At 37.6% G+C, this 72,089-nt stretch overlaps 1 long non-coding RNA gene and 1 pseudogene across 2 annotated transcripts; one reads left to right on the plus strand and one right to left on the minus strand.

Moving 5' to 3' along the window:
• Positions 1–27,699: 27,699 nt before the first annotated feature.
• On the plus strand, positions 27,700–44,866 carry LOC110889974 (annotated as a pseudogene).
• Positions 27,985–30,606, minus strand: LOC110889975. 2 transcript variants are annotated; one of them, XR_002564096.2, is made up of 5 exons: positions 30,419–30,606; positions 29,958–30,014; positions 29,708–29,867; positions 29,542–29,634; positions 27,985–29,380 (listed from the first exon to the last, which is right to left on the minus strand). It is a non-coding gene; the product is annotated as an uncharacterized LOC110889975 (long non-coding RNA). The 2 variants fall into 2 exon arrangements; XR_004872340.1 differs by having other exon boundaries at positions 29,958–30,606.
• Positions 44,867–72,089: the final 27,223 nt, after the last annotated feature.

Below are 72,089 nucleotides of genomic sequence, written 5' to 3' on the forward strand. Positions count from 1 at the left end.
TTTTAAATTCCACTTCAAAATCCTTGGAACTCAAGTCATCCTCATCCCTACACAGTGTAAGTTCAAGGAGATCCTGCAAAACTTCAACACCAAGGCGTAGTGCTTCTTTCCTTGATATGCACTTCACTTCACCATTGGATCTGACCAGGGTTAATACGTGGGTCTTTTGATCAGACATCCACTTTAGTACTTTTAATCCTAATGGGTTTCTTGGGAGAGATTTATTTCCTGGTGAGTTTGGAGATGTTGACCTTGTGAAAAGTTGTAAGCTATCAGACATTTGTTTGAAGGCTATTTCAATGACATCATTTGCTACAGCTATGTCTTCTGCAGTCTCTTTTTCTATCTGCTCCTGTCTCTTTTGTTGATCTGGCTCAATGTCTGATATTTCTGCTGAGTCATTTGGTGATGTAGGTTTGGTTAATACCTTTTTGGCAAGGTCTTGAAGCTTTGTTGATCTATCTTCTTTTAGATCCATTTTCTTGATGGCATCCGTGAAGTACTCAGCTTCTTTCTCTTTTTCTTCTTCACTGGTCAGCAGTTTTCCTTTTTCTTGGTTTGCCACGAGGATAGGGTTATCTGCTGATGTGAGCTGTGTTTTAAAAGCATCAATCTGCTGTTCTAGCTTTTTGTAGTCAGGCTTCTTTGGAGTGTCTGGGACAGTTATCCTCCATTTCTTAAGCCTTTCATAAGCTTCATCAGTGTACTGCTTTGTCCATTTTGCTATGGCAGTGGCAGTGTCCACCTTTGCATCCACCAGCTCCCGTTTCTTTCTTTTGTACTCAGATGTTAGGTCAGCAATGAGCTTTTTGTATTTGTTCCAACTTGGAGCAGTCTTCTTCTTTCTTGGATCATTTTTAATCCTTTCAATTCTGTCTGCCTCATGCTTTAAAGCAACTATTGGCCATTCTTCAAATTGGTTTTCTTCAGCAGGATAAAATTTTTCTGTCATAATATACTCAAGATATTCTTTTCTCATTTTATTTCATTTTTCTTTCTTTTCTTTGTCTAGATCTTGTGCATAATCTTCCATCTGCTTGACTTTTGTGAGCAAGAATTCCAATTTTTCAGCAATGGCTTCGTCATTTTGACCTTCACATTCAATTTTGGCTCTTATCTTAGCCTGCCTTGTGTCACACCCTGGCTTTGCGGAAGCGTGGTTAATTTGGTGTGACTTCTTAATACCATAGCTTAATCATAACAAAGCTATATGAATTAAAAATATGCAAGATCATCCATTAAAATAAAATATCAAAACATTGTCTTAACGGGTTAACACCCCACAACCATAAACTTGTCTAAACATTACAAACCCAAACAGAACATAAACATGATTCAAGGACTGTGACTTGTCCAGGAAAGAGTCACATTCCCCGAACCCTAGATGACCCCGGTGACTTATGCAGCGGAAAACATGCCATACCGTGCCAGATTCTTTAATTCCCTGAAATACATGTAAGTTGAAAAATCAACAATAATGTTGAGCGAGTTCATGCGAAAGTGAGTAAATAAACCTTTGTATTTATCAAAAACCCTGGTATGTAGCAAATAAGGAAAAAGAGATCACCAATGGTTTGCAAGGCCATTGATATGTGTGAAATGCAAGTAGGAAGGCTCAAACCTAGCAAATTTATGCGTCGGGAACAAAGTCATCCCAAGGTCCGTTATGCTGGACCTGGGACTGGGCTCGCTACACCCAAATAGATCTACCGCTCCTGCCCCTCGGTCCTACCCTGAGGATTAATGACCTCAAGTTTCCGCCTACCCATTCACATGATCTAAAAGTAACCCTCCTTACGCTAACCATACCATGTAATAAGTAATCATAATCATTGTAACATGTATTTCACCCCCGCAGTTAGAAAACTGAAAACAGCTAAGAGAAAAGGGGGACATGAACTCACAGTCAGTGCGTCGCTAAATCAAGCACTCCAAATGTCCGAAAGCTGTGCAACGACCTACATGTGCTAATTCTATTAGACGGATGGCCGTGCTTTAGCTTTATAGTTTAATTTTTGGGAAACAGTTAGACAACTGTTCCTTGTATATATTTGGTAGTTAATCTCCTTCCCAAGGATGGGGGAATTAATACATGCGCGTTTATAATATTAAGTCTCACTTAATATATTTTACTTCTCATTCCAAAATATAATTATTTTTCTCAAAAATATTATATTTTCTCTTCGCATAATTCTTTCCAAAAATAATTCGTTGACAAAATACGCATCTATGAATATTCCCGTATAAAGCGTAAGTTACGTTTTGGCGATTTAGTGGTAATAGTAATTACCGTTGTAACTTATATGTTTGTGGTGTAGGCGTTGGTATTATTTTGGGTTCGTCTACGTTTGTAAATATTATTTTTACTCTAAAAATAATATTTATATATTTTCACAAAATAATCATAAACAGTGTGGTGAAAAATATATTTATCGAATAAATATTTACCACGTTTAGTTTTGTGAAAAATCCCGCCTCCGATTATTTAATAAATAAAGTCATGGCGAAATATATTTGAAAATATATCAAAAATAGTCTAACACTTGTAAATAATTCTAAGTGTTAGATTTTTAGAAAAATTTCGCCAGAGTTTCCCCTGTAACTGGAGGTGGCCACGCTTTCAAGCGTATCATTTTCTTTTACAAAATCATTCCAACACTTCTTTAAATCAACCAATCAATTTCCGATACTTCAAACTAGTTTCAACACATCAAACTTGTAGACTAGTATGTAAAATCGCATCATTACATGAACTTGTAGTTTTTCCGAAAGTCATAGTGTAGATCACCTTATATTTAGTGGATCTATGTATAAAATAGTTTAGTCTTGTAAAAACCCCGTTTTTACAACAAACCATCCTTTACAACTTCCCGACAACTTTTATAAAAATTGTTACTTTGTCGGATCTTTCGTTTCACAAGTGTTTATACACTTGTAGTTTGTAAAAATCATATTTGTTAACATGTCACCCAACTTTTATAAAACATGATTTTCTCGACACTTGGTTCTACGAATATACCACTTGTACATACGTAGATCGGCTCGTTTTAAATACTATTTTACAAGTCAAAATACTTTTACACAAGTTCATGTTTCTCGTGTGGTGGAGTTTCACCTTTTAACCCTCGTACCGACAAAAACAAGCTTATGTCAAGATCTATGATCTTAACAAAGTCGGGTTAAACGATGATAAGAGCCACCACATCGTAGATCGGGCCTCAAAAATCAACATGTTCGAATACTACAAAATTTACACATGTTATGAGCTTTTAACCAACAATATTCGAGTTTTAGTAGACTTTATAGATTCAAAACGCATGATTCCGACTTTTAACCGTTAAAAATCATATTAACCACTTTAGATACGATCGAGAGTGAGTTTTAAACATTATACCTCTAGCTCGGGGCTAGGGAAGAATCTAGTCGAAAATGGCGTGGATAAAAGCAAAGAAACGAGGTCCTTCAACTTCCGCTTGCTTCAAGGTTCCTTATACGCGATCCTCGACACTTGTATATACTTGGAACTTGCAAGATGGAAACCGAAATGGATGGATGGATGTGAGGTGCTCTCGGCCGAGAGTGGGAGGAGAGGAGAGAGTAGAGTGTTGGTGATTTGTGGGGTGTGATCTCTAATGTGTGAAGTGAAGGGTTTTTATAGAGAAAATCAAGGCTATCGTCCATCGGTCACCATGTCCTCTAGATATGGAACAAGATTATATAAAATATTCAAAAAGTGTACTCCCTTGTCCCTTGGTTTGGCCGATTTCTTTAAGGGGGGGGGGGGTATCCGGTTGGATTTCGATTGTTCAGTTAGAGTTCAGTTACATCTAATAAGTTATCTTTAGAGGTTAACTCCGTTAGTTAGATGATGCGTTATAAAGCGGGTGTTAGGGTAATCAGGGACCCTAACTGGCTCAGAAAAAGACTAATAATATTTCTGGCAATATTTTTATGTTCCGGGTATAGTCCGGTTGTTCGGTTGGATAGTAATCCGTTAAAGTGCTTAAGTAATCTTTTAAGCGTCGCAACTAATATTTTTAGCGACACAATTTATTCTACAAAGTGTCAGGAATATTTCCTTATGTTTTAGCACTTTATTAGTTAGCTAGAAGCTAGTATGTTGATAAAAGTGCTGTGTTTCGTGCTTAGAGTACGTTTTAGGCACATCCAATCTCTATATCTTATTCCTAAAGACGCAGTTTAACAACCCTTGTATCCCTACACACACTATGGGTGTAGTAAAATATTTCTGGCTCATTCAGGCCTTTAGAGGCAGTGTTTGCCTGATGCTGGCTATATCAGCATGTTCAATAGGTTATCCGTTCAAATGCTACTGTGCTTTTGTGCATCATGTTTGTCACTAGAGTTCAGTAAGTAAATATTGTAGTGACAGAAATCAAAGTATGATGCAGATATGTACAAGTATCAACAATCAAGTAGCAGTTTATCAGAAATCTCAGTTAAGTACAGTAATTAAGCAGTAATTAATTATTAATTAGGTCGTACGGATACCTGGTTTAGTGAGGGTTGTCACACCTTGCTTTGAGCTCAAGGTATTCATCCACACTTTCTGGAACTATGAAGCCTATGAGAGAAGGGAATCTTCTTATTGATGGATCATCTTCAGTGTAAAATTGTCTTATCTCATTTTTCACAGCTTCCAGTTCCATTGGATATTTTGCAGCATTTGGATCATATTTGTCCTTATTTGCCTGTGTAATTTTTCTCTTTCTGGTGTAAAGCTTTATGGATGAAAGGGATTTTGGTTGTGATGTAGGAATAGTGAGAGAAGTGGTTGATGGTTGACTAACAGCTGTTGAAACAACTGGTGTTTCAACCACTGTTGTCATTACAACTGCTGATGTGTCAGCAGGTGTCTTCTGCTTTTGAGCAGGAGTTGAAATGGCAGTGGTTTGAGTGGTGGAAAGTGTCTGACTAACAGTAGTTGAAACAATTGGTGTTTCAACCACTGTTGTCATTACAACAGATGTTGTAACATCTGTTGTCTTTTGCTTTTTGGCAGGAGGAGATGGTGGGGTGGCTGTTATCGGTGGTGAATTTGGTTTTGGTGATGGTGATGTAACCACAGATGATGATGATGATGATGGTAGAGCAGTGGTTGTGGTGGTGTGTGGTGATGTGGTGTGTGTTGATACAGCAGCTTTGGTTTGGCTATCTTTTTCAGGTTCAATGTATATACCATCTTCAATTCCATTTTTCTTCCACTTGATCTTCTCCCCATTTTTGCATTATCTGGAAAGGGTTCATTCATGAAGAGAATAGTGGAAGGAACTTTTCCAGTGGTACTTTGGATATGAGCCTTGATAGCTTTGATGTCTGACTGAGTATCTTTAAACCTTGATTCCACCATGTTTGTCAGCATTTTACATGTATAGCATTCTGCTGTTCAGCCATCTGTTTTTGTTTTTTCCAGCAGTGGTTGGAACATGTACCATAGCTCATTTGCAGCAGGTGCAGGTTGTGCAGGTGCTGAGCTGGAGCGGCAGTGGATTGTGCTTTTTGAGCTTTTAACAGTGTTGCACCATATCCTTTATTTCAGCAACTGAGTTTTCAAGGTTTTCAACTCTGCCGTCAATTCCTGATATTTTGAGTCATCACCAGTTAATGGATCAACTAAATCCCCACCAGCAGTGGTTGTACCAATGTGTGAATTAGGAACATGGACATCCCAGAAGTCATTCATTGATCCCCGACCAAAGCCCCCCCCAAAGGTGTATGGAATTTTATATTTGCCTGAGTAATTTTCTCTTTCTGGTGTAAAGCTTTATGGATGAAAGGGATTTTGGTTGTGATGTAGGAATAGTGAGAGAAGTGGTTGATGGTTGACTAACAGCTGTTGAAACAACTGGTGTTTCAACCCCTGTTGTCATTACAACTGCTGATGTGTCAGCAGGTGTCTTCTGCTTTTGAGCAGGAGTTGAAATGGCAGTGGTTTGAGTGGTGGAAAGTGTCTGACTAACAGTAGTTGAAACAATTGGTGTTTCAACCACTGTTGTCATTACAACAGATGTTGTAACATCTGTTGTCTTTTGCTTTTTGGCAGGAGGAGATGGTGGGGTGGCTGTTATCGGTGGTGAATTTGGTTTTGGTGATGGTGATGTAACCACAGATGATGATGATGATGATGGTAGAGCAGTGGTTGTGGTGGTGTGTGGTGATGTGGTGTGTGTTGATACAGCAGCTTTGGTTTGGCTATCTTTTTCAGGTTCAATGTATATACCATCTTCAATTCCATTTTTCTTCCACTTGATCTTCTCCCCATTTTTGCATTATCTGGAAAGGGTTCATTCATGAAGAGAATAGTGGAAGGAACTTTTCCAGTGGTACTTTGGATATGAGCCTTGATAGCTTTGATGTCTGACTGAGTATCTTTAAACCTTGATTCCACCATGTTTGTCAGCATTTTTACATGTATAGCATCCTGCTGTTCAGCCATCTGTTTTTGTTTTTTCCAGCAGTGGTTGGAACATGTACCATAGCTCATTTGCAGCAGGTGCAGGTTGTGCAGGTGCTTGAGCTGGAGCGGCAGTGGATTGTGCTTTTTGAGCTTTTAACAGCTGTTGCACCATATCCTTTATTTCAGCAACTGAGTTTTCAAGGTTTTCAACTCTGCCCGTCAATTCCTGATATTTTGAGTCATCACCCAAGTTAATGGGATCAACTGAATCCCCACCAGCAGTGGTTGTACCAATGTGTGAATTAGGAAATGAATCCTAGAAGTCATTCATTGATGCCCCTTGTTCTTGGTACTGGGGACTTCTTTCTTCAGCACTTGATAGCCTTTTGAGGGTACTAGTGGGCATAACAATCTCACTAGTGGTTCTCAGAGGTGCTATTGAAGAAATTGCCTTCAAGGGAGTCTTATGAATGTAACCACTGTCCAAATGTAAACCAGTGGGTTCAACATTTGTAGTGGCTGCTCCACTTGAACTACTGACAGGTGTTACTTGTAACTCCTGCAGTGTAGCCTCCTCAGTTGTTGCTGGCATAGCAAAGGTATAGACATCAGACCCAGTCACTTGTGGGAGTATACTCTCAGTGATAGGTGATTGAGAGGAACTGGTTTGTGTCTGAGCTATATTAACTGCATGCAACAAAGGTAGCATGGATTGTGGTAATGTGAAGGGTGAAGATAAGGGAGTTGAAAGAGACATGTCCTTGGGATCAGGACTGAGGAAGATGGATCCGAGTGGGTCCAGAGCTTCATAATGTGGGGTCCCTGTGTTTACAACCTGATCCTTTTGTGAGGATGCAGGAGGAGTTTGAGGCAAAGGTGGAGATCTTTCTTCCATCTGCTGTGAGGAAGTAGCAGCAGTGGTTATTGGTGACATTTGTGTTGTCACTGGCAGTGGCTCTGGGATCTCATCTTCCAGAGGTGCTATTGTTTTGGGTTTGGGGGGCTTTCTGGATGTTTTCTTTTTGGTCCTTTTGGTGGTGGCAGGTGTGGGTTTTAAAACAGTGGGTGTGCTGCTTTGATCACCTAGAGCAGTGGGCTCAGCAGCCGATACCTGAGGAGCAGTGTCATTTGCTAAATTCTGCTCAGGTACCTCTGCTTTTGTTTTTATAGGTGCCAACATTCTAGAGAATGTTTCAGGCGTTAAACCATTTATTTTAAAGTGAGCACCTTGTTTGAGCAAATCTGCATTTTCTTTTTCAAATTTTTGTTCAAAATAGTAGCTTAAAAATCTTGGAAAAAGCAAAAATGCTTTGCTGTCAACATTTTTCACCAAATCATAAAAAATCTCCTGGGAGTAATTAAAATTTTCATTATTTAAAATAGCATATCTTAGGCATTGAATCTTTGATGGTATTTCGTTAAAAGCAGTTGTTTTATTAGAAACACACATCAAAAGAGTATGAAATAAAAACCTTGGTGCAGAAGGGAAGAAACCTTTTTGTAAGGTATCCCTTTTTGGTTGCTCTGCATATCCCCTATTCATGAAATCCTTTTTCAACTCGGTTTTAGAAAAAGAAGTTTTACCTTTCAGATCATCGAGTTTAAAGACTTCTGAAATTGATTGTGGAGATATTTGAATCTCTTTACCCTGTATCGAGGAGTTGATAGCTGTGATAATGTCACCTTGTTTCTCAAGGGTAGCCTTTTTCCAGAACTCTCTCTGGGTTTGTAGGTAAATAGGAGCATCTGCTGTTAACAAAGTTTTGTACTTTGATGCAGATAAGGTGTTGATGATGGAGTCGAAAGTGTTGTTGGAAGTGGGTTTTGTGAGTATACCCAAGTAGTTGTGAGGAGATTTGTATGGTATTTCGTTCGGTTCAGCGGCCATTTGAGTGGCGTCTTTAGGAGCGGATGAAGAAGATGATTTTGATTTTGATTTCGATTTTGATTTCGTCATTTTGATGAGGAAGATCGAAGAATGTTTTGTGAGGAAGAGTGGGAAACTGCTTTGAGAAGAGAATTTTGGAATTCAATTCGATAGTGTGAGCCCCTGTTTGGGTTTAATCAGGGTTTTATTTAGGGAAAAAGTGAGTGCTGATGTGGCAGCGGTTACAACGATCTGATGGCTAAAAACTGACCACGTGTCAACCCCTGATGAAAGATTAAATAATGGAGGACAGTTGTTTTGAGAGCCACTGATAAGTCAAACATCAGTAGTTACAACGGTAATAAATGAAGCAGTGGGTGATTTTTACCATCAGTGGATGCTTTTTACTACATCAGTGGATAGCATATTAGTGGATAAAACACTGATTTTGAACAACAGTGCATATCATGAAAATGAGAGAACAGAGGTTGACTTTCCACAGTGGACAGTGTTTAAGAACCAGAGGTTTGATCACAACAGTGGTAGGAAAAATGGTGAGTTTTTGAAAGGCTATTACATCAGCTACTGTTAGTGCAGCAGTGGTTGAACTTTTGACAAATAATTTTAGCATCTGCTTGTTCAGATAAGGAAATTGATTTTGTCTTTGTGTAAGCACAATATTATGTCCAACATCTGTTGAGCTGCAGAAATGCTATACTTAACAAGATACATTTTAGATGCAGATTATCAAGTTTAAATTGTCAGCAGTTATCCCAGAAATTTTTGTTCAAGGTTTTGCCACATGTTCATTATTCCTGACAGTGGTTCAGCATCCCAGATGATGAAAACTTCTTTACTAGGGCTACTCATTTTATGTCTAATTATTGGATCATGAGTATCTCAGTAGTTTAAAAAATCCATTTGCAATTAATTTTTGATCTGTTATAAACAGACTTGAGTTTGATATGACCTTGACATATGTACCATTTCCTTTTGATCTATTTTTAGGGATAATAAATTCACACAAAAATAAGAAAATTACATCCTGACCGGTGAGGAAACTTTCACTATAAAAAATGAGTAAAAGTACAAAATATATTATTCAGAAAAAAATGAATAATATATCCGGTTTTATTTGAGAAGAACACCTTTCTAAAATTAAAGGTTATTTTTGAAGAACATCAAAAGGATCTGGTAACTTCCAAAAAGGCTCATGATCACATCATTCTTAAGTTATTATGACCACTGTTTAGGATCATTTTCTTGTCAATTGATTGCAAATTCTTCTTTTAAGGTCAATCACTGGAGATACTATTTTTACCTGAACTTTTCCTGAATTAATGAATGCACACAGTTGCATGATGACCATTGTTTACCCAACTTTGGACTCATAAGCGTTTAATGTTTATACTCTTTTCTTTTGACTTCAAAAGTTTTGAGATAAACACACTTTTGAGTTTTGTTCATTTTCTTCTTCCCTTTTTACCCTTCCCATTCATAAGTACAGAAAATACTTACTGGGAGATTTTATTGAGGAAATACTTAATCTAGAATCATTTTTCAGTAATGTTTTGAGAGATCTGGCCACATTTGTACATGTGTTATTACCAAATCTCACATTACGTATGATTTGGACTGTTTTGACCCTTGTTTTTCTTAATGTGTTTTGACAGGATTGATTTGATCCTTTTGAGGATTCTCAACCTGCCTTTTAACACATAAGATTTCATGACTAAAGTTTCATTTCCATCTCTCTATGTTAGCAAAACACTAATGTTTAGATGAACATAGGTTTTGTTAATCTGAGGTTCATACTTTAGCACAAAATATGATGAAGTCATCACAAATTTCATAACAGCAGTTGAGATCCATTTTGAATGAAGATAATCATACCATAGTTACCGGACATATTTTCAATTCTGAAAGCTATGGATGATTTGTGCATGACATCACTTGTTGTTTGGAATTTGTGTATATTATGAAATGTTGGTTGTTTTACAGAGTGACTGAAAATCATTTTGAACATGATTTCTCGTTACTCTGTTTTTCAACAAAATACAATCAACCTTAGTATCAATGAGTTTTGAGCTGAACTGTTATGTCAAATTGATTGTTAGATCGAATTTGACTGTCCGAAGCTCTGATACCAATTGTTAGGATCGGAGGCTCTCATGATTGTGTTTGTTTGTATAATTTGTACATTAAGAGAGTATGAAATAATGTAAGGTGCAGCGGAAATGAATACAAACTCTGTAAACACAATCAAAGAAGAGAATAGTTTGATAAACAAATGCTTCACATTAAGTTGAATGATTGAATTACAAAGCAAATGATTACATGAGAAGAAGAACTTGCTCAGTCAATCAAATGTAACAGTACAGGGTACTGCTCCATTTATAGGTAAACCAAACCACTGAAGCTTCTAAGCTGACGTCACCATGAAAGTGATATCTAACATCCTAACAACCTGTAAACATTGTTCTATACAAACTACTGATGTCTAACAACTGATTATCAGTAAAATACAAAACATAGTAAAACTACTGCTTCACTTTCCACTGATGAAGCCTGAGCAGTGATGTTGAGCATCAGTGCTTTTTTCAAAGGTGATCAGACCATGAATGGGCAGTGCTTGTGTCTTCAGCAGTACTTAGGAGGCATAAGTAGATAGAGCGTCAGTGTTTGTCTTCAGCAGTCTTTAGAGTTTCATCAGTGTTTGGTTCATCAGTTGTTCTATTGAGCAGTACTTGAGATCTATCAGCTTGTTAGATAACCACTCTCAAGGGGAAAGCTTAATGTAAACAGCTGCTTATTATGAATCCACTGTCGTGATCCGGTTTTGGCTTTCATTAACGAACCGATTGCGTATTTAGTCTAATTAAAAGTAGTTTGAGTTACGACGTTTGATAAGATTATGGTAATTTGTAGGTTTATACGATTTTTGAGTTATGCAGTTGTTTTGGTCAAAAATCACACAAGGATAATGTAACCAAACTTTATGTAAACGGGGTATGATGCTTGGTTAATTATAAAAGTAAAGGATCACTTCTGTGAGAAATATGCAAAGACACAACTATTTATACGAGGAAAAAGCCCTTGATCAATGTATGATCTCCGGCATAAAAAACCTCGGGTGATGGCAACTACCGATCACCAACTTCAATATAAGAAAAATATAATTACAACTTCGGATGATAATGAGCTGAGTACAAGGATCACTTCGAGTGTCTAAACGTGTGAGAATTGTGTTGTGTGTTGTCATGTGTTCTTCCAAATGAGGAAGAGTGGTATTTATACAAGTGTAGGTGACCTATTTTAGGTAAAAAGACTAATAATCAGCTCATTACCCCTTTAGAAATAATAGACAATCTAGCCTAAATTGCCGTCCTTAAATCAAGCTAAGTTTCCATATCCTTTGCAACGTCTATCTCCGATTAAGCTAATGCCATAATTGTGAAGACGCGTCCCTTGGTTATGATGCTAAGAGCGGATCCTGCTAGTCATTCCTGCAAAACAACATTAAATTCAACGAAAGCAACTGTTAGCATGAGGATCCTATGATGGTCCGTGATCCTGATCCTGGAAGTCTGCTGAGGATCACTATCTGCCAAAGAAACAAGGATCACTGGTTAGGATCACGTGTAAGGATCATGTATAATAAAAATCCAGCCCTAACAATTGCCCCCAAAATATAAGGAGTTTATTGTAAATTAATGAGTTATATTTTGCTCTGATCTTATCTTCAACGGACTACTCGGATAACTAGCCGTTATCAGCGAACTAGCCGTTGTGATTATTACGTCATAGATGTGACAATCCCTGCAAATCATGATTATAAATAGGAGATAGGGTTGGGATCACTCTGCATTTAAATTCAGGATATACTCCCTTTATAATCTCCACCGAAGATTGACCAGGTATTCTCTTCTTCTCTCTTTCCTTTCTTCCTTCTCTTGCTCTGTTTTTTCTGCTTTTACTCTGTTTCTGTTCCACCACGAGTATGTTGCTTCGAAATCCTCCACATAAGGATTCCAAGAAGAGTAGTCCCCTAAAAAGCCAAGGGATCATCAAGGACTCTCCTACGGAGAGATGTTGCTTTACTGATGCTCATGTAGACAGGATTCGTCATTTCTTTCCGGCGAATGCTGTTTTCAAATCCTTCACTCCTACTGCTTTGAGCGACTTTGTTTCAGACGTCTGGGTGGCCTTTCCTGCTACTCCGTTCACCATAGGGTATTCGTATCCTTTTCCAGCCTTCACCCAATCCTTCTTTTCTTTAACCGGCATATCTTATATCCAAGCTATGCCGATGATCTGGAGGGTCCTATATACCTTCGAGAGGATCATCGAGCAGAAGGGAATTGATTTGGGGATGGCAGAGTTGGCCGCACTTTATGATCTTACCACGTTCGGTTCTTGCCGATATCTGCTAAAACGGAAAGCTGGGGAGGATCACCCTGTCTTCAAGGTTACTAAGAATGACACAAACTGGAAGCGTCGCTTTTTCTTTGTTAGAAGGGATACCATCCCAGATGGGAAGGATCTGCCCAAGGAATGGGCCACTCATGGTAGGGTAGAGGATCCTGGAAGGATCACTATCAGACTTGTCTCATACGATGAGGATCACTAACGTCTTTTTTATTTTTTGTGCAGCTATATCCATTGCTTATCTTAAGTTAACCCCTGCTGCAAGAGAAAGAGTCTTAGCTTTTAAAAAGCTTAATCCTGAGGTCAGAAGTTTCCAAGTCACCGTCCAAGATTCACAGGAAGTATCCTCCGCATCTGCCACTATGTCAAGTAAGTATCCTTGTAAAAAGTAAGTTATATGTGAGATTGTTTGATTAATAAGGGAACTTATCTTGTTTCTGATTGTGTAGGCGCTGGAAAGTCTGCCAAATCTGCTTCCAAGTTTGGGATAAGTGATCTTGCCAACGTCAAGTCTTCGAGGAGGAAGACTTCTGCTGCCAGTCCCTCTACCTCAGCCCTTAAAGCACCCATTCGGGGTAAGGGAAAAAAGAGAAAGACTTCTGAAGATCTCCAGGGATTTCCTCTGCTTCGCCAACAGTTCCTCGACTATGTTAATGAGGTAAGGATCACTGCCCCTGTTGGTTATCCTTCTTAAGTATCCTGCTTGAATATCCTGCTTCCTTTTGGATCGCCTGATCCTGAATCTTCCTTATACCTCTTCTGCAGAAACTTGCTGAGATCGAGACTTATCTTGGCCATGTCGAGGATCAAGAAAGCCAAATTGCCGATCTTCAACAAATGGGCGTATTGAAGGATCTCAAGATAGCAGATCTTGAGAAGGAACTCCGGGCTACGAAGGATGAGGCTGCTCAAAGATTGATTGATATGGATAGCGAGAAGCAGGAGATCATCCAGGATGCCAAGGTCTCTGCGGCAATTGCCATGTACAAGATACAACTTCAGATGGTTGCGGAAGCTCAGGATCCTTCCTTCGATAAGAGCACATGGGGTGTTGAAGATTGGAAGGCAAGGCTGGCGGAACTGGAAGACGAGGATGAAGCTGAGGATATCCCAATGCTGGAGGGTGGTGATGCTGACAAGGATCAGGGCGGAGAAGCTGGTGGTGATGGAGCAGCAAAGGTGTAAGCTGCATGATTGGGCGATGATGGATATTTGTGACTAGGCCGGAGCCCAATTTTTTTTTTAGTATGGTAGTGGTTTGTGGTAGTGGTATTTGGAACAATTATGGTCTGTAATTTGAACAATAGCTCTTAGGGTTAAGGATCCTGGATCCTTTGGACAATAGGTAGGATTGCAAAAGGTGGAGGGATCCTCTGTTTGGGGGATGAAGCCTTTGTGATCCTGCCGCCTTTAATTTCCTGTACCTGCTAAGACCGCAAAGACAATGGACACCCTTTGCCAACCCATGTGGACGGGCCACGTTTTGCTGGTAGAAATGTGGGTTGGCAATTTTGACAACTTTTGAAGGGTTAATCCTTTCGTTAATAAATAAAATCTTAAACTTTTGTCGCTTATTTTGTGTTATTATCCTTTTTTATTTCAATTGTTTTGGGCACATGTTTGTTTGAGTAAGAAAAGTTGAGCAAATTATGTTTAAGAAATTTAGGATATGATCCTGGATCAAATATCCTATAATCGAAAATTTTCAAGGTAGTTTATTTTAAGGATCATAGGTCCAGTTGTCAAGTTCTAAAGGGTATTCAAATGAATAATGAAATTGAAAATAGTTAAGGATCATACCTGAGGATCCAAGTTAGGATCCTAACCTTTAATCGGGATAACCATAAGTAAAACTTTAATGGATAATAAGGATTAAGGATCCTTAAATGTTTAACTTCGAGAACCTGAAAAATGGAATATAACTTGGGACTAAGCCAATATAAAAGATAAGTTAGTAACTGGGGGCAAGCCCATAGGATCACTGAGGGTGATCCCAAAGGATCACTGGGGACAAGCCCAAAGGATAACCGGGGACAAGCCCAAAGGATAACTGGGGACAAGCCCAAAGGATAACTGGGGACAAGCCCAAAGGATCGTATGTAAACTGGAGTATGGCCCTTACTGGCGACTATCCAAACTTAGTGACATGAAAATGTCAAAACCTTAGCTAACGTGAAAACGTTAGAAACCTTATGAACGGATGTATGGTACGTCTACCATTATACGTAGGATCCTGGGTATAGCCAGTACGATGAGGTTGTCAGCCCCGGAAGTGGGTACTGGTCCCAAAGACGTGAACTATATCAGGATCATCGTGCGCTGCTGGCGGAAACTGGGGATAATCCCAAGGATAACTGGGGTTAGACCCAAGGATCTGCGTTGCTTTTGAAGATCTTTGACGATATGCTGTAGATACCTGAACTATCACAACTCAAATGGTTTGTGAGAAGAGGATGAAGGATACAGGATCCTTATCCTTTGGTAAAAAGTAAGGAAATGTAATAGTTTTAAGATAAGGACATTACCAGAGTAAGGATCACTGACATCACCGGGATTCTTTGAGGATACTTCAATGTAAGGATCACATGCTTGAAGGATCATGTTCACATAAAGTATCTCTTTAAGTGAACAACATTCCAGGCTCTTGGTAACAAGTTTCCTTCCATAGTTAGCAATCTGTATGCCCCCTTTCCTGCTTTAGCTTCAATCAAGTAGGGGCCTTCCCACTTTGGTGCTAACTTCCCGTCAGCAGGATTAATAGTGTTTTGGAATGTTTTTCTCAACACCATATCTCCGACTTGGAACTTCCTTATCCTAACATTTTTGTTGTAAGCACCAGCCATTCTTTGTTGGTAGCTTGCCATCCTTATCCTAGCCAGATCCCTGATTTCCTCAATAGTATCCAAATCCTGAGCCAGGATTGTAGCATTCTCTTCAGGATCACGAGCACTTGTTCTAGCAGTTGGGATCACCATCTCTGTTGGGATCACTGCTTCTGCCCCAAATACTAAAGAGAAAGGTGTTTGACCAGTGGCATTCTTGGGAGTTGTTCTATCAGCCCATAGCACATAAGGTAACTCCTCTGCCCATTTTCCCTTCTTGGATCCTAGCTTCTTCTTCAGATTGTTGATGATGATCTTGTTGGATGATTCTGCTTGGCCATTGGCTTGTGGATGAACTGGTGTTGAAGTTATCATCTTAATTCCCCAACTGTCACAAAAGTTAGTGGTTCTGCTTCCAATGAATTGGGAACCATTATCACATACAATTTCAGAGGGGATGCCAAATCTAGTTATAATGTTTCTTTTGATAAAGGATATAACTTCTTTTTCTCTGACTTGAGCAAAAGCTTCAGCTTCTATCCATTTAGAGAAGTAGTCAGTCATGGCAAGCATAAATACTTTTCCACCAGGTGCTTTAGGGAGCTTGCCAACTATATCCATTCCCCATCTCATGAATGGCCAAGAGGATGGTATAGGGTGTAGCAATTCAGCTGGTTGATGAAGGATATTGCTGTGTCTTTGACAAGGATCACATTTCCTAGCATATTCTACAGCATCCCTTTTCATGGTTGGCCAGTAGTATCCTGTTCTAAGGATCCTTGAGAACAATGCCCTGCCCCCAGTGTGGTTTCCACAATCTCCTTCATGGAAGTCTCTCAATACTTCTTGAATTTCAGGATCCTCGATACATCTTAAATATGGTCCTGCAAGAGATCGTTTATATAGCATATTATTTAAGATTGTGAATTGAGATACCTTAATCCTGAAAGCTTTAGGATTTTCTCCCATAGGAATCTCCCCGTGTTGCAAGTATCTCATGATTGGTGAGATCCATGATCCTGAATAAGATTGAGCTTCTTCACTAGGGATTACTGCAGTATCCTCTTCTATTTCCATGGCCACTTGATTTTCAATAGCAGGAGCCAGGATATGGATGATAGGGATACTTATGTCTTCTGGAATTTTTAAGGATGATCCTAAGTTGGCCAATGCATCAGCTTTCGTGTTATCCTCCCTTGGTACCTGTGTTAAGCTGAAAGAAACAAAAGAGAGTGCCAATTCTTTGACTATCTCTAAATATTTGGTTAGTTTTTCACCTTTAACAGCATAGGATCCATTAAAGTGATTGGTGATCAATAATGAGTCTACATATACTTTAAGATATTTCACCCCCATATCCTTAGCAATTTGCAAGCCATCAATTAAGGCTTCATATTCAGCCTCGTTGTTAGTTGCTTGGAACTCACAGGCTATGGAGTGGGGTATTATGTCCCCCTGTGGCGATTTTAGTAGTATCCCGAGCCCTGTGCCCTTGACATTTGAGGATCCATCAGTGTGTAGTATCCAAGGATCCTTGGTCTCATCCAGCTGCTGGACCTCCAATTCTGCTTCTTTTTGTAGATCACTACTGAAATCAGCCACAAAGTCAGCTAGTGCTTGGGATTTGATGGCTGTTCTTGGCTCATATCTTATATCATGGGCACTAAGCTTTACCGCCCACTTAGCCATTCTTCCCGACATCTCTGGTTTCCTGAGGACATTCTTAATTGGAAAGTTAGTTCTAACAACAATAGTATGGGTTTCAAAATAATGCCTTAGCTTAGTTGATGCCATGATTAATGCAAGAATAAGTTTTTCGAGGTGCGAGTACCTGGATTCGGCATCAAGTAAACTCTTACTTACATAGTAGATAGGATATTGTGTACCTTCGTGATCCTTAACAAGGACAGCACTTACAGCGGTTGAGGATACCGCCAAATATAAGGATAACACATCTCCTTTTTCGGGCTTTGATAATGCTGGTGCTGAGGACATATATTCTTTAAGGGCTTGTAAAGCATTCTCATGTTTCTCAGTCCATTCAAATTTCTTGTTCTTCCTTAGGATATCGTAAAATTCTTTACATTTTTCTGAGGATTTTGATATGAACCTGTTCAGAGCTGCTATCCTGCCTGTTAGCCTTTGCACATCCTTAGCATTGGCAGGGGACTTGATGTTTATTAGTGCTTTAATTTGCTCCGGACTTGCCTCAATGCCCCTCTGGGTTACCATATATCCTAGGAATTTACCTGCCTTAACACCAAAGTGGCACTTTGAAGGATTAAGCTTCATGTTATAATTATCAAGGATATCAAATGCTTCCTCCAAATCCCTTAGGTGATCCTCAACTTTCTTTGACTTGACTACCATATCATCTATGTATACTTCCATAGTTTGTCCAATTTGATCTTTGAACATCATATTCACCAGCCTTTGATATGTTGCACCTGCATTTCTTAATCCAAAAGGCATGGCAATATAACAATACAAACCTGTTGGGGTCATAAAGGCTGTATCCTCTTGGTCAGATGGTTCCATCTGAATTTGTTGGAATCCAGATGATGCATCCATAAAGGTCAACAGTTCATGCCCCGCTGTTGCATCCACCATGGAGTCAATGTGGGGTAATGGGAAAGGATCCTTGGGACATGCCTTATTCAGATCAGTGAAATCGACACATACCCTCCACTTTCCGTTTTTCTTTTGGACAACGACCACATTGGCTAACCATTTTGGATACTTTACCTCTCTGATCATACCTGCTCGAAGTAGTCTCTCTACTTCTTCTTGGATAATGACATTCCTTTCTGGTGCAAACTTCCTCCTCTTTTGATGGATTGGTTTGATAGACCTGTCAATGCCAAGTTTGTGAGTAATGATATCCTTAGATATACCTGTCATATCTTCATGTTTCCAAGCAAAGGTAGATTTTCTTCTTTTGAGGAAGGATATTAAGTCTTCTTTCATCTTGCCAAGGATCCCTGATCCGATATAGATTTTTGATTCAGGATCACTAGGATCCAAGAGGATTTCGCACATCTTGTTCCCTTGCCTCCAAGACATTCCTCGGAGGATACTGTAATTGCTATTGCTCCCTTGGCTTCGAGGTTGGCTTCATGGATGAGGTATAACAATCCTTAGCCTCCTGCTGATCACTGTCGATCTTGATTATTCCCCATGGGCTAGGGAGCTTCACACATTGATGGTAGGTGGATGGGACTGCTTTCATATCATGTATCCAAGGTCTGCCAAGGATAACATTGCAACAAGACAAACAGTCAATAACACAAAATTTCTGATAATTATGTAATCCTTCCACGTAGATTGGGAGTTTGATGTCCCCCAGAGTTTTCTTCGTTTCTCCACTGAATCCTACAAGCACGGAGGATCTTGGTGTGATGTCTGATTCTGGGATACCCATTTTCTTCAGAACATCAAGCTGGATAATGTTCACTGAGCTTCCTCCATCGATAAGGATCCTGCGGACAAAATGGTTAGAGATAAAGAGAGTAATAACTAGACTATCATGATGAGGATCCTGAATGTTAATGCGATCATCCTCATCAAACGTTATCATCTTCCCTTCTGAGACACTTGATGTCCTAATAGGCCTTTCTCCATTATCCATTTTTGACTCCTTTGCATGTCTTTTGGCCGCCGAGAAGGATGTACCACAGATGTCTGATCCTCCGAAAATAAAGTTGATCACTTGTGCGTTTGCCGGGGGTGCTGGAGCCTTTTCAGGGATCCTTTCAGGATCCTGGGTCCTTTGCTTTTTTCTTCCCAATAATTCTTTTAGGTGCCCCTTGCTTAACAGATATCCAATCTCTTTTCTTAAAGCTATGCATTCTTCAGTTAGATGCCCGAAATCCTCATGGTATGCACACCATTTTGACTTGTCTTTAGTCCCGGATGGTTTATCATTCTTCCTGGGCCACCTAGCTTTTTCGCCTAGATTCTGCATTGCAAGGATTAGTTCATGATTATCAACGGAAAAACAATATTCTGAGATTGGAGGATAATCTTCATCATCCTCTTCTTGGTCAACAGCATGCACATTCTGGTTCTCATTTCTATGGTAGGATTTGAATTTGTTGTTCTTGAAGGAGGATCCTTGCTTCTCCTGTTTTGAGGATCCTACTTGTCTCTCCTGGATCCTCTTGTCATCCTCTAGCCGGATGAACCTGAGTGCTCGAGTTCTTACTTCATCTAGATTCCTGCATGGTGTCATAACAAGATCATCATAGAATAATGAATCCTTAAGCAGTCCCATTTTGAAGGCTTCAACAGCCGTAGCCATATCCAAGTTGGGAATGTCCAAGGATTCTTTACTAAATTTAGTTATATAATCCCTTAATGATTCATTATGATTTTGAGTTATCCTGTACAAATCACTAGTTAATCTTCAAATTTTCTACTACAAGAGAATTGGTTATTGAATAAATTAACTAAATTGGCAAATGAAGTAATAGAGTAAGGGGGAAGACTTAGCAGCCATTTAAGAGCTGATCCAGTAAGAGTGGATCCAAATCCTTTACATAGGCATGCTTCCTTCAACTTTTCTGGGATAGGATTGATCTCCATCCTCTCCCTGTATTGTGCTATGTGCTCCTCTGGATCCGTTGTGCCATCATACAGCTTCATAGTAGGGATATGGAACCTTTTGGGTACCTCTGCATCACAAATTGGTGGTGCAAAGCGAGATACCTTGTGGCTTCCATCTGCAATCTCCGGGATAGGCTTGACTACCCCTGGAACACTTGAGATCATATCTTTAAGCTTCTGCAATTCCCTGGCCATAGCATGATTGACACCTGTATCCTGCATGAATCCATGGTTAGTAGTAAGATGATTATTTAAAGTGTTACCTCCCATTGAGTTCAAGTTAGTGAATCCATATTGCTGGGATTCAGGGATAACGGAGGGACCAGTGGAAGCAATGGTCTGCATTGGAATGAAGTCCCCTTGATGGACATCTAGACTTCCTATTTGCAAACTTTTTAGGGATCCTGGCATCTGGAAGGATCCTGGTATCTGGGATGATCCTGGAACGAAGGAGGATCCTTGAACCTGGAATGATCCTGGAACAAAGGAGGATCCTTGACCCTGGGATGATCCTGGAACAAAGTAGGATCCTTGAAACTGCTGTGCTCCCGGATAGGCTCCCGAATTCGTGAAGGATCCCATATGCTGGGGATAGGATCCTGCCGGCTGAAAGTGTGAGCCTGATGCCTGAGTCATTGCTGTCGATCCGAGGTGCAATCCTCTTGATTCTCCCATAATTTGCACGTCTGGAATTCCCGATGGCTGAGAAGTGATCATTGGAGTATCAAAGCTCAAGGATTTGGGCATCAGTGGGGAATGATCCTCTGCCGTTCTCTTTTGTTTTTTGAGATCTCCAATTTCCCTGAGGATCCTATCATTAGTTTCATCCTGCCGCTGCATACGATCCTTCATCTGCAAAATCAAAGTAAATACATCACTAGTACTGGGAATATAGGAATTCATAGCAGAAGGAGATGGAGGTTTAGAGTTAGTAGGAGTTTGTCTCTTCTCAGCATTCTTCTGGGATCCTGCCGGTGGAGGAGGCAGAGTGTTTTGAGACGAGGTGACTGCAGACATTGCCGTGGACATGTTTTTCAATGATGAAGCCATGTAATTCTTCGAAATGATTTTGAACAAAGAGTTTTCTTATGAATGAAGCACCAATTGCCCCACGGTGGGCGCCAAACTGTTTTGGTCAAAAATCACACAAGGATAATGTAACCAAACTTTATGTAAACGGGGTATGATGCTTGGTTAATTATAAAAGTAAAGGATCACTTCTGTGAGAAATATGCAAAGACACAACGATTTATACGAGGAAAAAGCCCTTGATCAATGTATGATCTCCGGCATAAAAAACCTCGGGTGATGGCAACTACCGATCACCAACTTCAATATAAGAAAAATATAATTACAACTTCGGATGATAATGAGCTGAGTACAAGGATCACTTCGAGTGTCTAAACGTGTGAGAATTGTGTTGTGTGTTGTCGTGTGTTCTTCCAAATGAGGAAGAGTGGTATTTATACGATTGTAGGTGACCTATTTTAGGTAAAAAGACTAATAATCAGCTCATTACCCCTTTAGAAATAATAGACAATCTAGCCTAAATTGCCGTCCTTAAATCAAGCTAAGTTTCCATATCCTTTGCAACGTCTATCTCCGATTAAGCTAATGCCATAATTGTGAAGACGCGTCCCTTGGTTATGATGCTAAGAGCGGATCCTGCTAGTCATTCCTGCAAAACAACATTAAATTCAACGAAAGCAACTGTTAGCATGAGGATCCTATGATGGTCCGTGATCCTGATCCTGGAAGTCTGCTGAGGATCACTATCTGCCAAAGAAACAAGGATCACTGGTTAGGATCACGTGTAAGGATCATGTATAATAAAAATCCAGCCCTAACAGCAGTGTCAATATTTCAGTGCATTTGAGTGAGCTTGTTTATAATATTTGTTGTGAGAGATTATGTATTATAATAGAACTTGTTTTCATGTTGTGGCAAACTCTAGAAATTCTAAAACTGTTGTTATTTTCAAACTAGGTGAACTGGTGTCTGAAATAAAACATTGAGAAATTGAAGAGAATTAATTGATGAGTTCTAATATTATTCAATCTATAAGTCTGAATGTAATTAAATAAGTTTTTTTTTTGGTCAAACACACGACGGTGACGGTTCCTACCGTCACACATAGCAATCTTACCCGAAAACCCTCCTCCGGCGGTTAATCGATGCTACACACCACCGATGTTATTGATGGATCCCGTCGACAAATTCATCCCTACGAATATAACGACTACTCCGGTTTCTGTAACCGTTTACGGCGAAACAATGGCGGTTCACAATGTTGACGACGTTTCTTTGGTGGCGTATCATTCACGAGAGTTTTTGGAAACTTGATGTGTTCTAGATCTTGAAACTAACAACCTCCATACGGAAATTTGCGGATTAGAAAGACAAGTTGCTATAAAAACTAGATGTAGACACCTTAGGTGTTGAAACTCCAATATATACATCATGCTTAAGAAAGATGTGATCAACAGGATGGAAGTTGAGATCACAAATCGTGAGTTTTTTGCCCCGGAGTGCAGACAATACATTTAAAAGCCTATATAATCTGTGATAAATGACCACTCTCCTTGTTTAAGCAGTCTACAACGATTATATGGTCATTCGTCTATATGGACCTAAACAAAACTACATAAGGTCTTCCAAATAACAAATAATATAATATCAACAAATTTAGTGTGATCTTAATGAAAAAAAAATTACAACCTCATCACTACATATGAAAATTATCTTCTTGAATAGAACACGAAGTTCTAATTATAAAGAACCGAAGTTCTCCTATAGTATCCATTATATACGCATGCTTGTTATTAAAGCATGTCTCTTTCCTTTGGACTCTTGATGCTAAAATTCATTTGACAACAAATAATTTGGAGGAGACAATTATTGATGGTAATCAAACTTCACCTCAAGATAAAGCGAAAGCTGTGATATTCCTCCGCCATCATCTTCACGAAGATCTAAAGCGGGAATATCTAACTGTTTAGGACCCCCTTTAATTATGGACAAATATCAAAGAACGTTTTGACCACCAGAAATTGGTCTTACTCCCCAAATCCCGCTATGAATGGCTTCATTTACGACTACAGGATTTTAAGACTGTCAGTGAATATAATTCTGCCTTGTTTCGCATTACCTCTGAGTTAAAATTATGTGGTGAAAAAATAACCAATGAAGACATGCTTGAAAAAACTTTCTCAACGTTCCATGCCTCAAACATGCTCCTGTCGCAGCAATACCGGGAACGTAAATTTACTAAATATTCTGAATTGATATCATGTCTTCTGGTCACGGAGCAAAACAAGAAGCTCCTACTACAAAACCATCAATCGCGACCCGCTGGTGTAAGCCCATTCCCTAAAGCGAATGTGGCCAATTATCAAAGCGGACGAGGTAGAGGTAGAGGCCACGACCCCAGCAGAGGTCGTGGTCGTGGTCGAGGACGAGGATATACATGGCATCGAGAGTCCCAGAACACTAAAAAATAGCGGTGGTGAATCGAGTCGACACAATACGGGACGACCTTCAAAAGGGAAAGTAGCGGGAACCAAAGCAACATTTGTTATAAATGTGGGATGTCAAATCATTGGTCCCGCACATGTCACACCCCTAAACACCTCGTCAAGGCATATCAACGCATGATGAAAGAAAAGGGAAAGAATGCTGAAACTAATCTGATTGAGGATGCACCTTCAGCCACGATATCAGACGTTCATTTGGATGTATGTGATTTCTTTGAAAATAAATATGCATGCTAGCTCCAGTAGAGCTATTATTGGTGATGAATGTCTGGTAGATAGCGATAGTACCAACACTATTCTCAAAGATATGAAATTTTTCTCTGAGTTGTCTCCGGCAGAGACACCGATTAGTACTATATCTGGTGTCAGTAACCTTATCGAAGGCTCCGGCAGAGCACACATAACATTATCTTCGGGTACCAAATTAACTATTGATAATGCATTATATTCTAGTAAATCCAGAAGAAATTTACTTAGCTTTAAAGATATTCGAAAAAATGGTTACCACCTAAAAACAATATCTGAAAATAATATTGAATATCTTCAAATTACTTCAAATAAAAATGGCCAAGAAACAATTGTTGAACAATTAGAAGCCTTATCCTCCGGATTATATTGTACTAATATTAATCCTATCGAATCATACATGGTAAGTAACCAAAAGCTGTTAGATAAAGACACATTCAATATATGACATGACCGTCTAGGTCACCCTGGTAGCATAATGATGAGACGAATAATCAAAAGTGCAACCAGGCACCCTCTTAAAAACTTAAAAGTTTTGCTACCAGAAGACTTATCATGTGCAGCATGCTCTTTGGGCAAACTTATAACTCGGCCCTCACAAACTAAATTGATACATGAAACCCCATCATTTTTAGAAAGAATCCAAGGGGATATTTGTGGGCCTATTCATCCTCCATGTGGACCATTCCGCTATTTCTTGGTCTTAATAGACGCATCCTCACATGTGAGCCTGAATCTCTGATTAAACGATTATAAATAATCGCTAGACCACTCTTAATGAGATGTAAACTACCATCTTCTGCATGGGGGCATGCTATTTTGCATGCCACTGCACTGATTAGATTGAGACCAACTACTGATCACGAATACTCCCCATTGCAACTGGTCTCCGGACGAGAACCAAGTTTGTCCCACCTAAGAATTTTTGGTTGTGCGGTATATGTACCAATACCGCCACCACAACGTACTACAATGGGACCCCAAAGAAGACTGGGTATCTATATTGGTGTTAACTCCCGTCCAAAATTAAATATTTAGAACCAATGACGGGAGACATGTTTACAGCACGGTATGCTGACTGTCATTTTGATGAAACAATGTTCCCAGTCTTAGGGGGAGATAAGGACAAAGAAAGACTGGTAACACAAGAAATAACGTGGAATGCATCATCGCAATCAAATCTTGACCCCCGAAGGGGTCAATGTGAATATGAAGTCCAAAAGATTATACATTTGCAAAGAATAGCGAATGAATTACCAGATACATTCATAGACATGAATAGAGTGACAAAGTCACATGTACCAGCATCAAATGCACCTGCTCGAATTGAAGTAATCCCAGAAGCGATTACTATACAACGAAAGCGTGGGAGAACAATCGGTTCCAAAGACAAAAACCCACGGAAACGAAAAGAGCAAAGTAACGCAGTTGGTGAAAACTCACAAAAGATTATAAGTGAAACCCCGGTAGAGGTAAATGTCCCAGAAGAGACAACTACGAATCCAGAGGAAAATGAAGTTTCAGAAGAAACACCAGTACCGAACGAAAATGAGATCTCTATTAATTATGTACAAGATAGTACAATGTGGAACCGGAATAAAACACGTGTTGATGATATATTCGCATATGCTATAGCAACTGATGTAATCAATGAAAATGATTACGTACCTAAAACTTTAGAAGAGTGCATGCACAGAAATGATTGGCCAAGATGGCAAGAAGCCATAAACGCCGAATTGAATTCGCTCGAAAAGCGACATGTTTTTGGACCTGTAGTCCGAACGCCCATAGACGTCAAACCAGTAGGTTATAAATGGGTATTTGCAATAAAGAGAAATGAAAAGAATGAGATTGTATGATATAAGGCTCGACTTGTAGCACAAGGGTTTTCCCAAATCCCAGGAGTTGATTATGAGGAAACGTATTCCCCTGTAGTGGATGCGATAACCCTTAGGTTCCTAATCGGCCTCACAATCTCTGAAGGACTTCATATGAGACTAATGGATGTCATCACCGCATACTTATACGGGACACTTGAAAATGACATCTACATGAAAACCCCTAAAGGATTAAAATTGCCTGAAGCATTAAAATCAACACCTCGAGATATGTGTTCTATAAAGCTCCAGAGATCTTTATATGGTCTCAAACAATCTGGTCGTATATGGTATAATCGACTTAGTGAATATCTCGAAAAGGTAGGATACAAGTCTGATGTAATCAGTCCATATGTCTTTATAAAACGACCACTCTCAAATTTCACTATAATAGCAGTCTATGTTGACGATATCAACATCATCGGATCTCCTGAAGAGATAGAGAAAGCTGCTTAGTTATTAAAGAAGGAATTTGAGATGAAAGATCTTGGTATGACAAAAGTATGCATCGGACTACAATTTGAGTATCTGTGCAATGGCACATTTGTCCATCAATCAAACTACATCCAGAAGATGTTAGTACGTTGCAATATGGATAAAGCACATCCGTTTAGTGTACCTATGGTGGTCCGACCGCTAGATCCACACAAGGATCCTTATCGCCCTCAAGAAGAAGGCGAAGAAGTACTTGGTCCAGAAGTACTGTACTTAAGCGCGATCGGTGCCCTTATGTATCTCGCAAATAACACAAGACCTGACATTGCATTTGCAGTACATGTACTAGCGAGATACAGTTCGAACCCAACACGTAGACACTGGAATGGTGTAAAATATATATTCCGGTGTATTTGTGGGACACAAGACTTAGGTCTTTTCTATCAGAAAGATCAAAGGTCCTAGCTTGTTGGGTATGCTGATGCCGGATATCTATCAGATCCTCACAAAGCAAAATCTCAGACATGTTATATATTCACATACGGTGGCACATCAATTTCTTGGAAGTCAACTAAGCAAACACTTACAGCAACGTCATCAAATCATGCCGAATTGATAGCACTATATGATGCTGGTTGAGAATGCGTGTGGTTGAGATCAATGATTAATCACATACAAGAAGCATGCGAATTAGAACAGATCAAGAAGGAGTCGACAATTATTTATGAAGATAACGCTGCTTGCATAGCTCAGATCAGAGAAGGTTACATCAAGGGTGATCGAACAAAGCACATCTCACCAAAGTTCTTCTCAACATATGACTTGCAAAAGGAAGGGGAAATTGATGTTCGCCAGATTAAGTCAAGTGAAAATCTAGCTGACCTGTTCACGAAATCTTTACCTAGAAGCAGTTTCGAGCAGCTATCACACAAGATCGGTCTTTGTAGATTGAGAGATGTTTGTTGAATTCGGGGGGAGAATTATACACGCTGTACTTTTTTTCCCTTAAATAAGTTTTGTCCCACTGGGTTTTCTTAGTAAGGTTTTTAATGAGGCAGCATAGCTATCCAGTAGTATCAGTTTATTTATTCAGGTCCTGAATTACCTATTTAACATCATCCTGAAGTATGTTGTTAAACTGTGTATAATTCTAAATGTCTGAGGGGGAGTGTTATAAACCAGACATTTTAGGCCCAACCAATTACTTATGGGCTTTAGGGTTTATAGCTATGTTCATCTATATATTGTAATGTTGAATAATGGAGAAGTTAGTTTATCTCTTTTCTCTTTGGTTTTTATCAAAAACATTATTTTGATAAATAATTTTTAAGAAACATTATTTTGAAAAATACTTTTAGCACCAACACCAGTGTGAAAAAAAAAAACTCCCAAATATATATTATTGATATTTTATTTGTATTTTAAGTGAAATTCAAGATGGTTTGGGTATGATCAGAAGTATGACTTTGGATCACTTCGGTTTTTGGGTGTCACATTGAATGGTTCACATAGATGGGATTATAACATTATGTGATTGCATAGGTGTCTAAGACATTATTGCCCGGAAGCATGATCAACGTGTCACCCTATGTTAAAAGTGTTACAAGTGTATGCTTTACATCACACTTTATTTGCTACTTATCTGCCTCAATTCCCTATGCTTCATTTCTAAAATCAGCTGAAATTTTGTGTTTTTGCTTCCTTATTGAACTGCAATTTGTTGGAAGACTGGTCTAGTTTTTGCATCTGAAAGAGGTAATAATCTTGCAATCTGATATATCTTGTAAGGGTTCATTCTGTATGTGATAAATGGTGTAATGGTTGACTTTTTGACTGGATTCTGACCATCTATAGTTTGATTTTTACTGAATTTGATTTGACTTTAAGATATTGTAAACAACTAATGTACAAGGACAGATTGTTGTGTCATTATGAATTAGCTTGCAGTGAAATTAGATTAAAAGCTATAGTTTGACCCAGAAAGTCAAAGATGTTGAATTTCAACCATCAATAGTTAGCAAGTCTGTTAAATTCCACTGTAAGGGTAGGGGCGATCCACTAGTGATGGAGTTCCATCACTCACAACATCTAATTAAGTTTCGTCACGTCATCGAGCTTTATTCCATCACTAGTGATTGATTTTAGTGGAAATGTCCATCACTCACCACACACTCATCTCCATCATCAAAATCATTCACAAAACAACAAAACAACAAATCATTCACGCGTGAAGACGACAACGCGTCAACTCCACCACGCGTGATGCAAGGTAGTGGGGGCGGTGTTTCACTGCCCATAACTCGTGGACTTTTGGCCATCACGTGGCGCCCCGGGTGCTCTAAGAGCATCTACAATGCTCCGTCCACTTGCCTAGCTAGTCCAATTGCAGACTTCACACATCCGGACCTACATGCGTTGGAGGATTTTGACTTGGCTGGTCCGGTTTATTTCACTAGTACAGAAGTGAGCATTAGACGCGGTTAAAATAGTTTTTAGTCGCGGTTTCAAACCGCGACTTAAAATGCCGTGGCTAAAAATGTGTTTTTTATAAGACGCGGTTTGCTAAACCCTGTCTTAAAATAAACCACCGCGACTAAAAAGATGTTGATACTTTTATCGAAATATTTTTAGTCAGCATTATGAACCGCGACTTAAAATCGTTTTACAATTTTAGGAAAAGTTTTTAGTCAGTGTTGGATGAACCCCGACTTAAAGTCGTTTTACAATTTTAGGAAAGGTTTTAGTCGGTGTTGGATGAACCGCGACTTATGACCAATGCTGTAAGTACGACAAATTATGCTGTCAAATTTCAAACAAAAATCTGTAATAAAAAAGAGATATGAAAAAATGACATAATATGCAGTAAAAAAATAATCTGCACTCCAACATAGACGTCAAATCCAATCAATCCTTTTATATATTCAACGTAGTCAAATCCGGACAAGTAAAAAAGTGAACCAATACACATTTAACCTCAAAGTCTACAATATTAATTGGTAAAATAACAATTCACTACTTAATCTATTTGAAACCATAAACAAACTATATTTAAACTAAAGAATACCCAACCCGTCAAATAAAATTGGCATCAATTCCTTCAACATCTTTTCTATATCTTCATTTGCAACCTCTTTCGTGTCGTTCTACATCTAAAAAAATAGAAAATATTATAATTATTAGAAATTAGTTAATATCAACGAACAAATTGTTAGAAATACATAATTACTCGCATGTTCGTGTGAGCATTTTTGTACATGTTATCTTGTATATACTTATGCACATCTAAAAAATAATTAAGAAATAGACTTACTTTGGGAAATTGTTTTTGATACATTTTGACAAAGTCGAACATAGATTGAAGAAGTGTATAGCCGCATTCCCAGGTCTTAGCTTGTTGATTGCACTACAATAAATTAACAATTATTACTTATTCAAAATTTTTGAAAATCAAACTAAGAAATAGAAAACAAACTTACATTAACCATATCAAATGTGGGTTTTATTGGCAGCAAAGCGCTTTCAATCACACTTGTAAGACGATAGTGGCTAGGATTCTTGTTGCCCTCTTTGAATAGTGAATCTAAAATATATGCCCGTCGTACTTTTGCGGCAATAATGAACAAAGTCCAATGTCCACTACAAAAAGTAAAGTTAAAGCATAGTTAATGAATTGTACTTCTGGTTCAAACGGGTCGAATCCGACAGGTTAAGAAAAGAAATTTGTACCTTAGTATATGTCTAAAGCTCCAAAGTGTCAAAGATTCACCACGGGATCAATGGTATCTACAACGAGCATTGTAAATTGTTAATTAGAATAAACTAGATGGAACCCCCGCCAAAAAGGTCAAAATCTAATAAGTGTCAAAATATAGCACAAAACTAACAAACGTTTGAAATAAATATTCAAAACTTCGTTCGTGAACCTCTTCCACAATCATCGTGTGAGTAAAATGATCCTCGTGTTAACTCTATTTTAACAATGATAGTAACAGTTACATGTTAAAAAATAAACACCTTTCAATGTGCAAACAACTAGGACATTATTCAAGATGCAAACACTAAAATAGTGGTTTTCTATAGCCTTTGAGACTATATAGACCAATCAGATAGTTATAATAAGCAATTCCAAACACATTTGTGAGCTCATAAGTTGAGGATAGGATAAATGAATAGAATTTCAATGTTACCTTAGTATTGGAAGAATGCCAAAAGGGTTGGTCTTTGACTTCCAACAGTTTTCTCATTTCCACCTCTACAACTTCTAGGTTCATGAAAAGCATTAATTTCTAAGGGTGTAAGGGGCACTCACCTAAGAGGTGAGTCCCCTCTCTTACGCCCAACCAATCAACTAGTGCCACGTCAACTCCCCTCTTACACTCCCCTAACACCCCATTTTGATGGCGGCACTCCCCTCTTAGGGGAGTTGGGTTTTTTTTTTTTTTTTTTGTAAAATTATGCATGTTTACAAATTAAAAAAATATTAATAAAAATAAAAATTAAATAAAAGACATTTCATTAAATTAAAAAAAAATACATTCAAACTAGAAAAATAAAAATTACATTCAAACTAGAAAATAAAAGACATTTCATCCATCGTCGGGAAAGTCGGGTAGGGTAGAAAGAAACGGAAACTTGGAATCCATTTTGTGTTGTCTTTGAAAGATTTGTGAGTTTGAGAGTGGTGGTGTGAGTTTGAGAGTGGTGAGTGTGGTAAAAAATTTGATTTAGGTTGGTTTATATTTATATTATTAAAGAAAATTGATTTTTTTTTAAATTTTGACCGTTTGACAACGGTCCTTTTTCGACAATCGTGCTAAACTCAAGCGGTGACTCCACACCGAAACCTATCACCGATTCGGGTCCCCGCTTGGATGGCGGTGGTGTTCCCGATCGGTGACTAGGCTCACCGAACCACTCCCCGAAGAACGCCCCGTGCACCCTAATTCATCTTCTAGCCATTTTACGTAGCTAGCAACCTAAAAAGGAAGGGAAAACACATAAAACTCATGTTCTTACCCGAAATGAAAATAATGATGACCAAACTAAAAAACTCTAGTCAGACATACAAGAGTTCTTTGAGATATGTGTTAAATACAATAATTTAAAAAATGTATGAAAGTCAAGATCGATTGAAAATTTGAAATACAAATGTATTGCATTATTATGAAACATGACAAATAACAACATTTACCTTCTACTTTTAGACTCAGCAGCCAATCTCACATCTAAGCATAAAAAAGCAGACGATGACAGAAGAGTCTAGCTTGGATTTGGATATTAAAAAGTCAACTCTATGTTTTGCATTTGTAAGACATCTAGCTTAGATACAAACACTGCAGGAGGGGAGTCTTTAATGAAATTGAACCAATGAGCAAGTATAGTAAACTTAATTAAAAAATCTCGTAGTCATGATCAATGTAAACAAACTCGTTATTAAACACGAAGTAACTGAGTAAATTTATAGTATACGTACCTAAAGACGTTCGTTATTGGCATTTGGTGGTAAGATTTTACATGTACTCAGCATAACATGGCATACCTGTGCACCAATAATATTTTGGGAAACAAATACAATTGACTTTTGAAGTCATCCAAAGATTAATTTACAGTGTGTTTGCGTTAGCCATTGTAAAAATAAAACCTAGTCCAGCTTTGACACCACAAATAAGCCCATCTACAAATCTTTACTATAGGATTCCGATGTATTCTTCCAACTACTGGTATTTGATTGGTATATAAACAAAATCAAATTCTATACTCAATTCCAATGGGGTTAAGTTTCAGGTAAAATAATAATATAAACAGATTACATTATGTCGAAGTCCACTAAAGCAAAACTTATGATCACAAATTGCCCAGATAGTATATCATAAACCAAATCAAAGTTGGAGCTTGACTCCACTATCTTCTCAAGTTCTATCATGTAACGTTTTTTATAGAAAATAACAGATGCCCTCCAATAATAACATCTTCTGATAGCAAAAATTCATCAAGGAATATGTACCTGACCATACATGTTCACAACCCTTCTGAAAGACAGCTATTGTCGGGGCATCGGACCAATAAATCCTTCATTTTTAAAGAGCTTGCCATTTTTACCACAAGCACTCAAGTGTTATCCTAAAACAGAAAATTCAAAAACGAGTTCAATAATGTCATGAAACTAAGATAAATGTGTTGACTTCAAGATAGACAACCTTAAAACCGCACGAAGTTTTGAATATTTATTACGACCCACATATAATGGTTTTAACTCATCTTCAAGTAATTTCCTTAATTTTTCTTGCCCATTATCACCAATATTAGTCTCTAAATCCTCATACATTTCATTGAAGTTGTGATTGTCTTCATTTAAAATGCCATTTTATTTTCGTGATCAGTATCTTGTTCGTTGTTATATGTTTGATCATTGTCTTCATTGAACGACGACGTGCCACGATTTGAAAGCGACTCCCCATGCTTTGACCAACAAGTATATCCATGCACAAAACCATCTCTCAACAAATGAAACTTTATGTCTTTAATATCATGTTTCTGAAAATTTTTACACGATGCACAAGGACAAAAATGAGCTAATCTTCGGCATTCACCCGAACCCGATGAGCTTCAGCGGCCTTAAGAAAACTTTGAACACCCATTATATAGTTTGCACTAACAGGACTTTGTTTGTACATCCAATCGTCACGATCCATCTGAAATCAAAATTAACAAATAAATCAAGTAGCCAATTTTTGTTTCAACCACTGAGGGTAAACCTATGAGGGACATGTGTCAATCATTGGAGTTATCTATTTTTTTATTTTCCGACCTATATCTCCTACTTAATTATAAATATTTATTTCTTTTATAATTAAAGATAACCAATATATATAGGTATTACTTAATGATAACAAAAGATGTGTTAGGATCTGAGGCTCTCATGATTGTGTTTGTTTGTATAAATTGAACATTCAGAGAATATAAAACAGTGAAAAGTGCAGCGGAAATGGATACAAACTTTGTAAACACAATCCAAAGAAGAGAATAGTATGATAAACACTTGCTTCACATTAAGTCGAATGATTGAATTACAAAGCAAATGATTACAAGCATGCTTACAATACTAAGCTCCCCCTCAGCCTGATACCCCAAGGTTGGTTGCACAAGATGAAAGGATTGGACTGAAGAAGAAGAATCCACTCAGTCAATCAAATGTAACAGTACAGGGTACTGCTCCATTTATAGGCAAACCAAACCACTGAAGCATCTCAGCTGACGTCACCATGATAGTGACATCTAACAAACTAACAACCTATAAACACTGTTCTAAACAAACTACTGATATACAACATCTGATTATCAGTACAATACAAAACAAAAGATAACAACTGCTTCACGTTCCACTGTTGTAGCCTGAGCACTGATGTTGAACTTCAGTGCTTTCTTCAAAGGTGATCAGTCTTTGAGTGGGCAGTGCTTGTGTCTTTCAGCAATACTTAGGAAACAACAGTAGATAGGGCAACAGTGTTTGTCTTCAACAGTTCTTTAGAGTTTCATCAGTGTTTGGTTCATCAGTTGTTGTAGTGAGCAGTACTTAAGATCCATCAGCTGTTAGAATACCACTGTCAAGGGGAAAGCAAAGTGTAGGCTGTTGCTTATTGTTAGTCCACTGATGTGATCCGGTTTTGGCTTTACATTATCTGTTCCTCTGGTAGGGTTCAATCCCAACAAGATGAAAATTAAGATAATGACAAAGTTGAAGGGCTAGAGATAATTAACATGTATTACTAGATAATGTTGAACATTGAATTATTGTTAGTTTATAATATTATACACATTATAGTTTATGATAGGGTGGGTCTATTCGCAAACGCCATTTGTTTATGATAGAACAGAAGTCAGTCCTTGTCTGTTGACTAAGATGTCACACCCCGACCGCGTATAACATGCAACCGCGGCGGAAAACGTCGGGGAGTGTTGTGAACAGAATTAATTTGTTTCATAACCATGGCATACAAAATTGTATTTTATTTATAAACAAGAGTAGTACATTGTTTCAAAACAAGAAATACCAAGTTCATAACATATTTATACTAGCCTATCTTCATTGTTAGGCTCTAAGGCACAGGTCCGCCCTAGTGTTGTGTTCATCGTCCTATGGAACAGCTCCTGAAAACACATGTGAAAGTAGGTACGTCAGCATAAAAATGCCTGGGAGATACATAGTTTTTGTGAAAATGGGATTCATGACTTGTGTTTAAAGAATGTTTAATAACAGTCAGTCATGAACCTTGTAATTTGTCTTGCTTTGTAAACCATTTGAAAAACGATAACATCAAAGGATATGTATAAATAAGTGCAAGGTTAAATGAATAACCAAGTAAAATGAGTTGAATAAGATAAGTTGTTTGTGAAAATAATGTCTTGTGAAGTATATGTTACTTATGTAAAATGTAATGTGTCTAAACTGAAATGACTTAGATAACGCCACGATATGTAATATTATACAAACATTTATATATAGGAAGTACCAGCGGCGTATCCACCATGTTTGTATCATATCACACACGCCACGTTACTTAAATCATTTACCCAAACCAATCCACCATGTAAATTGTTCATGTGTAAACCAAATGTCAAGTGTTATTGTGTAAACCATGTCAAATGTTTATGTTCAAATGTAAACCACCAAATGTGTATGTCAATGTCAACGTGTTTATGTTCAATGTAAATCATGTAATGTGCATCCCAAAATGTATCATGTATGGTAAGCGAAATGTATCAACTTAAACCATTTGTAAAATGCACAAAACAAGTCGTTGAAGTAACACGTGGTTTAAATCAACGTTATGTTCTGTGGAAAAATGCATGCTCTATTGATATTAACATTTATGCGGTATTGTAAACTATGCATACATCCAAGCCTTGAGACTGCGGCGATAAACCCTTAAACAAATTAAAGGTTTATCTAAGTTATGTATATCGAATTCGGTCATTCCTTCCAGTCCTATCAAACCCAGGACTTCAGGAATGGGAGTTGTCAATTCCTATGGTACCACTACCTACTAACGAACGGCGTGATCAATGTTAATGAATGTATTGTCCCATGTTAAACAAACCAAATGTCATAACAAAATGAAGGCATGTGATGTAAACAATTGTACTAAGTATGCTAAGTAAACATACTAAGCAGAAGTGTTATGTAAATCAATGTGCCCATATGCTGAGTAAACATATGCAGCAGAAATGTTCATGTAAATCAATGTGTCCATATGCTGAGTAAACATATGCAACAGAAATGTTCATGTAAATCAGTGTGTCCATATGCTGAGTAAACATATGCAACAGAAATGTTCATGTAAATCGATGTGCCCATATGCTGAGTAAGCATATGCAGCAAAAATGTTATGTAAATCAATGTACTAAGTACGCACACAATGGGCATACATAGCATAAAATGTAGTGAAATCATGTACTATAATGTACTAATGAGCATAGCAGATATACGATGTGAAAACATGGAAAGCATGAAAGTAACAGATAGGCACATGTGTCTCACCCCAAAACAGTTTAGAAAACAGTAAAAGAGGGGTCCAATGTACTCACCTGAGATTGCTTTGAGTTCCTTGTATAATAACCAGATAATGCTAAAGATCACGGAATATCAACGGCACCTAATAGGTAGCTTATGTTAATATACCGGACCAAATCGGAAGGATCGGACAGTACGCGGGTTCGAAAACCAAACGAGTATGGAGACTCGTGTAATATGGTTTAACAAAGCCTACATACTAAAATGAAACTTAACCTAAGTGCTTACGGTCCATCATGACCCGTTGAGGTAGCTTATGCCACCTTACGCGTCGTTCGCGTAGAACGCGTCTGGAACGCCTAACATCGTGACCACTAGGTATAACCCCGGAAGGCTACAACTATGGCCACCTAAAGTGTTTGGTCGGATCCTAGTGATCGACCAAATGGGTCGGGTTCGAAAGTATAAGCGATGGTTTAGATCGCTTACATTACGACCCTATATAAGCACTAAACTAAAAGTGACGAGCTAAGCATGTTAGAACATGCTTAACTAAGTTTGAAAACAGGTTTGACATCAAAACAAACGGCTTTGATGCCCACGAGTAGTTTGGTTACAAAATATGCAAGAATGCACATTTTGGCCGAAACTACGACTCGTTACTGAGCCTAGATAACGTGGTGATCAGTAGGTATAGTCACTACTGACTATAACCATCGTGATCACGCTCACGTTATGAAGTTCCATGAACTTCGCATCGACCATAAGCTGGTCAATGCAGAAAGTCAACAAAACGTTGACTTTCGGACTCGAAAAGCGAATAAAAGAGCGAAAGAAGACTTACGGAGGGTCCCCGAGTGCTAATCTAGATCAAATAGCTCAGGTATGAAACAATGGTTTCAACTTAGAGCTTTAGATCTGATTCTTGTGGGTTTTTACACAAAAGGGGGGGGGTATTTATAGGAAAAGTGGAACCGTTAGGATCGTTTATCGAATATCGTGCCGCGATCTCGAGCGTACACTTGTCAAATTCTTGTGGTAAGTCAGAAATTGCCCCTTGGCTCTTGATTGGGTGAAAGGGCATTGCCTCTTGATCGAACGAAAGGCCAACTGCATTAAATAGATACATTGAATCTGTCTGACAGTCTCACGCGCCCCGCGTAAGGATTTGGTAAATCCTTACGCGCCCCGCCTAAGGTTCCCAGATCAGAATTTACAATTTTGGTCCCTGCACTTCAGAAACACGTATTTTGGCCCATTTTTGGCACGTTTAAGCCCCGTTAACCTCATTTCAAGGCTCTAAGATGAAGTTAAAGTGTAGGGGACATGAAATATGCTCAAAAATATTCCGGATGTCGGTTCGTTTGGCCGTACGATTGCGATGTTCGCTTAATTACGACGGAATGCGCATAAGCGCGAAAGACGATCCAAATGACGCGACGAATGGATTTTTCTCATGCCCAACACTAAGGCATAATATAAGGATGCTTACATAAATTTTTGGATGTCCGGATGTATTCAGAACGTAAGTTATGCGCGAAAGTGCAAACTTATGCACTTTTTGACACTTTTAGTCCCTGAATGATCCAAAAGTTTATTTTAGCATACCAAACCCCTCAAAGCCTATTTCTAAGCTATGTAAAGGATATTTATGGTATGTTTAACTTATGGACATGTTCCGGAATGTTCGTTACAGTTCAAATTGGCATACTTTCACAGTTTGTCAAGTTTAGTCCCTGTAAGCGAATTAACTTGTTTTTGCCATACCAAAGCCTTCAAAACTTATTTCTAAGTTATGTAAAGGTTATTTAAGGTATGTTGAGTATATGTTGATGTTCCAGAGTATTTGTCGCATTAAACTAAGTACGTTTACGCACCAGTTTGCGTAAAATTCTCTAGAAAGCGATGTAGAGTTTGAATTTGAACAAAAGTCAAAACATGAAAAATGAAAAACACAACCAAACAAACATTGGGATCAAATAACATTATTTTATTGATAATTGAACTGTTCACAATGATTGCAAGCACAAATGTTACATAAGACCAAAGCGCCCCGCTTTGGCCATAGCGCGGCGCTTTGGATGTTTTTTTTAAATATAAAATAATAAACAAATAATAATATTAAATAAACAAATAATAATAATAAACAAATAATAATATTACATAAACAAATAATATTAAATAAACAAATAATATAAAAAAATAAACATGAACCAAAGCGCCCCGCTTTGGCCTCCGCGCGACGCTTTGGTTCTTCGTTATGAAGAACAGCCCCAGCAACTCGATCAATACCGCCCAAATCAAATCAAAATCAAACATATAAGTTGAACCAAAACAATAAATGAAGTTCGATCGTACCTAATAGCGTTTGAAATCTGGAAAAACAAGATCTTCGCCCTAGTGTGTGAAATCGCACCTTTGTGTGTGTTTTTTGTTTGTTGATGAAATGGGGGAGAAGGCTGCCCCGCTTCCGGTTTAACGAGGGGCCAAAGCGCTGCGCTATGGCCTAAGCGGGGCGCTTTGGGCCTTTTTTAAATTTTTTAAAATTGTTTTTCATTCACAAACGCGTCGATAATAGTCTAGATTTTACGTTTTTTCCATTATACATCATTTTTTAATATATATGGACTATACTGCAAGTTCCGGATCAAATCGGTTACGTGTGATGTCTTATTCCGTTATATCGTATCATTTTGGTTTGAAAGCACAAGTACTCCTGTGAGAAGTGTTATGTGTATCAGCCGCCTACCGTACATGAACATGACGTATTTTTTCATCAATTGTAGTATTATGATGTATATTGTCATTTTGGGTCGTACAAGTGCATATTGAATCTGATTGGGTCGTGTCGGTGACATTCGGTTTTTAACGTGATGTAACGCATATATTGAACAAACACAAACGTGATTATTATTAAACACATTTAACATACATCGTGAACATATGGGGTTACATTAAGGTCAGGGGCACGATACGTAAGCATTTCGTACGCGTTGATCTGATCCCTGTATAATGTATGCCAGGCTGCTGTGCGCTCTGTTCTGTTCGCTGTCCAGAGTAGGTTTGGGGGAGGCATTGGATAACAACCTCCAAGCTCTACCGTGTTATCATGATAACGAATGCCAGATACAACCTCTGCCTCCCTCAAGTTGGACGAGACCGGTTTCTCATACGAGTCAGAAATAGCGGTCCCCTCGTAAGAATCAGGAACAACTGACTCGTCAGAATATTGATCGAAAAGATAGTTGCTTAACCACGACATCGTTTTTTCAAGACATGTAACTAATAGAGCAAAGAAAATCGACAAACAACAAAATCACCGAATGGTAAATGTTGAGTCTAAGCAGGTTTATAAAGTGAAAATTTGGGGTCGAAGCGCCGCGCTTTGGCCATAGCGCGGCGCTTAGGGTTCACGAGACACCTGCAACCTCGTATCACGTTTATGTCTCTGCAACTTATGTCAGTCAATAATATCAAATCACCTTTTGTCGACCTAAGCGCCCCGCTTTGACCATAGCGCGGCGCTTAGAGGTGTGAAAATAATTTTCTACGTGTGGGATTAGCATGACCCTTATGATATCATCCGGGCTTCTACTTTCGTTTATGATATATACTTCATATCAATTGATAATAACTACCTAAAAAGTAGGATAGTTTCTCATATATCAATATCCATCTATATACTTATCAATAACATTAAAAATAAATATAAATAGAGTAAACTGCTAGAATCGTCCCTGGGTTTTGACCAAGTTTGCTAGATCCATTCAAAAAAGTTTTTTTTTCTCACCTGAATTACTGAATTACTGAGGTTTGTAAATTGTTACCAAATCCATCCAAATCTCTAACACTATTAAAGTTTTTTTTCTCACTTGAACCACTAAGGTTTGTAAATTGTTGACAAGACTACCCCTCATTTAACCTTGAACTTTAATGGTGTTAGAGATTTGGATGGATTTAGCAACAATTTACAAACCTCAGTAATTCAGGTGAGGAAAAAAAAACTTCTTTGGATGAATCTATCAAAATTGGTCAAATCCCAGAGACGATTTTAGCAGTTTACTCAAACAAATATTTTATACAGATGGAAACCACGGTTTATTATTAATATTAATAAAAATACTGTTTTATTAATATATTATTTTAATAATATATAATGTTTTCATTAAAAAAAGTTAGATTATAGCAATTAGAAGCAAGTAAAAACATATAACTATGATTCTACAATTAAATAGGACATTAATATCATTACAAAATTACTAACCTTGTAACTCTTGTTATAACTCTTGTTATCAATGGTGGGTTAAAAAATGTAGAATTTTGATGGAGATGATTGTTAAACCTGAGGCGTTTACACAAGTGAACCAAGAACGCACAACTCCAATTAATACTCTTGCTTATAGCCTTTGATCAAACAAAATAAACGTTATAGCACCAAAAGGAAACAAACTTTTTTTCTTATTCAAAACTCAACCTTGCATATTTATAAATCTAAGCTACTATCCTAATTAATTACAAACTTAATGTAACTAGGAAACATGACATTTTATCTCTATCCATATCATATTTAAAAAATTCAAATAATATATATCTCCATCGTATCATACTTAAAAGGGGTTTTTTAATTATATTTTAAGTCAGGGTTTGTAAACACCGTCTAAAGCTATGTAAGCATATTTTAAGTCGGGGTTTGTATAAAAAAAACGCAAATTTTATTAGTGTTAGATTATATTTTAAGTCAGGGTTTGTAAACACTGTCTAAAGCTTGTAAGCATATTTTAAGTCGGGGTTCGTATCAAAAGACGCGAATTTTATTAGTGTTTAAAGGATATTTCGTTAGGATCCTAATGTGATGAGATTGTGTGTGTATATTTAGACGGGGTTATGTGCATTACCACGTCTAAAAACAAAATTGAACCCCGTCTAATGGTTACTTGTGTACTAGTGTTTCGCCGGACCAGTTCGGTTTGAAATGATCGGACCACACACAAGTTTTTTTTTTTTATTTCTTTTAGTGTAAAAGGTGAGGTGTGATGTTAAGGTTTGGAATAGCTTAGTGTTAAGGAAAACGTGAGGTTTTGAATGATGTGACAGGTTTGGATTTTGGACTTTAACCAATATTATGGATGCTCTAAAAGGGTGGAACATGGTAACACGACACAAATTTTATGGGTTTGAGTTTAGCCTAAATGGGTTTGGTTAGTTTACAGTGAAACCTGCAAATACGTTTAGCTTTATAGGTCATGTTCGTATCAACGCGCTAGGTTTACAAGTTGACTGGTTTAACCCATTTCTTTATTTTATTATTAATGTGTTTATGTAATAACTTAAACTATGTTGGTATTTTTATTCCAAAATTTACAAGTTTTAGAAAAAATTGCATACTTTAAACATTGCTGACTCATTAAAAGAAAAACAATTTAGAGATTTAGAAATTCATAGTATCAATATGAAAAAAAAAATTATAAAATTCTTTTTTAGTTAAACAGGTCATGCACATATCAACGCATGAATACATGTTATTGGTTTGGGTTCATGTATATGCACATGGCACTATTTTTAGCTTCATGATTTTTTTTTTCGGTGCCATGTTAAACCCGTCAACCTACGAACAAGACTTGTTTAGAGGCTCTATTTAAGATTAGAAACTTTACATTCTTTTTTTTGTAATTTTAAAGATCTTTACATTGTATCATGAGTTCTTTAAAGTAAGGGTTAGACTAGGATTCCTCTAACATGGAGTTCATATACTTTTGAATAGGATTGGGTTCAATGGAGAACACTAAAAAAGTGGAGAACCAAAGAACAGTGCATTTAGCATGTTAAATAAATAATAGAAGTTCAAGTCAACGTGTTAAAATATTTTTTTTTCAAAAAAAAAAAAAAATTCAACGCCTTTGTATATAAATACATGTAGAAGCCTTTCTAATACAAAAATTTAAAAACTAAAAAAATGCTTAAAAACACTTAAAAAGGTAAAAAAAAAAGATTTTTTTTTTGTATTGGAATAGCTTCTACACATCTTTATGTGCAAAAGCTTCGATTTTTTTTTTTGAAAAAAGAAATAATTTTTAGCATTTTAAATTGGATTTTTTTAATATATTTAACATGTTAAATGCATTGTTACACGGTTCCCCAATTTTTTAGTGTTCCCGTTGAACCTCACACTAGTTGAATATATGTTCTTGGGGTACTATTGATGATTATTCAAGGTTTTTATTAGGGTAAAAATATAACATACTTCTCTGGAAGAACCTGAAAATTTTATTACTACCTTGGAATGTAAAACCGGTCATGTTCATGGCTTGTAGGTAGAACCCGACATGAACCTGAAAATCCTATCAGAACCATGAACCCGAACATAACAAGAATATTCACGAGTTGAGATGAATTGGATTTCAATCCGATTGTTTTTATTTTTTTTCATATCAATACTCAAAAACTGTAAATTCATGATATATACACACACCAATGCATATAAAATACAGGCAAATTGGATTTAAATAATCTCAGCTTTTTCAATTTGGCCGATAATAATTCCAATTCAGTTATTGACCGATAATAGTCCGCCGTTAAAAATAGCTTAACGAAGTTAAGCTTTCTTTTCGGAATTACAAACTAATGTTTTATAGAACGAGGATACGAGTCGATTTATGTAAAACTTTCCTCGAAACGATGCTTCAAACGACTTGATTTTTCTTAATTGGAAGTTTAAACAACCGAATTGAAGCACCGTTTTCGTCGTTTGGGGGCAGTATTTCGAGTTAAATTTTACATCAATCAACTCGTATCCTCGTTCTAATCAAAAGCCTTAAAACATCAGTTTGTAATTCGAAAAGAAACTTAACTCTGTTAAACTATATTTAACGCAGACTATTATCGGCTAAAAGTGGACCAGTTAGGATTATTATCGGCCAATAACGGAGTTGGGATTATTATCGGTCAAATTGAGAAAGCTGGGATTATTTAAATCCAATTTGCTTAAAACCACTAGGTTAAATTATAATGGTTGATGTCAATTTTTCATTATTTGTAAATTGTAGCATAAAAGTAAACCATTTTAAGTTATGATATAGAAACCAATTTAACAAATGGATTAAACAGCCAGCCCACATGAGTAACCCAGGCAAAACTTGTGTAAGCTAAATGTGTTCACAGGCTTGACCCGAAACTAACCCAACTTGTTTAGACTAAACCCAAACCAACAGATTTGTTTTTTTTTTTTTCATTAAATGACATAGAAAACATGCATTTTTGTTATTTTTGATGTAATTAACCTTTTATTTGAAGAACTCATTTGCAAGATTTGACAAGATGGAGATCAACCAACAATATGAAAACAATGACAAGATGAGCAAACCCATGAAGAAGGCCATGCTTGTTTTGAATTGCATAATCCTAGGCATAGGCAATTGCTTTGGCCCATTGGTTCAGCGTCTTTACTTTGTAAAAGGCGGGAAACGAATTTGGATATCGAGTTGGTTGTATACAGCGGGCTGGCCGTTCTTAATCATCCCATTAATATGCTATTTTATGTACAAAAAAAGAAATGGAAGCCAAGAAACCAAGCTGATCTCTTTGAAGCCATCTGTCTTCTTTCCTTGTGCTATTCTTGGAGTTTTTACAGGTTTAATGATTATCTGGCTGCTTATAGCGTGTCTCTTTTACCCGTTTCGACATATGCTTTGATAAATGCCACCCAGTTAGTGTTTACTGCTGGATTTGCGTTTCTTTTGGTGAAACAAAAGTTTTCTGCTTTCAGAATCAATGCTGTGGTTTTGCTGTCTATTGGTGCTGTGATTCTTGCACTTCATTCGAGTAGTGATCGGCCTGACCATGAATCTAACATCAAGTACTATAAAGGTTTTTTCATGATATTAGGATCTTCGGCTTTGTATGGGTTCATTCTACCATCGATAGAGTTAACTTTAAAGAAAGCTAAACAACCCATTACTTACTCTTTGGTTATGGAGATGCAGATCGTTATGGCGTTCTTTGCGACTACCTTTTGTACTATTGGAATGCTGATCAACCATGACTTCAAGGTAGACCAAGCCCACCTTATATCAATAATTGAATAAGTCGTGCCAACCGGTTAGTCAAATTGATGATTTTGAGTAAAAACCTTGAAGGGGTTGGCGCAATGGTAAGTGTTTTGAGTTCCTCTTCTAGAGGTTGAGGTTCGAATCCAACTTCTAGATTCATTTTATGCCTTAACCGCTTAAAGGTCACTTGTCTTACGTAAGCTGTATTTTTACCTTATCCCACCACTAGTTTAGCTAATAGGGTATTAGTGGGGTCCCTTTAGGTTTTTGGTAAGATGTTCTCACAATTACTAAATTGAAGAAATAAATTGTGCTTCTATAACCTAATTTGAGAAACTCTCACTCTATTTAAGAACTCTCTTTTCTAAAAAACTATTAGAAAAAAATATTGTATTTTCAATCATTTTTTTTTGTTACTTTATTAATTTTCAAACCCTCCAACAATTGGGTATACTATTGTTACGACTTCAATGAAGACAAATATGCCCAAACACTATATTTTACAACACAATTTCTTATTATTATTATGAAATACATGATATAATCGTTTAAAGAACGAACATCTAAACACCGTTACCATCTTGTTTAGGAAATTCCTCACGAAGCAAGGAACTTTGAGCTTGAGCTCGGGGAAGTGACATACTATGTGATTCTATCGGTGAATTCCCTTCTTTGGCAATTCTACTTCTTGGGAGCAATCGGGGTCATTTTTTGCGCCTCATCGTTATTATCTGGAATAATAATCGCTACACTTCTCCCTGTGACTGAATCATTAGCGGTTTTGTTCTTCCATGAGAAGTTCCAAGCTGAAAAAGGACTTTCTCTTGCGTTATCACTTTGGGGATTCATTTCCTACTTCTATGGAGAGTTTAAACACGTCAAGAAGATGAAGCGTGGCCTCGAAGTAGGTTCAATACCATGAAACATGAAACTAGTCAACTGCACAATGTACAAGAATAATACTAAACTAAAGAGTATAAAATTTTCAGTATTGTAACATATATGACCTAGAAAGTGTGTACAATCAAAACTTTCGATCATCTTATTCAGATATATCCAAGGCTATATATAGAACAATACAAGGATATATAAATGGAAACACAATAATCTTGGCTAACCAGAAGGCTAACTATATAAGATAATTACATTGAATACATGACAAACCAATAATATAGAATAGAGTTAATTACACAAGTTAACCTTTCAAAAAAAAAAAAAAAATTACACAAATGGGTCTTGTGGTTTATACCTAATTTCGTCTTTGGGTACTAACTTTATTTTTTAACAGATTTAGGTTCTATGGTTCCAATTTTGTAACACCTTTGGGTACTAACACCAAAATTAGTTAATTAATGACTAAAATACCCTTGCATTTTTTTAAGTTTATCAATGTAACGCATTTGGGTACTAACACCTAATTTTATTTAAGTTTAAATCAATTTTACAAAATCTATTTATTTTTTTTTATTTTCATATTTTTATTATATCTCTTAATTAACATAAAGTCTATTTATTTTTTTTATTTTCATATTTTTATTAAATTTCTTATTTAACATAAAATCTACTTGTTACACCAGTATTTTTTTAAATAGATTTTTAAATAAAATCTACTAGCTATATAGTTTTATGTAAATTAAATTTCTTACTAGTTTTAAATAATGTAAACCTTACTCGTTTTCAATTTTGGATATATATGATTGATAATAATAATAATAATAATAATAATAATAATAATAATAATAATAATAATAATAATAATAATAATAAATATCTTTCATGTAAAAAAATTAAGCCATTTTTAACTTGTCTTTTGTTCATTTACAATTTATTATTTTAGAAAGATATTTAATTTACATAAAATCTACTAGTTGCACCAGTAAAATCTACTAGCTATATAGTTTTATGTAAATTAAATATCTTTTTTACAAAAAAAAAACGAGTTAAAAAAAGGCTTAATTTTTTTTAAGTTTTATCTAAAATACCTAGCTATATAGTTTTATCTAAAATACCTAGCTATATAGTTTTATGTAAATTAAATATCTTTCTAAAATAGTAAAATGTAAATGAAAAAAAAAAACGAGTTAAAAAAAAGTCTTAAATTTTTTTACATGAAAGATATTTATTATTATCAATCATTTCAATCCAAAATTGAAAACGAGTAAGGTTTACATTAGTTAAAATGAGTAAGAAATTTAATTTACATAAAACTATATAGCTAGTAGATTTTATTTAAAATATCCATTTAAAAAAAAATACTGGTGTAACAAATAGATTTTATGTTAAATAAGAAATTTAATAAAAATATGAAAATAAAAAAATAAATAGAGTTTATGTTAATTAAGAGATATAATAAAAAGATGAAAATAAAAAAAATAAATAGATTTTGTAAAATTGATTTAAACTTAAATAAAATTAGGTGTTAGTACCCAAATGTGTTACATTGATAAACTTAAAAAAATGCAAGGGTATTTTAGTCATTAATTAACTAATTTTGGTGTTAGTACTCAAAGGTGTTACAAAATTGAAACCATAGAACCTAAACCTGTTAAAAAATAAAGTTAATGCCCAAAGACGAAATTAGGTATAAACCACAGGACCCATTTGTGTAATTAACTCTATAGAATATATTATGGGTTAACACTGCCCTACAATTTGAGTTGTAGACAGACGAAACGAAGGCACAAACTGTTTTGAAATATGAGAAAGAGTAGCTGTAACAACACTATATTTTCCAGTTTTTCAATTTTCCATTTTCATTGTACTTGCAATCTTTTATTATCGAAAACTAAATTCTTCTAACCCGGGATGTTCCCGGGTGATAGCCTAGTTTTCAATATATTGTTTGTTTACCTTTTATTATCGAAAACTAAATTCTCCTAACCCGGGATGTTCCCGGGTGATAGCCTAGTTATCAATAAACGATTCAACTTTATTCGCATTTTAATTTGTCATTTACCAAATTTCATCTTTATTATTATTTAGACAATTCAAAGTTTACAAAAGAAAATAAATAAATACAGAAGTAAAAAGTTTTTTGGACAAAAGGGATTTAACCTTATGCATGAAGATACTAGTTAATTTAACAAGTTTATTTGTTTAATATTTTTTTTTTCACTTTACTTCTAAAAATACGCAAACTATGACTACATTCATGCCATTTCCACCTGCTGCAACCTTTTGGCATTCAATCTCCAAAATACATTAATATTATAACCATTATTATAGAATATAAATATAAATTAGCAACAAATTTTGTTTTTTGGGAGTTGTACCCCATTTATAGAGGGATTTAAAAAAAGGTTAAATTTTTATTTCTAAGCTAATGTTTTTTTTCTTTTGCAATTTAACCCTAACACTTTTTTATTTTCATCTTTGGCCACTCATAAGTTTCATCTTTGATCACAAATTATTGTTTTACGTTTCGTTCTAAAGTTTGCAAGTTAATATACCGCAACATGTGTGTGAGGTTCACCGTTTTTGGTATATTTTTTCCCATATGACACGTTCGTCACAACACGTTTATTTTTCCCCATTCGACTTAGTTATTCTTTTCTACGTTTTACGTTTCAGTCTAATTCCGTCGCATTAACACACAACAACGGGCGTGCGTGGTTCAATGATTTTACGCCTGCTTTTCGTTCGGTGTTATTTTTTTCCTTTTTGATTTAGTTTATTTTTATGAACTTTTCCGATGTTAGGATCGCTGACAATGGTGTGGCATTGGTGCTACTTGACATGGTTTTACGAATTTTTTTAACCTATTAAGTTTTTTACCTATAATTTTTTTTTCAAGTTTTCCCCTTTACTTCCTTTACTTAAATAATCTATTTTTTATGTGCATATTTTTATTTACGTGTCGGTATAAATATGATTTGCTCTATGTTTTGACGTAAACATTTTCTGGAAAACGAGTCAAGTCAAATAATACTTTTTCATTCAAAAAACCATTTTTACTTGCATATTTTTATGTACTATAAATCTGAGTTGGTCTACGTTTCGATTTGGAAGATGAGTCAGGACAAATATAATATGTATTCGTGCGTATTTATGTATGTTTCGTAAATTTTGTTTCGAACCATGTGGAGTCAAATAGTAGTTTCTTTTCTATGTATGAGTCGCGTCACATATAAATTCGATTTACTTTACGTTTTGATCCAATCGCAATGCTTATATAGGTTACTTCGGGTTCAATCCGATACGTAAAAACGTGTGCTTCCATACGATTAACACATCACACAACGTTTGGACTAATCCATTCGATGTTTGCGATGTTCTCGCGCCGCAACGCGCGCGGGTCTTATTGCTGGTTCAAATAATTTAACAATTTAATAAAAACACCCAACAATTAAAACACATCACAAATTTAAATCCAAATAAATAAAAGGTTTGTGAGGGCCGAGGGTGGAAAAAAAAACGACATATGAGGGGGATGATTGTTGAGTTTATGTTATAGGAGCCTACTTTTTTTATTTGTCCCGGCCTAAAATGTTTCGAGAACTATTAGGGACGGCAATTGGCACATTAAAAAAACTATAATGTATGTTATTAGTTGCAGGTGATCCATAAGCAATGAGATATACTTTTGTCCGTCTTTCTCAAGAGAATTTATAAAATAAAAAAGTTAGTGTGTTATACAACACTATAAAAGCCATATAATAACGAAAGTATTAATAGTATAGTTTTTAATTAATGTGATTTTGGAGGTTCCATGCATTAGAAACACTCTTTGGGTTGTGTTTGACTCGCATGCTCTTTACCTGTTTTTTAATTGTATCCATTTGACCCATTAGAATTAGAGCTGACAATTATTTGGCCTATTTATAAACAAATGAATTAAAATTGTCAATCTAAGATATCTCATACCAAAGATTAAAGTAACATGATCACCATAAATGGTCCATGCCCGGAGAGCAAACATAAAATTACTTCAGGGCCTGTCAAACCGGTTACTAATGACAACATGGCCCCAAAACCAAAAGTTGCTACTAAATGAAATTATTTTCGGGCCTCTCAAACCGGGAAAATGAGCCTATATGATTACACGTTGATGTGTGCAAAATGTAACAAATAAATTACATCAAATGAGCCATAAAACTAACCCTTTTTTAGTACTAATGTTGGAAAAAGTGTGTTTTTGTCTTCCTTTTGAATTTACAGAACCAAATGAGCTTAAACAAGCAAAATTAGGAACAAATATACAGCCAAAACCAACATAAATACAAAGAAAAGAAATAAACGTGACATGCCCAACCCCTCGGCAGCATCCCCAAAACAAACACAAGACAACAGAAGACTGACCACAGGGCCGTGCCCAGCCGGACACGGGGGCGTGGTCAGGAGCCTGCAGAAAAGACAACCCTATAGAAGCTTCTACGCCCACCACGGGGACGTGCCCAGCTCAACACGGGGCGTGGTCAACGCAAAGATACGCAAAATCTTGCAAAATCTTGATAATACAGATACGATGCTGACCACGGGGCCGTGTGGGACCCTCTGCTGACAACTGCATTTAATGAAGGAAGAGAAAAGGTGGGCCACTGGGGCATGCCCACTGGACACGGGGCCGTAGCCAGAGCTCTGTGCAGGCTATAAATAAAGGTGTTTGGTTCACTTCAAAGACATCCCTTGGCAAACCAATACTCTCCCACTTTGCCACCACTCCACCACCACTACAACACCAACACCCACCACCATCATCCATCATCCATCTTTAGAGTGTGTAGTAGTCTCGGGATCCAAGATTGATGGCCAATCAAAGGCCATGTTTGGATAAGCCTCTTACATCACTTAGTGAAGACAAGTCTTTTATGTATTACTTTTGATTTTTAATCTTTCGGCACTTTTTATTTGGTTTTGTATTAATACATTAAACCGGCTACTTGGGGTTGTATCCCTGTTGACTCAAACCACTTAGCCGAGGGTAACGTCACCTTCAAAAGAGGGGCCTACCACTTTTCGCATTAATAACTTAATTAATTATCTTTCAATATTTCGACCCTTTGGTATTGTATCCTTGACGACTCAAACAACTGAGTTGAGGGTAACGTCATCTTCAAAAGAGGGGCCTACTACTACTATATCGTGTTTTATAAATTTAAAACTTGACTAATGCGTAAAATGGGCTTAAAATATCAATAAAAATATATCACGCTTTGCACACACCAAGTTTTTGGCGCCGTTGCTGGGGACACAAGGATTTTAAGAAAGCTTAAAATCGACAGCCTAATCATTTTTCAAAACCTTTTTAAAACTGCGCACACATTTTTACATTTTTAGGAACTTTTTGCATTACAGTAGTCTGAACACGGGGCCGTGCTCACTGAACACGCCCCGTGCTGCATAAAAATAACAAAACATTTCAAAAACACCCAGATACAGAGTCTGAAAACGGGGTCGTGCTCACTGAACATGCCCCCGTGCTGCACAAAACCAGTAATAATTTTTAAAACGCCCAGATACAGAATCTGACCACAGGCCGTGCTCACTGAACACGGGGCCGTGGTGAGCCTCTGTTTCCGTTTTTATTTTGTTTTCTGGTCCCGAGACTCTTTTGTGGTCTACTGAGTGATTCTTATGGATCAATACTCAGGAGGTTACAACTACTACTATGAAGAGGATGATTATGAAGAAGAGTATTGTACCATTTGCAGTAATCCTCACTCGGTACAATATTGTGACCTCTTCGAACCATCCACTTCGTATACATACCATGAGGAGCCTAGGTACGAGCCAACCACTTCATACACATACTATGAAGAACCAAGGTATGAACCTTCTCCCTCATACTCATATCTTGAAGAACCAAGGTATGAACCTTCTCCATCATATACTTACTATGAGGAACAATGGTGTGAACCACCTACCTCATATAGGTATTATGAAGGACCATGGATTGAACTTCCGCACTCAAGCTTTTGGGATACTTATCCCGCTCACTTTGACGAACCACCAACTATCCTCCCTGAAGCCGAAAAAATAATAGAACACCTCAAAACTATCAAACGCTACATAAAAGAATCTCGCGCTAGGGAAGAGGTAGTTTGTACTAAAGAGGTAATGGTAGAAGAGGTAAAAATGGAAGAACAAGTAAGTGAAAAACCAACACATGAACCAAACAACGAAGAAGGTAAGTCCGAAAACGCTAATCTTCAAAAAGAGTATAATTTTCAAGAAATTAATCTCTTAACACCTTCTTTCGAAAACCATTGTTTGGTATCTACTTATACTAAGTTTTTAAAAGAGTTAAACACTAACACTAATATTGATGAAATGGTAAGCATTAAGTTAACAAATGATCAAACTATGCTAATAAAAGATGATCCTTTTGAAATTAACATTACACCGGTTCCGTGTTTCTTTCAAATTACCTTTATTAGTAATATTACAATCGATAAAGATCTTTGTGTTAATATAATGCCAAACTACATTTTCGAAAAGTTAAGTATTAGTGATTTTTCTCCACTTTAAATACCCATTTTTCTTTCTAATCGGAAAATAATAAAATCAATGGGAGTAGTTGAGGATGTGTTAGTCCAAACAAATCAAAAAGTAGTCCCAACCGACTTCGTCATTCTTGATGAAGCTCCACTTGTGTTGGGACGACCTTTTGTGAAGACCCATAAAGCTTTGATTAGCCGGAAGCAAAACAACCTACCCTTTCAATTAGGGGCTGACAAAAATATGTCGATCTTGACCAATCAATGAAATATCCAATCGGCAATGACGACCCCCTAATTGAAGATGAAGATGAACCGCCTGATACGGAAGACGAAATTGACCACTTTGTCGAAGAAGAGGTCTCCATTGAACAAATCTTTTTGGTTCTTGACCAAAATGAGCAACCAAATAAGGAGTCTCCTAAAGACCCACCACTTGAGCTCAAAGAGCTCCCAAAAGGTTTGGAATATACTTTTCTCGATAAGGATGGTAAGCTACCTGTAATTATTTCTTCAAAATTAACTAGTTTAGAAACAGAAAAATTACTTAAACTTTTGAAAAAACACAAAAACGCGATCGCATGGAAGCTTGTAGATATTAAAGGAATAAGCCCTTCCATGTACACGCACAAAATTTTAATGAATGATGACTATAAATCGGTAATACAACCACAACAAAGAGTAAATCCAAACGTTCAAGAGGTGGTTAAAAATGAAGTCATCAAACTTCTTGACGCCGGACTTATATACCCAATTTTTAATAGCCCTTGGGTGAGTCCCGTCCAACTAGTTCCCAAGAAAGGAGGTATGATGGTGGTCACTAATGAAAAAAATGAATTAATACCAACAAGCACCGTCACCGGATGGAGAGTTTGTATAGATTATCATCGATTAAATGAGGCAACAAGGAAAGATCATTTTCCCTTACCTTTTATTGATCAAATGTTAGAAAGATTATCCGGTCACAAATTTTATTGTTTTTTAGATGGTTTTTCAGGTTACTTTCAAATACCGATAGCTCCCGAAGACCAAAAAAAAAACAACATTCACATGTCCCTACGGAACTTTTGCTTATCGACGCATACCTTTTGGTCTATGTAATGCCCCCGCAACTTTCCAACGTTGCATGGTGGCCATCTCCCATGATATGATAGAAAAGACTATGGAAGTCTTCATGGATGACTTTTCTATCTTTGGAGATTCATACGACCAATGCCTCGATAACCTTGAACGAATGCTATCACGATGTGAGAAAACTAACCTCACCCTTAATTGGGAAAAAATGCCATTTCAAGGTAACGGAGGGAATAGTACTCGGTCATAAAATCTCCAGCGAAGGAATGGAGGTTGATCGTGTCACACCCCAACCGATGGCAGAAACATCGAGGCGCAGCACTAAGCGAATCAGATTGCTCAAGAGAATCCATAACACTACTTGTTTCAATACAGATTAATCAGATTTCATGATAAGCATAAAAATGCCATACACAACTTAATCAAACAGATTATATCAAAACATAAATCAAAACATGATTCATATTATTGTTTCTCTAAGATGAGTTTCTAAGTTCATCCTAGCTCATTTTCTTGATTTCCAGCTACTATCAACCTCCAACATGTGTTAAAATAAAATCAACAAAAATGTTGGTGAGTATACAAGTTTGAATACATAGCATAATAGTTTGAAACGAATAAAACTCATATCCAACATGAACAACATATCACAAGTTTCAACATGCTACTTAACGTGGTTCATATGGTAACCCAAGTCTCCAACGCGTTAACGTGCCTTTCCTAATTCATCACAACGAAGAGGAGGTAAAAGAATCAAAACTTGACAATAATCCCCAAGACTCAAAGAGCGGTGCGTTACCCCTATAGCGCTATAATTGTTAAGGCGAGCTACACATAAGAATCAAACGTTCACGTAGCATAAAAGTCTCAAGTATCACAAGTATCATGTTTCCATGTTTGATGCGGATTGAGTATGTTTATAAACAAGTTTCAAGTGTCAAGTGTCAATTGTCTTGATATAGAATACATGTTGCATCCAAAAGTGTTTAAAACAAAAAGGGATCGAGTATACTCGCAGTGGGTGCTTAGAACCAAACACTGCCTAATTGGATCGAAGGGAGTGCTGGATCAGCCTGCGTGCGGGGAACAGAGCATAAGTCCGCTAAGTGCTGACCCGGTCGGGAACATAGTGTCAAATAGTGTGAAAATCGAGTTAAAGTGTCTGACAGACTACTTGAGCGAATGGTCATCCGGACGGATGGTCATCCGACGGATGGTCATCCGGACGGATGGTCATCCAGGCGGATGACCATTCGAATGGATGGCCATTCGAACACTGGGTGTTTGTGAACTGTTAAAGTTTTCGATGTTTTGATCATAGTGCCCTGTAAAACAAGCAACAAGTGTTATCATAATCAGATCATCTGGGCGGATGGTCATCCGATCGGATGACCATTCGAACAGATGGTCAGTGGGTGAAGTTTCGTAAAATTTTCTAAGTTTTGAGTTAACGGAGACGGTCGTGTCAAACAATGGAAGCATACCAAACCCAGCTCATTCGATCGGATGGGTATCACCCCTTTTCGAACCGACAAGCTGTTTTTGATGGAATTTCGTGTTTGGACCCATAAATCGGTCTGTCTTCCGGTGGAATTCAGTTTTCAAGCCGACTCTCGACTAAGGAACAAGTCGAGAGTCTGTTTGAGTCTGATTTCGCCAATGTTTTGTATAAATCAGAAGAAAAGTTCGGAAAATCGGTTGTGAAACGTGAAGTTTATCAGATCCGAGCCGGAAACATGTGAAATTCCCTTAGATCTGGTATAATAAGTGTAATAATCCTTTAGATATTGTATAAAAGTTGTGAAAATCCTTTAGATCTAGAGCCGATCTTGGTTAAATGGTGCTCCACAACAGTTTGCATAAGCAACCGAGTGGAAACCACCTTCAAGAGGCCCAAATCAGTTGGTTTTCGAGAAAAAGTTGAAGTGTTCGTGTGATTCGGATGAATAATATGGTGTAGAAGTAATTAAAGATGAAGGTTGTAAAAGATTTGAGGAGAAATACTTACGAAATGGCCTTGAATCGTGATTAATGTGGCTGAGAGTGACTTGAGTGCGTGTGGCCGGATGGCAGAGTGAAAAGTGAGAATGAAGGGTTAAGTGTCCTATTTATAGATGACAGTGACAGCTCCAATCGAATGACATCTATCGGATGAGCATTTTCACCCAATATACTACGCTAGTAAAACACTTAACGATGCACAAGAAAATTACACAACAACTGAAAAAGAATTACTAGCTGTAGTATTTGCTTTTAATAAATTTCGTTCTTATCATGTTCTTTCTAAAACGATAGTTTATATAGACTACGCAGTCATTCGTTATCTCTTTAAAAAAACAGGATGCCAAACCTCGTTTAATCAAATGGATTCTACTCCTCCAAGAATTTGACATTGAAATAAAAGACAAAAGAGGAGCAGAAAACACCGTTGCAGATCATCTATCCCGCTTGGAAGATCCAGCTTTGGAGGCAACTAGGGACGAGCTCATCAATGAAAAATTCCCAACGGAATCCTTAGAAATGGTAGAATACCGAGAAGAACCATGGTACGCCGACTACGCCAACTACCTAGCCAGTGGAATAGTCGCAAAAGTATGGTCACATCATCAAAGAAAAAAAATTCTTTGCCGATGTAAAGCATTATTTTTGGCGAGATCCTTATCTTTTCAAAATGTGTGCTGACCAACTTATCCGGCGATGCGTACATGGTAGTGAAGCAAGAAAAATTCTTCGCCATTGTCATGAAGGACCATACGGAGGACATCATGGTGCCGCTAGTACCGCACGAAAGGTATTTGATTCAGAATTCTATTGGCCAACCATTTACAAAGACTCCCAAAGTCTTATCAAGACATGTGATGCATGCCAACGGTCAGGTAATATTTCTTCCAAAAACGAAATGTCACAAAATGGAATTTTTGTTTGTGAAATTTTGATGTGTGGGGACTAGACTTTATGGGACTTTTCCCACCATTAAAAGGAAACAAATATATACTTGTGGCAGTGGATTAGTTGTCAAAATGGGCCGAAGCTGATGCTCTTCCAACAAATGATGGAAGAGTTGTGGTAAGATTCCTAAAACGACTATTTTCTCGTTTCGGAACTCCAAAAGCGTTAATAAGTGATAGGGGTACCCATTTTTGTAATCATCAACTTGAAATTTTTTTAACAAGATATGGGGTCTATCACCGGATCTCAACCGCGTATCACCCTCAAACAAATGGACAAGCCAAAGTGACTAATCAAGGTTTAAAAAGAATACTTGAAAAAACCGTAGGGTTAAATAAAAAAGAAAGGGCCGATAAATTAGACGGCGCTTTATGGGCTTTTCAGACTGCATATAAAACAACCATAGGTTCAACCCCGTATAAGCTTGTCTATGGAAAAAGTTGTCATTTGCCAGTAGAAATAGCACATAAAGCCTACTGGGCACTAAAAAACGTAAACTTAGATATTGAAACTGCCGGAAAGAATCGATTTTGTCAATTAAATGAATTAGACGAATTAAGAAATCAAGCATACTCTAACTCCGAAATTTATAAGGAAAGAATGAAAAACTTGCATGATAAACATATTAAACCTAATGAATTTCGAGTGGGAGATCAAGTTCTATTGTTTAATTCACGACTTCGATTACTTCCCGAGAAATTAAAGTCTAGGTGGTTGGGACCTTTTTCTATCACCCATATTTTTCCACACGGTGCAATTGAAATTAAATCTTGAAATGGAATTCCATTCAAATTCAACGGACAACGGCTTAAGCTTTATCAAGGATTCATTGAGGATGAAGAGGAAGAGATCTCGCTACAAGCGGTCGAAGAATAATTAAACGAAGGTTTGTGTACTAACATCATGTCTTGTAGGTAATGGACTTCGGGAAAGCTTCAAAAATCGGTAAGATTTCTAAACCAAGTTTCGGGAAACAAGTCACTCACACGTGCACTAAAAAAATTAGTTTTTAGCCACCCATGGGGCCGTGCCCAGCGAGCACGAGGCCGTGTTCGGCTATGGTCGGGAATGAAACCCCTTTTATCTTCTCATTTTCATTTTACCACGACCCGTTCCCCCGAAAACTCTCTGGTTCCTCTGAGAATCTCTGCAGATTTTCACGTTTTACTTCGTTCAACATCACCAAGGTATGATTCTATCATCTTAGTTAGTTAGTTTAACGATTTGCATGTAGATTAACATAAAAAATTCGGGGAAAAATCTAGGGTTCTTGAACTTGAACCGAACCAAACCAAACCCCAAATTTTTTCTTAGATCTATTAGTATTAGTATAGTTGCATGTTTTAGGAAGTAAATAAACTGAAATTGTTTGTAGATTTGCCCGATTTCAAACAGAAACCTCAAACCCTTGTTTTAGAACCGAAAAAGATGAAATTGAAGAGGTAAACGGTTTGTTTTTGGAAAAACGGCACTGGAGGTTTCATTTTCGGGGAAAACCGCCCCTACTCAACCAAAAATTTTCAAGTTTTCGAAACCGGGTCGAAAAATGGCATTTTTGTGAAACAGAACCCTGACCACGGGGTCGTAGTCAGTGAACACTGGGGCGTGGCCAGGAGAATTCAGGTGAACACGGGGCGTGGCCATTAGCCACGGGGCCGTGTCCAGCCTTCTATTTTAGTTTTCTTAGAAAATTTATCATTTCATGCTGATTTTTTTGTGTTTTCTTTTGCAGAGATGGCCAGCAAGTTTACTAAGTCTAAGCCAAATGAGTGGGACTACCAAGCCCGCTATGATATTCTGAAAACAAGGCCCGAAGAAACACCAAAACAAGTGTGCCTCAATACCTTAGAAGCTGTGGGGCAACTAGACCGCTACAACACATTGGTCACGGGACCACTAAGGGTGGCCCTCGGCACAAGACTCCATGCGGTTCATGAGTATAGCATGGAGTTCTACAGTTGTTTCGTGTTCAAAGCAAAAGCCGAGCTATTTGACGAAGAAGGAGTTCAGTTCCGATGTGCGGGAGAGGTGCTTTCAATTTCTATCGCACAATTTGGAGTGCAAGTGGGTCTGTTCACCAAGGAAGAGTCCGTGAAGAGGAGAACATGGGTGGTCTCCGTGAACTCCCAGCTAACATGCGCCAGACAGCGTGGACTCAAATCGGGGATGGTGTATCTGATCCAAGTGTCACAAAGAGCTCTCAGTTGTGGGACCCCCTCTACCGCTACATTCATAGGGTCTTTAGCAACTCTCTAAATCAAAGGCGTGATAGCACCGGTGTTGTCAACTTGCGTGATCTTACGGTCTTGTATTGCATCCACAACCGCGTTCCTCTTGATGTCCCCCACCTACTCCTCCGTAACATGCATCTGAATCAGTTGGCTTCCTCCCCGACACTTATCTTCTTTGGGGGATGGATCTACCGCCTCTACAAGACCTATGTTCAACGCATGCCGAAATCATTCCGTAAGGGTCCATGGTCGGGAAAAGTAGATCTCACCCAGTGCCGCTCAATGGGGATCATCCACGAGACGGGTGACGGGACAGTCCGCTTCCAAACTACTCACGGACACGTTTGGAACCCTAAGGAAGCCCTTGTTCTTCACGCCAACCCAAACCGTCTTCCTCCTCAGTTTCAAGGCCAACCATGTCCCTCCTCTCAAGGGGGTAGTTTTCCTAACTTTCAAAGTTTACATGATCTTTTGCAGGAAAACTTATTTTGCACCCGCAACACATACAACATGGCCAGCAACACCTTCACCCGGGTTGGAGCAATGGAGCATAACATCTCCACTATACAAGATGACACCACCTACATCCGGGAGCATATGGTGTACCAAGGAGGAGACGATGAGGACGAGGACATGGACTGATCAGAGGCATGTGAGGTGGTGTGATGTTGGATGCAGTTTCTCAGGTTAACCCTTTCTATCCCACAAACAATTTCTAGCCTGCGTGCTATGGTTTGAACAATTTACTTTCCTAAACACTTTTTATTTTCTGCATTTTATTTTCGTTTTATGTGTGATGACGGATGATAAACTTTGGTAAGTTTAGGATGTTTGTTATGTATTGTATGGTGTAGTGTTTGGCAAAACAGGTACCCATGAAGCTTGGATGCACTAAGCATTAGTGCTACATAAGCCCGGAAACCCGATCCAAAAGCCAAAAACCTGTAATCATCATTTGCAGACTATCACGACGGGGTCGTGGTCAGCGACCATGCCCCCGTGCCGACACCCCTGAATTGCTGTTTGTCTGTGCCTTGCCCACCACGGGGTCGTGGCCACCAGGCACGCCCCGCGGCCACATTTCTGTAAGTTTCTATTACTGGTACTCTGACCACGGGGCCGTGCTCAGCCAGCACGAGGCCGTGGCCAGGTGCCCAGTAACACCAAACCTTGTTTTCAACACCCCTTTTACACATTCAATCAACCTAAAAACTTATTTTTGGGACACATTGAGGACAATGTGTAATTTAAGTGTGTGTATGGGGGGGATGCTAAAACCTTGAATCTCGCATGTCCTAATAACAAGCATTACATAAAACTCTATTGGAACCGCTAATCACCCCAAATTTTTTAAAAAAATTTCATTTTTTTTTTCAAAAAATTTTCATTTTTTTTTACTTGTCTTGGTTTAATTTAGGAATAACAAGTTCTAAAAAGGATTATATTTTTATAAATTTACAATCGAAAGCGTCGTGATAAAACGAACCAAATAAGAAAATTATGAAAAGGCATGACAAATCTAATTAAAATTTGATTATATATATACTTGATCACATTATAAACCCATTCCCATAACAACTGAGTTTTGAGCCTTTATTGAGCATAGAAGCATATATCTTTAAGCTAAATGCTCATTTTTCGTTTCTTGTGTGAATAGCCGCTTGGTTCTTACGACTCTAGAACTTGCCATGACGATGCATTCCCGGTCCTTACCAACTTGAACCCAAGTAAGTAAATGATGGAGGCATTAGGACTAACCCATTTTCCTTTCAACACCATTATTTTTCATTTTATCACCTACCCAAAATCCCCCTAGTTAACCCTTTTGAGCCTAAACCTTTTCATTTCAAAACCCACAAAACAAACACCCTTTACACACCAAAACCCTTTTTTCTTTTTCAACCCCTTGTTTTAGTAAAAAGCTCGGTTATCTTATGTCGTCTCCTATAAAAAAATGAAAGTCTTGCAATAAACAAACAAGTTCCTCAAAGAAACTTTGTTTGAATATGCTTAGTTTGAATAAAAGTCACAAAAACAAAAAAGTTTTACGATGACCGATGCTTTTTACGCTTTTAGCCATTTTACTAACCACTAACCAAAACTACACACCCTTAGCCCAAGCCTAAGCCTTTCCCAAAGCCCTCTTGATATTTACAAAGGTTTATAGTTAAAAAGGAGGAGGTTTGATTGCTTGGCAAGCATATGGTAGAAGTAAGTTCCGTGCCGGTCTCGAGTGTTTCACAAAAATACATCTTCGGCCGAGTGTTGAGTAATCTCCCATGAGGTATGTGAACTTGTATATAAATAGAGTTTTAAAGAGGCATGTTATGCCCAAATAAGTAATTTTTCTTATAAATTGTTCTAAATAAATCATGACGAATAGGATTGTAAATAAAATAAAAATAAAACCCAATAAAGATCTTGGATTCCCGACACTCAAGGTAAGCCCAAAACTTCTCTTCTACCCCTTCTATTTGGGTGTGTAAAGCCACATATTAAGGAGTTTTGCTTGAGGACAAGCAAAGATTCAAGTCTGGGGGTATTTGATGTGTGCAAAATGTAACATATAAATTACATCAAATGAGTCATAAAACTAACTCTTTTTTTAGTACTAATGTTGGAAAAAGTGTGTTTTTGTCTTCCTTTTGAATTTACAGAACCAAATGAGCTAAAACAGGCAATAGGAACAAATATACAGCCAAAACCAACATAAATACAAAGAAAAGGAATAAACGTGACATGCCCAACCCCTCGGCAGCATCCCCAAAACAAAAACAAGACAACAGAAGACTGACCACAGGGCCGTGCCCAGCCGGACACGGGGGCGTGGTCAGGAGCCTGCAGAAAAGACAAACCTATAGAAGCTTCTATTCCCACCACGGGGGCCTGCCTAGCTCAACACGGGGCGTGGTCAACACAAAGATACGCAGAATCTTGCAAAATCTTGATAGTACAGATACGATGCTGACCACGGGGCCGTGCCCACTGGACACGGGGCCATGTGGGACCCTCTGCTGAGAACTGCATTTAATGAAGGAAGAGAAAAGGCTGGCCATGGGGGTGTGCCCACTGGACACGGGGCCAGGGCCAGAGCTCTATGCAGGCTATAAATAGGGGTGATTGGTTCACTTCAAAGGCATCCCTTGGCAAACCACTACTCTCCCACTTTGCCACCACTCCACCACCACTACAACACCAACACCCACCACCATCATCCATCATCCATCTTTAGAGTATGTAGTAGTCTCAGGATCCAAGATTGATAGTAAGAGTTCTTGCCAATTAAAGGCCATGTTTGGTTAAGCCTCTTACATCACTTGGTGAAGATAAGTCTTTTATGTATTACTTTTGATTTTTAATCTTTTGGCATTTTTTATTTGGTTTTGTATTAATACATTAAACCGGCTACTTGGGATTGTATCCCTGCTGACTCAAACCACTTATCCGAGGGTAACGTCACCTTCAAAAGAGGGGCCTACCACTTTTCACATTAATAACTTAATTAATTATCTTTCAATATTACGACCCTTTGGGATTGTATTCTTGCTGACTCAAACCACTGGGTCGAGGCTAACGTCACCTTCAAAAGATGGGCCTACTACTATAACTAAGATAATCTCTTAAAAAGTCCGAAATTGCGAAAATCATCAAAGGATACTTAAAGGCGAGTCGGATCCAAGTGATTCTGATAGGTCCGTAATGATCTGATTTCAGTTTCGGTTTGGTAAATGATGAGGAGACGGGTGATTCGAGAACCATAAACAAACAATAGAAAGATAAAGAACAAAGATTTGAGCAAAGATGTAGGATCGTGTTTCGACCCAAATGAGTCGTTCAGAGGAGTTTTCGTCAATTACAGGTGCGGAAAACAAGTAATCAACGTAGAAACAGCTTACAAATCACTTTAAACACCTTTCTGTATTGATTTATAACAGTTTACATCCAAATCTCGATCCGGCAGCACTTCGGTATAAGTTACAAGGTCTCTTCTTCTATGGTTCGCTCAAATGGCACCTATATATAGGCCATGAGGTTCGCTCCAGCGTACATGTCGTATAAGCGAACCTCCAAGGTGACACATAAGCGGATCTATATGATGACACATAAGCGGACCTCTACCTATGTTCTTATAAGCGAACCTATCACTTATCACACAAACAATATCCTATTTTCTCGTAAAACGCGCCCTAATCTAACACTCTAAGTCTAAGACTCTATCCAAGACGAAGTCGACAGATGTAGTGCACCAACAAACTCCCCCTCAGATGTTGACGGAGTCGTTCATCGAGTCTTTGACAATGTCGTGTCTTCACATCTTCAGTCTTGATCAGTCTCTAGGCTTCTCTCTCTCCATCTTTATCTCTTTTTATTACCAATAAATTTCTTCTCTTGAATGTTGACATCTTTAAAGTTCTTCATCATCAACAATCACTCCCCCTCAAATGCTGACTCTTCCTGCATAAAATTCTACCACAAACATAAGTTTTATAATAAACATTTAAGCATATAGACATCACTAACCACTAACTAATCAACCAATCAGATACTGATGAACCACTTGAAATTTGTATCATTTTATCAAAACATCACAATCTCCCAAACCATCTGTTCATCATGTTTAGCACTTAGAATTTTGAAAATCAGTTTTTCAATATCAGTCGTCGAAAATCTTTTTGACTTTTTCAAAATTTATGCTAACACCAAAAATCTTTTTGGATTTTCTGAAAGAAAGTAAATGACAATACTTGTAAAGACAAAGACTGACACCACTTGTAAAAATAATACGATGCAGAAATGAAATATTTACAGACAATATTTTTGTGAGTTTGTGCAAGAGGATCATATCAGTTTTGAGACATATCACTAACACCGTTAAGCTTTAAACATTCTCAGTTCTAAACAATTTACCTAGATTGTCAGTATATTGGTCCACTTTAAATTTTCACACAAATTTCAATTGATTCGAGATACGATATTAATGTTTTAGAAAATTAAACTTAATTGTGTATCACTCCACTCGAATATACTCCTGTATCCAGATCTCAATGTTCAGTCTTACAGGTGAGTATACCACAGGTGATATCTGTAAAGGGGTTATGTGCGAGGGTCGTGAGAGCTCAGGTCGATACTTCCGTATACGCAGAGAGATGACGGCTTCGACTTTTGGTGTGTCCCATTTAGAGGATCTTTTGGTTACAACAGCAGCGACTATTAATTTTATTGTTTCACCAGCTTGCTGAGGGCGATGCTATGTTTCAAGCATTTTGCGGAAAGCATTATCCGGGGACTAGGTCAGTACTTCCATACAGCAGAAGTCCCGGGATATTACCCCAGATATCACTGAGTATAAAGACCTAGTATCTCAGAAAGAGGGACCTTTCAAACAACATTTCGGGGGTTACCCATATATCCAAGAATAGTTACCCACAAATTAAGCAAGTTTGAATTTAGGTTTATATCTCGTTTCAATTTACTGAATGTGCGAAAACCTACTGACACATCCGCAGTAAGATTGTTTATTACATTTTTTACTTTACATTTCTTTAGCGTGTTGTGATAGTCCACTGATGTACTATCATTTCCTCTTTTTCACAACAAAACTCATTTTTTGATTTTATCATGTTTTTGACTTTTTCAAATTTTCTAATGTTTTTGGATTTTCTAAAATTTTTCTACTCCCCCTAAAATGCAAACACATTAAAGAAAGAGTAAGTTGCCAAAATCGTCCCTGAGGTTTGGGCATGTTTGTCATTTTCATCCAAAACAACTTTTTTGTACCATATAGTCCTTCACTTTTGGAATTTTTTGCCATTTTCATCCAAACGTCTAACTTTTTTGCCAAAATCATCCCTGAAATTTGGGATTTTTTGCCATTTTCATCCAAATGTTTGATAGAAAAAATAAAGCAAATTCGATGTTTGGATGAAAATGGCAAAAAATCCCAAACGTGAAGGACTATATTCTACAAAAAAGTTGTTTTGGATGAAAATGGCAAACATGCCCAAACCTCAAGGACGATTTGGCAATTTACTCTTAAAGAAATTTGAAAACTATCTAAGCTCTTGACCCACTAGAAACATGAAAGTAAACCAAACTATACAGAAATATGACAACTGATATCAAAACACATCAAATCGCCATTCATTTGGCATAAACAATCAGAACTTCCCCTATCAACAAACTATTTTCCCATTTAGATTTCAAAACACTTAAGTTTGTTTTAATCAAAATGGTTTTTCCGGAAAATAAGTTTGATTGATTTTACCACTTGTAGATAATAGGTTCGGGGATGTTCATATTGTCTCTCAACAATTTGTAGGAAAATACAAGTACAACTTAATGTCCTTGATTTACCATATACAAGAATGTGCAATTAAATCGTCTAACCACTTGTACAACAAACATAAACAAACCTCTTTACCGTTTGTATGATTGACGTTACCGAATAAAACTCAAGAAAGATGCCGATTCATGCTCCACGCTTACCAACCTGGGAGCTCCGGCAAGTCAGGTTTTTAGTCGAAGAAAATATCCACCCAAGCCTGACCAGCCTTGGGTTTCACCGAGTCACCAGCACTCGGTTTCTTACCTTTCCTCTTCTTTTCATAAAATTCCTTAACCCCTTTGACTTTTCGGTCAATCATCTTTCCAAAGATGTGTTTTACCTTGGGGTTAAAGACCTTCTCAGCATCAAATTCCTGTTTGTTAAAATTGGTTAGAAATTTCAACTTTACCAATTTTCTTTTTATATTCTCAGCCCGAAGTGATAGAAACTCCTCATCATTCACAATCGGAACTGATTTTTCATCTTTTAAAACAGCTTCACATGTTGAAACAACTTGTGGCTCAACTGATTTTATGGAATCAGTTTCATCGCCAGAAGATAGCTCCTCTGATTTTGACCTATCAGAATCATCGCTAGAGCTTTCACCAACTTTCTTAACAACCCATTTCTGGTTGTCAGATTTAGCTCTCTTCTTGTAAAATTTGTTCGAACTCTCACCAATTTCAAATGTAGAATCTTTAAACAATTTTGTTCTATCAATTGGTGGTTCGAACTCAACTACTTTCTCTTTGAGTTTATGAAATACTCCCTGTTTTGATTGTATTGACTTAGAACAATCTTTGGTAATATGTCCAACAGTGTTGCATCGGAAACAGGTTTTCATATCTTTCTTCTGCTCAGTCATTTTCTTCAATTCATCTTGCTTCTTTGCAAGGAATTCATTGTTTGACTGTCTCAAGAAATCTTTCTTTTCTTCTTCTTCAGATGATGTTCCTGAAACAAAAGTCATTTTTGATTTAAAATCACGAACATATTTTTCATTTTTCTGTTTTTCTGTAGGAGTAAAACCTAACCCTTTCTTTTTGAAATTACCGTTATGGTTTGATTTCTTTTGGAAACCTGAACCAGAACTGTAATTCTTTTTCTTGTTTAATCTTTGTTGTACTCTTGAGGTGTATTTTTTAGGTTTTGCATTAAGACATAAGTCTTTTATTTCAGAAATATTAATTTCTTTGAGTTTGAAAACCTTGTTTATCAATTCAGTTTTGACACCTCTTATTGGAAATTCCTCATCAGAATATAATTTATCAGAATCATTCAAAGTATAAGCAACTTTAAACAATCCATCATCCAAATTAGATTTTGATAACAGAAATTTTCTATCATAAACTATTTTGTCCTGTTTTTCTGTTTGACACGGAGTGCTTGACCCAGACTGTGACTCTGACACGAACTCCGACTTTGACTCCTCTATCTCATCGTTTTCTAACACATGATCCACGACTTTCTTCAACAATTGAGACTGTTGATCAGTGTCAGACGATGTAAACACAATATCAATACTATCTGGCAAGTTTACTAACGACTCCGACTCCCACTGTAAATTTGTTGCCTTTTTGACTCTTTCATCATTTGGATTTCTAGCCAGATATCCATTTTCCAGCGGGGGTGAACATCTGTTGTAACTAACACCTTGTTTCTTACCAGATGGTGTCTTTTCAGTGTCTTTCTTCTTTTTGGTCTTTTTCACTGGAGTCTTTTCTTCAACCTTCTCTTCAGAAACTTTCTTTTCTTCAGTTACTTCATTTTCTTCAAATGCCTTCAAACTTCCAGCCATCGGATAAATCCTGTCAATGACATAAGATGAACATGAGTAACTTTTTAATAAACGATTAACTCTTTCAGTTTCAATTCGTTGAAGTTCAAGTTTCTGTTCGAGATCAGCACACTTTTCAATATAGTTGTTTACAACTTTTTGTTTGACCATGAAAGCTCCCTGAAGTGTTTTCATTGCAGTTTCTTGATCTTCACTTGTGTTATTGTACATGTTCATCGCTTTGTTGAGCACATCATAAGATTCCTTTAATCTGTTCATATTGTGAATCAAAGAACTATTTTGTTTCTTTACAACTTCACAATTTTCACAAATTATTGGACTCTTCTTAGCAACAGCTTCTTCATCAATCTTGAACTCTGGAACTTTCATTTTCTTTCGAATCACCGGAGTTGTTTCATCATCACTGCTCACCGGTGTTTTCACCTTCTTCTTTTTCTTCTTTGCCTTCTCATTCTCACTGTCACTTTCTGCTAACATCTTCAAATGTTTTGCCATCTGTTTAGCATAGTACTCAGTGTCATCATCACTTTCATCTTCAACTTTGGCAACAAAAGCTGTGTGGGTTGTTGCTTGATCAGGAATATAATCATCCCAAGTAAAATTTTCCCAGCTAAAACCCTCAGGTAATTTCTCATCATCTTGATCAATCACACAAGCTTTTCCATCAGATGATATGTAATTATCCCAGTTGAATGATTTCTTTTCATTTTGATTAACCACACAAGCTCTTTTTCCAGTATCTTCAATCACATCTCTTCCATGTGCAGTTTGAGCTTGATGTTTATGTTGTTGAGATGATTGTTGACCAACTTGGTGATATATGGCTTTCCGATAGTAATCATTGTTGTTGTTGAAAGGATTCTGAGCTCCACTTGCTTCACGGTTGGTGCATTCGCTCTTGAAGTGACCTTTCTCCCTGCACTGAAAACAAGTGACTTTAGATTTGTCAAAACCTAAAGTAGAAACATTAGCCTCACGAAGATCATCTCTCCCCGTGATCTGCTTGAATTTCTCAGCTCTACTTAACACGCTAGCCAAGCACCACTTTATGTCCATCAGCTCCATCTCTTCAGCATCTATCTGGTCGTAATCCTCCTTTGTTAGCATTGGGTTCCCGATACGACCTGCAACAAAACAACTGTAAGATTCTAAAACCATTCCCAATAAAGACATTTGGTTTTTTTGCAACTTCCTCAGAATAATCTTGATCATTTTCAAGATTTAATACAATATTGCATTGAAGTTTTCTCCCATTTTTCGTTGCTGAAATGTTTGGATCAAAAGACGGAAATGATGTGAAACTTGTTTTACTGTTTGATCCTGATGATGAACTTCCAGGAGAATTCTTGGCATTGTAAGCAATTTCTATTTTCGGAGATAGATTTGCAGCTTTCTCATTCACCCTGCTTTGTAATACAACCCAATTTCCTGTTCACCATCAAAATCTTTCATCCGAACAATCTTTCTCTGTTCCATTTCCTGAGCTTCCAGCTTTTCAATAAATTTGCTCAAAGTTAAAGTGTTAAAACCCTTTTTGTTCCTGAGCATCATCAAATAAGTTCCCCATATTTCATGTGGTAAAGCATCAGCAAGCTTTTCAATTAATTCTTCATTGTCTTTGTTGATACTTAACCTTTTCATGTTCACCAACAAGTTGCAATATCGTTCAATGATCTGTTTGTACTTTCGTTTTTCAATCCTCTAAACAAATCAAACTCCTTTTTCAAAAGTGACTTCTTATTTTTTACCATCTCCTGACTACCAACAAACTTTGAACGTAATGCTTTCCAGATTGAGTATGAACTCCCGTTGTGTTGTAGCAATACCATAATATCTTCCTTCACAGCTTGTTGTAGCAGACTTAGCATCATTTTCTCGTTTTTGTACTTCTTCTTGTCATCTGCACTCATGTCTTTGATCGCAACTTACTCTTCATCATCATTTAACGGTCTCACATACTTTGTTTCCACACATTCCCATGCATCAAGATAGTTAGCTTGAACCCAGTTCTCGAAACGACCCTCCCATCCTTTATATTCTTCAATGTTTAACAGTTTGGGTGGTTTTTGCATTGTTCCTGTTTCGTTTTCAAGCAGTGTGGTTTGTGCAACAGTGAACGGGGTAACCGGAGTAGCAAATGCGTTGAAAAATTCCTCGTCCATTTTTCAAATTTAAACACTTAACACAACTGTCTGTAAAAGCGAAACCTTTAGTATGATGGCACAAGAGCGAAACTATTCTTGTTCAAATGAGCAAACCAGTGATATCAAATAAGCGAAACTACTGAGGACCAAATAAGTGGATCTACTTGGTTCAAATGAGCGGACCTACTTGGTTCAAACGAGTGGACCTACTTGGTTTAAACGAGCGGACCTACTTGGTTCAAACGAGCGGACCTACTTGGTTCAAACGAGCGGACCTACTTGGTTCAAATAAGCGGAACCTTCTGAAAAAGTATAACAATAAGCGGACCTAACACGTTCTTTGGAGCGGACCCTCAGATTTGATGTATCTATGAGCGGAACTAATCCTGACACAAAATCGAACCTATGGAGTGTCCACAAAAGCGGAACCTATTCACGAGCAGTTTTGACCCATTTTTAATGTGAATTTTAACATCAAACTTTCCAGGGTTTGTCTATATCCTATTACGCACAATCCTTGAAATTTTGAGCTGATTTTGACCGGTGAAACTTTCTGAACTGAAGAAAGAAAGTGTAGAAGTAAGAATTTTAGATGAATTCCAGCTATTCTCTGCAGAACTCCTCCTCCTGAAGCTCTGATACCACTTGTAGGATCGTGTTTCGACCCGAATGAGTCGTTTAGAGGAGTTTTCGTCAATTACAGGTGCGGAAAACAAGTAATCAACGTAGAAACAGCTTACAAATCACTTTAAACACCTTTCTGTATTGATTTATAACAGTTTACATCCAAATCTCGATCCGGCAGCACTTCGGTACGAGTTACAAGGTCTCCTCTTCTATGGTTCGCTCAAATGGCACCTATATATAGGCCATGAGGTTCGCTCCAGCGTACATGTCGTATAAGCAAACCTCCAAGGTGACACATAAGCGGATCTATATGATGACACATAAGCGGACCTCTACCTATGTTCTTATAAGCGAACCTATCACTTATGACACAAACAATATCCTATTTTCTCGTAAAACGCGCCCTAATCTAACACTCTAAGTCTAAGACTCGATCCAAGACGAAGTCGACAGATGTAGTGCACCAACAAAAGATATTTTGATTGATTTGGATAAAAGATTACAAGATAATCATCCACCCCGGGTGAGCTCCCCCGGGGTGGTGGCTCACAAATGCACACCTAACAAATGATGTGAAGTCCACTATTTAAAGACCCTGAGCCTTGTCCTCCAAGCAAGCCGCCTCTTGCTTGGAAAACCACCTAAACTCACCAAAACGCCCGACTAAAATAACTAAAAACGCAATCCTATACAATACAATAAATATGGTAAATGACGTCGGCGTAATTGATAACATCATTCTCCATTTTGACCCAACAATATTCCCCCGAGAATGATGCTATCAATTCTTCAAATGATCTTCAAAAATAAATGTGACGTCGTCTTTGAATCTTCACAAATCGGCTAAATACACAAAATCGTTATTGTCGTTTTCCCCCGTAAATGTAGACCGTCCTATTTCTTGTTGATCAAAGCTCCTTATCTTACTTTTGAAGATACAATTGTAATAGGCATATGATAGGGTTCGAACTCCAATGATAAAAATTAAATAATTAGCTTCATTATGATGATCGTCAATTCTGTCAGATTGCGTTTAGCTCCTGATCCAATGCTAAAGTCGCCAATAATTTTTTTGGTGACAAAAACACAAAACCCACCAAAGTCGTTGGCCCATAAAATAATCTTGTACTCCCGGCCCACTAGTTGTCTAGTAATTCATGACCCCGCCCACTCAGCTTGAAAAAGTCCTCTCAACTTTAAAAATGCTTGATCCAAATAAAATGCTTTAACACCCGGCCAACATTAAGAAACTAAGAATTTTTGCTCAACAAAACAATTTCTAGCTGTTGCATGCCAAAGTCTTGGTATAATGCATCTTGCAAATGCCCGTATAATCATCGACACACATCTTAAAATCTTGGACCGATCACAATTTACTAAACTTTAGTACCTGATTTTTTTTTGCACAACCTAAATCATGAGCCCTTTTTTTTAATTGTCGTTCCCATAAAACTTCAGCTCCAAAACAATCTGTTCGAACCTCAATTTAATCCATAACTTAAAAATAAGTGCCATGCCCAATATATCGTTGCTATTATCACAACCCTTTTCCATAAATCTCCAGATAATACAAAACCATAACATACATACCTTGTTACGAGGCAATATATAGCAGGTGGGCCCACATACAATTTTAAAATTCAGATGTAAATTAGAAGGCCCAAAACCAGCACTGCACTTTTTCAAATCCACTCAAAACCGCAAGCCTTCCTGGGAGTTTTGTGTGGCACGGGAATGGAGTGACACAAGTAATTATAATCCAATCGTTATAGGGCCCAAGCCCATACACACTTGCATCTGCCGAACCCTAGCCGCAACTAACATCAATCGTCACCAACGATCTGCTCCATCCAAACTTTCATTCCAACATTCCAGCTGACATCGCTCTCATCGGAAATCAAATTCCGATCATCTTCAACTTCGTTGACGATCTGAATTAAAACTGCGATGAAGTGAACATCTTCTACCATCACCGTCCACCATAAACCACCTTGCGCTACTTTGCACCAACGCCATAATCTGCCATAAACCACCTTATACCATCAAAATAATAATAATAATAATCAGCAACAGCAAGAAAACATGAACTCTTATTTGACCCGATACAGATCAGCACCCAGTTCCTACTTCTCGAATCTGATCAACAGTGGTGTGTATACAGACGAAGATCTTGACCCTTTTCTTTTTTTTTTACCACCCGGATTTCAAGCACTGACATGTCGAAATTCATATCCACTGATGACATAAGCAAATTTATTAAAGAACCAAAAAGTCGAGTTAAGGCCGGAGCTTGTAATCGAGGATTTGGGTCTTGTAAAAAGCTCGGAAAAGGGTCCTGCAAAACAGAAAACCGTTAGCTCGCCGCAGAGATGGAAGGGTCTCTCTGCGACCACCCTCCGGCGTGAGAATAAGTATTTGTATAGAGAGAGAAAATAGAGAGAGAAAGTAAGGACGGAGGTACAGAAAATCGTACTTGCCTTTGTACTTGACGGGATATTTATAGTAGTCAACTGAGATGACGTCATTCGTTCAGACGTACTTTAAATGGAGGTTCGCCTCCGGAGGTGCTTGGTGAGGAACGGACATATTTTAGATGCCCGTTCTGGGGAAGTTCGGTTCGTGTCAGAGGTCTTATCCGGCCTCGGATATGTATCTTCAAGTCCCCCAGTTTGTTAAGTCTTGGTGGAGACTTTAACAAAATGTTGCTTCCAGTTTTGTCTTATTCGGGTGACGTGTCGCTGTTGGAGTGGTCTGAATCGATGATGTGGAGTGATTTTGAATGGTGATGACGTGGCGTGGATGATTTTTGTGATTCGACCGTCAGTCACCCACCCGTGACAGCTGTAAACCCCTTTGTTGGAATTCGCGAGGACTTATTGAAGCGACGGTTTGATTTGACTCCCCCAAACCGACTTATTACCTCTATAAATTCATCTTTCACTTTTTCATTTTACTTTTTTCTTCTCATTTTCCTTCTTTCCCTGTTATCCTCTTCTCTTTTAGTCTCTTCTTCTTCAAGGTAAGGTGCGTCCCATTTTACATTATGGCACCTGGTAAAGACAATATGTCAGAGAGTGTGAGCATGCTTACTCAACGCCAGTTGAATAAGTTTGTTCGCGAATATAGCATTCCTTTAGATTTGAACCCGGTTCTGCCCTCGAAAGACGAAACTATTTACCCCTTTCGCCAAGGGAAGTTTCCCCTCTATACCCGCGTTTGCAATTTTGCGAACTATCGGGTTCCGTTTTCAAGGTTTTTGATAAGGGTGCTTCAATTTTTTCGAGTTCACATTAGTTAAGTGAATCCGTTCGGCCTAAGCCGTGTGAATCATTTTGAAATCTCGTGTAGGGCTCTAGATCAAAGACCGGACTTGAACGTCTTTCGGTATTTTTACGAGTTCATTACTGCGGGGGACTGGTATACGTTCGCCCACCGAAAAGGCATTCCCCCCTTCGTCCGACGAACGTTCCAGTCTAAAGAATTGGAAAGATAATTTTCTTTGGCTGGATGATCGTTGTCTTCCGGAGGACATGAGATGGCGGTTTAAAGACCAGACGATGTCCTTCGATCTTGGTGAAGACTTCGTCTTTGACCAAGAACTTGCCCGCTCCCTGATAGAGCACAACTCCCCGATCCGTCCCCTTCATGAGCATTTTCTTTTGTTAGGTCGAGTTTGTTTTCGGTGGAGCCAAGGGGATAGGGTTTGGCCGGTCATCCG

The sequence above is a fragment of the Helianthus annuus genome, chromosome 11 (genome assembly GCF_002127325.2).
Source record: "Helianthus annuus cultivar XRQ/B chromosome 11, HanXRQr2.0-SUNRISE, whole genome shotgun sequence".
NCBI classification, from domain to species: Eukaryota; Viridiplantae; Streptophyta; class Magnoliopsida; order Asterales; family Asteraceae; genus Helianthus; species Helianthus annuus.